We start from the raw sequence: 72,089 nt of genomic DNA on the forward strand, positions 1-72,089 counted from the left end.
TGTGTGGTGCCATAGTTCAATAAAACATCAACAATTCAAACTTACAATAGTGCTGCTGTAGATTGGCCAGCCACAAGTGACATTTGCTAAGATGTTACCTCTGGGTAACCAGATAGAGTTAGCGATGTAGCTTAATCTTAAACCTTTCAGTGGACACATCAGATGTGCTGCTGAAGTATAATGCAATCCTGGCTGAAGTATAATGCAATCAAGTGTGGTTTCAGACTTGGGGGGGAAGAGTGTTAACTGCTTTTAACATTGTAGTTTACCAGAAATTCTGGTAAAGTAGTGTACAATGTTAAAAAGCATTTACCCAGGCTCACCCTGCACCCAGGTGATGTTTGGGACTGATGGAAGCACTCGCGTCTAAATGTTGTAGCCATGGTTGTCTCCATGTTTTAAAAACTCCCACTTTCCTGGTTTTCAACATTCATTTGAAACACCCCTTATTCAAAAAATGAAGGAGTCAGTAAAAAAAAAGTACACCCCACTTATGCTTAATAACATCTTACCTTCCAAGAAGCAAGCATACTACACCTCATTTGTCAGGGACTGCTATTAGAGGCCCTGGTACTCACACCATTTTGCACCTGCTACAATCAATGGCCAGTTAATACCACTATGGCTGTGCCTGGCAAGTGCCTTTCCCCTGCCTGCACAAAAGCCCAAACGGTTGGCATTGCTATTGCTTGTTTGAGGTTACTGTAGACGGATGCAGAGAGAATTAAAGTGTGCAAAATAAAAAACGGCATTCACCGAAATATTTCAAATTGCTCAAATGACAGCCTGCCCAATCAAGAACACAAGTCTGTGTAGCGACACGAAACAAAGTGGTCCATAGCCATAGCCATGTGGCCCTTCCCAGATGTTGCCCATTGTGATCAAAACACAGGGCTGCTATTACTGGAATTAACAGTGACAGCTTTAAAATTAGCTTTAGCAAAGCCAACAGGTTTAGCTCCTTTGCCAGCACAGGCTGCCCAACCGAGGGTCCTGGAAAGTGCCATCATGGCGGAAGGACGGCCACTGGAGAGGAGGGCATCAGCCAGGTACTCCGATACCCCCCTCCTTGGTCCGGCTTTGCATCGCAGAAATGGTCATCAACTGCCAGGACCATCCTCCATTCCAAGCTACTAATCAGGTGCTTGTACAATTGTCAAGTAAACTACCTAGATGTTTGCAATATTGCCAAGAAGGAATGGCAACTGAACAGGAACCTGGGCCATGGACAATGGTTGCCAAAAAATACCCAGGAACTTTCCCCATTGCCATCAACTGCCATGGCTTTCACCCTAATCAAGGATTATCATCAGCTGCCCAGGTATTTACTCCATTGCTAAGGATTGTGATCAACTACCCAGGTATTTACCTCTCTGCCATCAAATACCTAGCTACATGCTCCATCAATAAGGACTGAAAACCTACCCAGGTACTTGTGCCACCACCATGGAATGCCATCAAAAGCCCAGGTAACAACGCATTGCCATCAAATACCCAGGAAAGTATCCACTTTGTTGCAGATGTTCCTTTGCAGATGTGCCTTTAACTGCCCAGATACCTGTCCAGTTAAAGTCATTAGTGCATGTGGGCATGCCTGACAACTACCCTGGTTATAGTGGTCTTAGTTTCCTTTATAAAATACACAAATCACATAGTATACTAGACAATGTATCATTGTGTACAGCTTAACGGGGGTTCACCTGACCCAAAGCAGCACACTAGGAGATGTATTTTGGAACAATCAACATTGTAAACACACCTCTAGTTTAGATTGTAAAGAGTGCTTGTGCTGCAATAACATGCACCCAGTTAATAAATCCAGACTTAAAATACTTGATCAGAATTCAGTGAGTAAAATAACCTTGTAAAAATGCAGCTGTGCATGAAATTAAAGAGAATTTTGGGATTATAAGGCACTGGCAAGTGGGCTCTGCTGTTGCTGTGGGAGAAGTGAGACTTGCAATGGCAAATTTAAGATTAATAGCTGCTGTTTATCACAAGATGGCTGGCCAGCACAGATCTTAACCACTGAATACCCCCTGAACAGGTATAAACCCTTCTATGTCAGCAAGAGGCTGATGTAGAGGAACCAGTGTTAGAAAGCAATGAGGTGATTATACTGTACCATATCCCGTGGGAGGTGATGCCCCCCCAAGACTCAGTGAAGGCCCCTCGTGTCAAAAGGTTGAAAAGTCCTGCCGTCTCAGTCCCCACAGTCCTAAATTCTCCCCCACTTAGAGTGGAAGCAGTCTGCGGCACACAGCTTGTAATGCAAATCGCACATTGTAAGCGTCAGGACAAAAAACAGAGAACTGAATACATTGCTGATGTAAATTAGTTCTGACTGCCAACACTGGTAATACTGTGTAGAGCCACATTATCGCACCGCCCAACTATGAGTTTGAGGGCAAAGGTGGAGGAAAATCCTCCAGCAAGAAGCTGGAGGTATTTCCTCCACCATACCGCCTAAAATAGAACAATTTGGGGTATTACCACCAGCAAAATTACTACCAGCAGTAATACCGCTGAAAATCCAATGGACGCCAATTAATGGGGACTAACACTGCCTACCACCACTTGTAATCCGGCAGTAATACCGCCAGACTAAGTGGCAGTAATGGTAGTACAGTTTGGTGGTACCTCGGCAGATTTACAGGCCACACAGAGACATCACCCCTCTCCATGTTGTCTTTTATTGTAAAGTGGATTACCAGGTTTCAGACCTGTAAAATACCCCTGTCTCCTCAGGTGACTCAGAACCCCACCATCCCATCCTACATACACTTGATGCCCCCAGGCTGTTGATCTTCTAGTCTACTTTTATTCTACCAATGTAGATCCAGGAACGTCATACTCCTGTTACTTTCATGGATTATTTTACTTCCTGTTCCTTAAAGCCAGGGGTCTTAAACATAGAGACTTTATGCTGGCCTTTTACCCACAAACACTGGTTGTTAATATTGTACCTTAGAGCTGCACACGTTAATAGCACTAGCGCAAGAAAAAGACGTTCAGGACGGGCGGTAAAAAGACTTCTGTGGGTCGTATGCGGCCTATGGGTTCACAGGGTTTGTTTGACCAGGGAATAGGACACTTTGAAAACATAAAAATTGATATGAGGCTGGGAAGCCCAAAGGAAACACACCAACACAGGTTACAAAGGACATACACGTGCTTTATTTAAAAGTTACAACAGTTACCAAAAGTCAATTGACAAACGGATAGCTATTCGGCTCTCAGAGTAACGTAACGAACTTCAACGAGGGTTCGATGCATTAGTAGAGAGACCGTACATTGGAATACTTGGGCTTTTATATCCTTTATCCAGCCCTTGGCCAACCCCCTCGCGGGTTAACCATTCTTGGGACCAGGCCTAGGGTTCCTTGCCAGGTCAATCCTATAATGTATGCATTCTGATCAGTTCCGCTGATACAGTTGTTCATTTACACATAGGTCAGTGATAGGACAAGGTCTTAGTTCGCGACCCCGACAAGTGGCCTGCAGGCATATTAATTATTCATGTGTGCGGAGGTCACAACGGCCAGAATCTCACTCAGAATGTCATTCGGCCTCCATTTTGATGTTCAGGGGGACTTCCACTTTACAAGAGAACCTAAAATGGCGGCTAAATCCAAGATGGCGACTTACATAACTTTTCGTTAAGGTCAAGACCTTACATGATATTTTAGACAACTTGGCGTAGGCCAATACACATTCAAATACTGCGATAGGAGGCATAATATCATTTCAATTCCAACAGACCCTCCTTTTGGCCTATGCCAAGTGCTAATATCATTTCTAATACTTTTGCAAATAACTCCATGTGCTGTCATCCACACATCCCGAATCATTGTCTGTAATATCTATAGCCATTAGGTCGTTCATCAGAACCTCTTGTAACACAAACTCTTTGGATGCTGTATCTGGGGCATATATTCTATGCCCTATTGTGCTCACTGCTTGGGCACAACATCCCCCTAGCATTCCACATATACTCGGAAGACATTGAAAACAGCAACAAAGGAATAGCAGGATCCCCAAAATAAGCAGAATAACAGAAAGCACCTTCCAACCCCAAGATCGTAAAGAATCCCAGAACCAGGTGCTAAGATTCCAATCTCCTACAGGGATATGTACTTCAGAACTAAGGATATGCAAGTTCTGTATTGCCTTAAAAATTGTTGGCGAGGAATCTGGTACAAAAACACAGCAAGCGGACCCCACCAATTTGCATACTCCACCTCGCTCTGCCAGAATGACATCTAATGCCATCCGATTTTGGAGTGCTACCAATCTTATTGCTTTTTGTTCTAGTGTCATATTGTAGAGTATGTCCGTGGTCCGGTTGATCGTTCTCTCCAGTACCCTTGCTAATCCCCTAATGTTGTCAGAGTTTGTTATTTGTCCCCAAAAGGGCACAACTGATTTTGCTATATCTCCCAATACTTGCCCAGGGGTATCTCCGTTCTTGTCCCGCCGTGGGCGAGCCTTAGAAACCTCCAATGTACTAGCTACAAATACCCCGGGTAACAGGATTCCTAAATAACAGGTTCCCTGCCAATCCTTGGGCAACCAGGGAAATGCTAAACTACCACAAACAAAATAAACAGGCCCCCCTACATACAGAGGCCTGTTTTCTCCAGTCAAATTTACAATGTTCATACAACCTTCAAAATCTCCCATTGGCCGAGTGCCATTTCTTTGTACACAAAAGGGGACCGAGTCAGGGCTATGATTTATAGAGTAAGAAGGAGGTACGGCGTCCTTATTGCCTATCGGGGCCATTTTAAAGGAAATTAAAGTTTGAAAAGGAAGAGACAGTTTATCAGACGGCCTAATAGAAGCGACATTAGGTTTACTTCTATTTGCAAAAAGCGAGCATCCCAGGGGAGTTAATTCACGTTTCTCGAAATCATTCAAATTAGTTCCATCAAAGTTCCCTGAGATGCTATCATTCCAACGGCCAAAGAATAGTGCTCTAAGAGAGGCATAGCAAGCAGTCGTTAAAGGTAAAGGGTGAATATACCATCCTAGTCCCTTGTTCCCATGTTGCGGTAAATGAGTGCAAATCCAACAATTACTCTTATTAAAAATGTCATGCATTGCATTCATTACTATCATTAGAGTGTTATTATGATACTTTTGTCTATGTTGGGAGTCTCTAGGGGACAGAGTATGAAGGTGTACAGAGGGAGTCAAAGCAGTTGGTACAATCTCGGTCGGTAGTAAAGGTTTTAGAGGATAGATTTCTTCAAAGTACCAAAGTCCTACAGCAGTAATCGCAAGAATAACAATTATCATTATCAAAACACAGCAGTACGTTTTCGGGGCCCAGGCACATTGTTCATTGTCCAAGTTGGTCACCCCCTTATTCACAAGTCCAGTGCGGGGAGCAGCAGTGGAGGTGGCAGGCATTGTAGTTCCTCAATTGACGACCCCAATGTTCGTTGCTGGCGACGCTACAGTCGCGCGATTTCTTAGTCCTTCCCAACCCTAGCCAGCAGAATCCCTTTTCTTCCTGTTGTTCAACAGAAACTTTCTTTTACAAAAGAAAACTTTCAATCACTTCCCTTTCCCAAATGCACGGAAAAACCTGTGCCGTAGTTCTATTTTCTTCGTCGAAGGTTGTACCTGGTGGTACCCAAGATTGTTTGATCCGAAAACAAGGCGTCGTCACTTCCTGAGGGAAGTGACGTATCGGAGGCGACGGAAGTCGTAGAGCTTGCAACAGTGTTTTCCGGAAGTGATTTTTCAAAAGAGTGCGGAGACGAAATGGACTGTTCCCCAAGCTCCACGGGCCCAGAGAAATTCTCCGATGCACTCACAGCGCTGTTTGCTACTCCAAGATCAGAGACTGTAGCATCAGCGAGGGGTTCTGCTTCTTCTGTAACGTGTGGCGTCGGGTGAGGAAGTTTCTTGACATGCGTCGCGTCGATCCAGTGTTTCTTCCCCGCCACCCGCACTGCTTTCCGGGTGACCAACAGCACCTGGTAGGGTCCCTTCCAACGAGGAGCGAGACAGGAAGACCTTTCGTAGGCCTCCACTAGGACCCAACTTCCAGGCTGTATATCGTGTCCTGGGCCCGTGAACCGTACAGGTAAAGCTGAATGCACCTGGTGATAAATGAAATACAGGTTTTTAGTTAACTGGTTACAGTAGTCTACAAGCAATACATTTTCCACCTCTCTCAGGGCTTTAGGTTTTGGGAGACCCCAAATGTTAGCAGGTCTCCCCATCACTACCTCAAATGGGGAAAGCCCAGTCTTAGTTTGAGGTGTGGTACGCATAGCCAATAATACAATGGTATAATACAATAGGTAAGGCATCTGGCCATTTCAGTTTGGTATCGGCACATGTTTTTGCAAGCTTATTCTTTAAGATACCATTGTGTCTTTCCACCAACCCAGCACTTTGAGGATGTCTAGCTGAGTGAAATTGTTTCTCAATATGTAAAGCTGTGCATATCTGTAAAATTACTGCTGCAACAAAATGAGGACCATTGTCCGACCAAATTACCCTTGAGAGCCCAAATCGAGGAAAGAATTCTTTTACCATAATCTTTGCAGTGGTCATGGCGGTAGCATCTTTAACGGGGAAAGCCTCGACCCATTTACTGAAGGCACAAATAATTACAAGAACATATTTCAGATTGTTACACCGTTCCATCTCAGTAAAATCAAAGTGAATGACCTCGAAGGGAACAGAAGGGGGCCCAAAGCTTCCCCTTGAAGTTACTGTCCCCTTACCCACATTGTGCTGTAAGCAGATCATGCAATTTCGAACATGGTGTTTTGCAGTCTCCGGAATCTTATTATTCACCCAAACCTGTTCTAACATTTTCGTGATCTGCTGAGCACACACATGTGTAGGACCGTGTGCCATCGTAACCATTGCCAGTATATATGAATCGGGAGCAACCATTTTCCTTCAGATGTATCCACCCAACACCCATCATCATCTAGTTTCCCCATTGCTTCGGCTCACCTTTTAGATTCTTCTACTGTGGCATCAGTTTGAATATCTCGCACAGACCCAATACCTTCATCCATTATATAAGCATCTTTCATTTCCCTCAAAGCATACATGTCCGTGCTAAGGTCTGTGGCCGTTTGCCTGGCTATCAGGTCCGCAAAAGCGTTCCCTTTTCCCACATCGTCTATGACCTTACGATGTGCTGCACATTTCATGATCGCTAACTGCCTAGGGAGTGAGAGTGCCGAGAGCAATTGCACTATCAAGGGGCCATGCTGAATCTTGGTCCCATGTGAGGTCAGGAACCCTCTTTCCGACCAGAGCCTCCCAAAGTTGTGAGCCACCCCAAAGGCGTACTGGCTATCAGTATATATATTTACTATACGCCCTTCGGAGAGTTCACAAGCTCGGGTCAATGCTATAATCTCTGCGGCCTGCGCGGAGTTATGCGAAATTCTCTTAGTTTCAACAACTTTACTCAATGTAGTAACTGCGTAAGCAGCTGTAGATGTACCATCTGAGAGTTTGAAGCAGGAGCCATCACAAAACAGCTCCCCTTCTGCATTGTCCAAAGGAGTATCTATAAGATCTATCCTGCCCTTCCTTTCTTGTTCAGTGGTATACAGGCAGTCGTGTAATTGTTCGTCACCGCAAACAGTGTTTTGCGGGAAAGGTAAGAGTTCAGCCGGATTAAGAACACAACACCTCTTAATTTGAATGTGCGGGGCAAACAGAATTAATTCATACCTTGTTAACCGTGCAGAGGTGAGGTGTTGCGTTTGGGTTTTGTTCAATAGGATATCTACAGAGTGAGGTACCATCAAAATCAAATCATGGCCTAGGACCATTCCCTCACTCTGTTTTACAGACGCGGCAGCAGCAGCGACAGCTTGCAAACATCTTGGCAAAGCGCATGCGACAGGATCAATGGCGGAGGAGTAGTAGCCGCACAGCCTATTCTTCCCTCCGTGTTCCTGTGTTAACACAGCCAAAGCACATCCATCACATTCATGCACAAACAACACAAAGGCCTTGTCATAATTTGGAATACCCAGAACCGGTGCAGAGCATAACGCGGTTTTGAGAAGCTCAAATGATCGTTGATGTTCCGAATTCCATGGCAGTGGCAGAGAAATGCCCTTCTTCGTCAAAGCCAACATCGGTTTTATCACTAGCGAAAAGTTCGGGATCCACAACCTACAGTAAGAAGCCATACCTATTAAGGCTCTGACTTCCTTCTGTGTATTTGGAACAGACATGCCAGAAATGTGTTTTATTCTTTCAGGTGTCAATCTTCTCCCCTCCTTTGACAGGAGGTAGCCTAAATAGGCGACCTCCTGACAACAATATTGAAATTATTTTAGCGAAGCTTTATGACCATTTTTAGCTAGATGAACAAGCAACAATACAGTGCCTTCTTTACAAGCACTTTCAGAGTCTGATGCCAAAAGCAAATCATCGACATATTGAAGCAGTGTACAAGTAGGTGGCAATTCAAGGGTGTCGAGCTGCTCTTTCAAAGCTCTACTATAAATGCTTGGACTTTCAGTATACCCTTGAGGTGCCCTAGTAAATGTAAATGAGCGTCCCCCCAAGGTGAACGCAAACAAATATCTACTTTCCTTATGTATAGGGATGCTAAAGAAAGCGTTTTTTAAATCCACAACGCTGAAGTGCGTAGCCGTAGCAGGGATCATTGTCAATATCGTCGTCACATCAGGCACGATTGGAAATTGTGGGGCGACAACTCTGTTAATAGCACGAAGATCAATTATGAACCGGTATGGGATTGCATTGTCGCCTTTCTTATATACAGGCAAGATCGGACTGTTACACAAACTACCTGTAATCTCCTCGATCACCCCACGATGCACAAAATCGGAGACAATGCATTTCAAAGCACGCTCGCCCTCAACTGATATTTTATACTGCGGAATGCGTGGTAGTTTCACTCCATGTTTCAAAACTATTTTAACGGGCTCAATCTGTAGTACCCCGACATCATTGTCGTCAACCGCCCATAAACATTCCGGGACAATGCTAAACTCGGGAGGTAAAGGTCGAATCAGAAACTGAGAATTGGGAAGTTGCTGTGGTGAAACCGTCAGCCGTACTCCATCAGAGGAACAATGAATTACTGCATTCAATTTCTTTAACAAATTCAACCCCAGCAAATTCTCTCCACAGTTCGAAGTCAGAAGAAAAGGGCAATGGTCCGTAAAGGGACCCAAAGAAACAGACACCGGTGAAGAAACCGGACAAACAATTGGTATACCAGAAAACCCTACGGAAACATTGGTTTGCCCTGACAGTGGAATGTTTGGAACCCGAGAATGATCAATGGAGCACTTCTGTGCTCCAGTGTCTATCAAAAACTGGTGTTTCCTATTCCCTACTAATAATTCAACATAGGGGCCTTTCTGATTAACGGGAATAGGTGAAGGTTCCAAACCCTGCTTCGGGCAGTCCTAATGAAATAGAGTATTGTCAGAAGGAAGCTCTTCAGAAAGGTAGGCAGCAGAAGGGTGATCAAATATGTTCCTCGAGTCCACACTCGAGGTCTGATTTTCCCGTGAAAAAGGTTGCTGAGGATCTTGCAAAAACTGACCTCTATCAGGGCCCCCTGCTCCAGGGCGGCCCCTAGGTCGTCTACCCATACTCCCAAATGCACTGTTTGACCTTTGTCGAAGGACGGGGCACTGTGCTCGCCAATGACCTTCCTGGCGGCAATACGCACATTGATTAATATTCACAGAACCCAAAGGAGCATTTCCTTTTGGGAGATACTGACCTCTAATCTGTGTCGTGCCTCCTCTGGGGTTTCTAACAATTTGTTGTAATAATACTTTGGTTTTCAAATCTCCTTTCCTCTTTTCTATTTTGCCCTCCTCATTATTAACACGGTTCTCATAATACTGAGCCATGTGCAAAACCTCAGATTGAGATTTTGCCTGCCAAGCGCTCTCAGAGGACATAATCTGTGACTGGATGTCGGGCAACAATCCACGTACAAATTTGTCCACAAACAACCTTTTCCCAGACTCTGTACCCAAATCCTGTCCACTGAAGTCAGAAAATACCTGCTCGAATCTGTTAAAGAATTCGGTGGCGCCTTCAGTTTTCCCTTGAACACAGGCCGTAAGCTTGTCCCAAATAATTCTTTTCTCTGGAATTATAGTTTTTAATTTTGCGACAATTCTGTCAGGCAAAGTAAATATTACCTGAGGTGGTTTCTCACCAGCTGGTCTTTCCCCATCAATCCTAATCATATTAGCCCACGTATCTCCCAACCCTGGCACATCGTCTATTGTCCGAACCTGCTTCCATACATCTACGGGTAGGAGTACAGGGAATAGCAAGTCAATATCACTTAAAGTGAACACAGAGGACTGCAAGACGGACTCTATCTCTTTGTAAAACCCCGTCGGGTTTTTTCTGATATCGGGAACTGATTGTCTAATAGTGTTCACTTCCTCTCGTGAAAATGGGCCGTGAACGAATTGCGATACATAATGTGCAGGGATATCCACAGCGGGTGCACCAGTCCCAGCATTGGCGGGAATCTCAACTTTTGGGATAAAGGTCGGAGGAACCTCTCTCATAGGCAACTGAGATATAGGTACCTCCGGCCGCTTACTAAGCAACAGAGCCAGGTCGAGCGCTAAGGCAGCCGAAGAAGTGTCGGGCGAAAAAGCCCTTCTACAAATCCCCAACAATTCTATGGGGCAACTAACCTTCTTTCTTACACATTCTTCTTGCAGGTACTGTACCATTACCTGAGTTACCTTTCTTTGCATTTCCACTGTATACTGACTATACGTGTCATACACTTCATCTGGTGGAATCGATGAATCCGAGATCCATCGAATCGCATCTTTGGTACAAGTTCGTACTTCCTCAGGTGCCGATCTACGACACGGAAGGAACCGTTTCTGTACATACATACTATCGTCTTCGTCATCCTCATCTCGTGACTTTTCAAAGTCCTTCCTGTACTCAAACAATTTTTCAACATGACCATATACTTTCTGCTCTGTGTCCCTCGAAAGTGCCAAAGCATTTAGATCTCTCACCCCTTGTGGAAGATCCGAATTTTGTAATCTACCCCACATCACACATAAATGAGTCCCCAAACCTTCGATAAAAACATTTTTCTCGGGAAAACTGTTCAAATTAGATAATGTGGAATAACATTAACTTGATCACCTTTCTCCATACAGTGCTTAGCCCATGCAAACAATTCCTGTTTCTTATCTGCAGAAACAGTATTACGAGTGACGATCTTTGATCCTGCACCTTGATCAACTTTAGTCAATACGGGACTACTCGGGAGCGGAGGTGCAGGTAAATTTAATAAAGGTACAACTATCGGCGCAGGAGGAAGGGGCAGTGCGATAGGTGGAGGAACAACAACTAGAGGAATAGAAACAATAGGTTGTACAGGGCGAACAGGAATAACAGCAGGAACAACAGCAGGAATGGGCAGAGCGCCCAAAAAAGGATCATACGGAGGTGGCGCAGAGGCACCAGCCCTGCGTTTGTTTAACAATTTTTCAATAAATTCTTCGGAAACATGGAAATCTTTAGAGGGGTAAATTTTCTGGATTCCAAGTGAAAAAGCCCTATCCATATTTTTAACTGATTCTGAATGTTTTTCTTTATCATATAACAACGCTTTTTCGGCATTTGTTTTATGACGGTGTGCATGTTTATCCCTACTTTTAAGCTGCTGTAACGCTTCTTTTTTCCAATTCTGTAAAACATCAAAGGCTGCAGGTCTAGCCTTCTTTTTTAGCAAGACTGATTCTAGGTATTCAATACGGGGGATCTCAAAACTGCCGTTGATTGGCCACTGAAATTCGGAGGCATGTCTGGTCTGTCTGTGCCAAATCTCATTAAATACTATACTACCAATGCCATACTTACAGTACATAGTACATGCCGGCGACCCCTCCTGTGGTGCCGGGTGGCTAAATTCCAAAGATTGTCGATGGCTGCGGAACAGAGCCCTAAAGCAGCTAGACAATTTCCCAGGCATTTCACAAAAAATTGGTGTTACCTGGTCAATAATTGTGTCTGCAGATACAATACGCCAAATTCAAATTGTCAGGGTTAAATTAAGAGCCGGGTCACGACTGCACCTGACCAAACCTAAGGAGGACCGTACGGATTATCAAAGAACTTACCTAACGAATTTTACCTTGTGTTTAGTGGTTTCGACAAATCTGCCCGCCTCAAAAATGGACCCTCGTCAAGATGCCGTGTCAGACCACACGACTATCTTCCAAGGAACGGATCGTACAGCGCTGCCGAGGTATCGCGTCTCGTTCGGTCGGGCCCGCAGAATCACACCGTCCGATCCCGGTTCGATAGTCTGCGTCAACCTTCAATGATCCGGCATCAATCTTGAGGGTCCCTATTCGGGCGCCAACTGTGAAAACATAAAAATTGATATGAGGCTGGGAAGCCCAAAGGAAACACACCAACACAGGTTACAAAGGACATACAAGTGCTTTATTTAAAAGTTACAACAGTTACCAAAAGTCAATTGACAAACGGATAGCTATTCGGCTCTCAGAGTAACGTAACAAACTTCAACGAGGGTTCGATGCATTAGTAGAGAGACCGTACATTGGAATACTTGGGCTTTTATATCCTTTATCCAGCCCTTGGTCAACCCCCTTGCGGGTTAACCATTCTTGGGACCAGGCCTAGGGTTCCTTGCCAGGTCAATCCTATAATGTATGCATTCTGATCAGTTCCACTGATACAGTTGTTCATTTACACATAGGTCAGTGATAGGACAAGGTCTTAGTTCGCGACCCCGACAAGTGGCCTGCAGGCATATTAATTATTCATGTGTGCAGAGGTCACAACGGCCAGAATCTCACTCAGAATGTCATTCGGCCTCCATTTTGATGTTCAGGGTGACTTCCACTTTACAAGAGAACCTAAAATGGCGGCTAAATCCAAGATGGCGACTTACATAACTTTTCGTTAAGGTCAAGACCTTGCCGCGGAGTCTATTTACATGATATTTTAGACAACTTGGCGTAGGCCAATACACATTCAAATACTGCGATAGGAGGCATAATATCATTTCAATTCCAACAACACGAGGCATGGAGTTGGGACAGGTTGGCAGGTTAGCTGCTGGCAACCTTTCAGGTGGCAACCGTAAATCCATGAAGAGGGAGCAGAGATGTGCAGTGCTTCTTTGCCCCCCTGATTCTCTGATCTGTCAAAGCTACATTTTCAAAGCCTCTCTCTGAATGGAGCATGAGTGCATTCATCTCTCAGTTGACTCACACAGTTTTTGTTCTGTCTGCGTCTTTCATTTGTTATAAAACAGCACCCAAGGTTTGTGGCTCTCAGGGGGTATGGTGCCTGGGACGCTCCAAGGACAACGAACTGGCAGCCAGGGGGTTTTAGCAATGCGCTACTTTTGTAACCAAAATGAACCCCCAAAAAATCTTTTTTTTGTGACTGCACCAGTAAATCATCAAGAATCGATGACTGGGAGAAAGGCTGCAGGAGAGCAATCCCCCTTATTTGTATGGTACAGTAGGACAGATAGGAGAAAGAGGTTGGTTGGCTCTCGACTTACCTCTACCTGTTCAGTAGCACACATGGGTGTGGGTAGTTGAACTGGCTTTGGGGTCCCCGTTTCTCTATGATAGTATACTCTTGAGGGCATACTTTTTTAATGAACATTTAATTGCAACTGCATGTGCATACCAAGTGCTTAATTTGTAAAACAGTAGGTGCCTGTGCCCAAATATGTTCTAGCACTTCTGTGACACTTGGGCAGTTCCACACCACTGCTGCCACAACCAGGCCCGGCCTTGGGGTGGGGCGAGCCGGGCTACAGCCTGGGGCGCCACGCCCCCCAGGGCGCCACTAGCCTCCACCACGCCAGCTCGTGGAAGTCTTTCAAGGGCTCCCCCGAGCTGGCGTAGAGGGAGAATGCGCGGCAGGCAGGCGTATTCAGTGACAATCGGGTGCTCAGCACCCGATTGTCACCAAATGCGCCCCTCCGCCGCAGCGCCTTCAACAACAAAAGGCGCCATTAGCCCCCCACTACGCCAGCTCGGGGCAGTCCTTCAAGGGCTCCCGGTCTCCCTACCGGTGCCCGGAATCCCTTACCGCCCAACTCATAATGACCCCCAATGAATAGGTAATGGGGGAGTTGTTTAAAATGGATTTTGCATTTTCTTTCACCGTTTCAGCCTTTACACAATGGTGGGAGTGGAATGGAGGAACGGTGAGACACAGGTATGGGGATTGTATTGCGTGTGGGAGGGGTCGTGGTGATGGGGTTTGTGGGGAGTGGGGGAAGGCTAGCAGGGAAAATAGTTCCTCTACTTCTTTTCGTACACTTCGACCACTGTACACAGATGGATACGTCAAAGGAGTACATGCCTGGGAGTCACTGAAAAATGCAATGCTGTTGATCCGGATACAAGAAGTTGTTATTAAATGCAGTGTTCAAGGCAGACACCCAGGACAAAGACACATGTCTAGTCCTAAAGGCGAATGCAGTGCAGTCACAACACGGAATAGCAGTGCCTTCAATAAGGGAGGCCACGATATAACAAGGCCTTGTGTGCAGGCGGAGGATCGCCACCACCGCACCAACCTGCATGATGGGATGAGAATGTTTGCTGCCTGAGCAACAGTGCCTGCATCAAGGGAGTGGGAAGCATGGCAGCAGTATGTTGTGTGTATATCCTTTGCTTGTGCCACCTTGCTAATCCCTTGGCATTCGCAAGATTTATATTTTATCTTTGGCATGCGCTTAAATTGTGGTGTGAAATGTTGTAGATTTTTTAAAGAACTGCTAGGTAGAAGGAGTTAGGTTTTATATATGCAGTTTAGCTTAAATTTATCATTTAAGTTTTAATTAAGGCTAGTTTCTTTAGGAGATATTGTTTATAGATGATAGTTAAACGTAGGAAGTTTGAAGAAATGATATGAAAAGTTTGAGCTGTGTTGCAAGTATAACATAGAAGGAAACTGTTTGTTTTAATTTTGGCTTGGTAATAATGATTGAAATGTGTAGGTAAAGCATTTTGAGTGAAGGAGCCATGTGATGCAGAAATACAATGCGCATAAAAATGCAGTTTGCTGTATAGTAGCAGTAATGGGTTGATCATATGGACAGAAATTTGAAATGATGGTTTGAGGAGAAAGATATTTAGGATGGGAATGACACAGAGGGCATGCAGAATCAGTTATGTGTATTTAGGTAGAGGATGTTTTGTTTGAAAGTATGGAGAAAACAGGCTGGACAAATAGGCTCATTTTATGAAAAAATAAAAATGTATCCTTTTTTTAGATGTGTGATTTGAGACACATAAGAATGTGCAAATATAAAATAGATTGGGAGAGCATGATATTTTTAATGTAAATGTAAAGGAATGAAATATGGAAGGGCAGGCTATGTTTTATCAATGTCGATTTTTGAATAAAATTGGTTTTGGGGGATTTTTATGAATTTTTGACATAATGTTTTGATGATAAGTAAAGTGAATTTGGATCAACATTATTAATAGCTAGAGATTGGGATGGTTTTGAACATTTTGCATTTTTAATACAAAGCTTTAAGAGAGCCAGGGCTGAGTATCACTTTTATGAAAAAAGTGGTCTAGAACCAGAACTCATTGAACTGACTTTCATTTTTAAGGTTCCTTTTTAGTCATATTAGTAATAATGGTGTTTCATGCATAGAGGAGCTCAGTTTTAGGTCCATCCAACAAATACCAGTTGAAGACATTCAAAACTGAGTAGATTTTGAGGAGAAAATATTTTTGATATGTGTTGCATGTTATGTTGAAGTGATAAGTTGGGGGAGCACTTCATTGGAATCTATGGAATTGTGGGGTGGGTAAGCCATTGGTTTTGATTTGGTGGGATTCTATATATTTTTGGAGGGGAATATGTTTTGTTTTGCCAAAAAAAGACATATATGATTAACCATATTTTGAGCTTACTGTTTTACACTAGAATGTGTTGCCAGTCATTACACATATATGGATTAGTTTGATCCCATTAGATAACTTTTTAGAAATGACACAAGCCACTTCTTATCTTAAGGTTTTATTTGTTATTTTGGATTTATGACAGATACTTTATTTTTTAAAGATGTCATCATAACACATTATATTAGAACACATCAGAGCACCCCTGTTTTTTAAATCTCACTTTAAACAGTATAGGCATGTTTATTATTAATAAATGGGGCATTTCTAAAAGGCAAATATTCATAAGCATGCATAAGACAATCACATAGATGAGAGAGAGGCAATGGAAAGAAACAATCTTTAAAGTTTAGACACATTATTGAAAAGTAATTTGGAAAAAGGAAAGGTGCCGTGCTCAATGGTTTTCCAATATATAGTGAATGAGCACACAGAGGTGCCTCACACCCTTGTGTTAAGTAGCATAGAAATGTTTGCAACAACTAGAAGGGCTCTTAAGAAGTTTCAGGGAACTACCAAAAAGAGGTGCAGATGCAGCCAGTTTATTTTTTATTGAATTTGTAACAAGAAGCAGGCAAGGAAGTATGTCAGTAGAAGGAAATGGGAAAGTGATTAAAGAAGGCAAGAAGGATAGATAAGGATTAGAAATGGCACAAGCGTGGGAGAGGGAAAGTAAGAAGACAGAGATTGTAATGAAGGCACAGGAAAGTGCTACAAATAACCAGAAGAGTGAGAATATTAGTACCTAAAGACAGAAAGAGGAGAGATGCAACATGCCCCTGGATGCCTTTAAGATGGCTGCCGCCAAAACTTCACGTCACTACCAGCAGGTTCCCAGCCTGCCCCGAACATCGTGCAACATGATTTCTTGCCTCTGCCCTATTCTCGGACTGCATCTCCAATCCAGGAGGTGCAGCCGGCTACTTGCAATGGCATGTTGCTAAGGTCAGGGTCTGACGTCTCTGCCGGTCTCTGCCAGCGAGGTCGTGATGGTGCCTTACCACCCCCAACCTCCTGCACACCTTTGTGAACCTCGGCCACCACACTGCTAACAGCAGGTTAGAGACATGCCCTGCCTACCTTGTATTGCTCCACCCCTAAAGATAGTCCACATAAACCTAGGTCAATCACCCTCACATGTGCCCCATTCATCCCTACACCACACTCTCCGGCTTCCTTACCACCACCAGCTGGTCCACCCACAACCCTCTTAGCAATAGGGTTCCTGCAATCCTCTGCTTTGCTGAACCCCTAGATTGCATCAGGTTACATGCACTGTCTTCATCCTGCACTACACCAGACCACTCACAGGGATACCTGACACAGCTCTCTGTGCCCCTGGGCCCCTGCAATGCCTCCTGACCTCCCCCTCTGCTCGCTATCACCCCCCAAAACCTGGCAGCTCCCTCTTAGCCTCCCTGCAACACATGCCGATTCGATGGACCCCTGTGAAAAATGGGCCGCGTAACCGCCACTATAGCTGCCACACTGCACAAATCCATCAAACCTCACCAGGAATTTGCACCTGCAGCTCAGATGCCACCAAACCTCTGCTGAATACCCACTTTGCTCTTGCACTGGGCCGTCCCCATGTGCGGATCTCCCGCGCCCCACCGCAGTCAGGAACCTCTGCCGCAGAGCACGCACCAAGCACCTGTGAGGAACCCATCCGAAAGTCAAGTACGCCAGACTCCCTTCGCTTAGATTGCCACCTGTAAGCACCTCTCCTACCATGCACAACCTCAAGTCCTCCACCTCTCTGTCCCATGCCAGCCAGACCACCACACTACCCATCACCACCTTAGCTACCTCTCTACAGGCCTCTTATAGTTCTGATGTGGCTATCACCCCCAGCTCTCCCAAAAAGCGCTGCTCAATATTTTTGCCGCTCTATGTACGGTAGACTCTCCCCCCAAGGGATACCCTCAGCGAGTCAATTGTATCCACCAGCACCAACCATAAGTTCCAGGAACATCTACCAATCAATATGCTCCGGCCAATAATAATAGCTTAAATGTATATGCCAATCTCTATATCCAAAGCTTACCCATGCATGATAACTATGCCATTAGCCAATATGTTCTTGACATTTTCTCTAGCATGAATGTCAAAGCCACCTAAGACAACCAAAATCTATATGTGCATGCCAACCCTACCAACATTGTCACACTACAACAAGTTTCCCTCCCATGGCCACCAGCCACCACCAGCTGCTCACAAGTGGCACACATCCTCTACCAAGCACCGCCCACCCTAAACCCCTAAATGCAGACTACCCACTGGATAACTCCAGTCACATAACCACCCATAGCCCCCCTGCCACTTACACCCATTCCGATTTTCTCAGAGCTAGCCCCAGCAGGCAAACCGCTGCTCCACCGGACACCACCCTACCTCAGATATGCTCTACATCCCCACCTTACTCCCAGCCTGACTTGCCAAAAAGGATACTTCGTACCCAAACATTAGTGGAAGGAGCCCAAACCACCTTACACAAGCCCAAAGAACTGCCATCCCTCCACCTAGGGAAGGATCCATACCTAAACTATGCCCTAATCAATTCCCGCTCTCTACCTACACATGCTCTTGACATCTCAGACCTCATTACCTCCTGCAACCTTGACTCCTTAGCCATTTTAGAAACCTGGCTCCATGATGCCTCTGGCCCAGCCCTGGCCATTGCCCTCCCCCAGGCCTACACAGTATTCCATAAAGACTTCCCAAACGCCAGAGGTGGTGATGTGGCCCTGCTGACCAAAGAATCCCTCCCGTTCAGACAAATCAACGCATCCCTACAAGGGAATGTGGACATACTTTCCTTAAAGCTGTCACCCTCATCTACGTGCACCATTACCTTCCACATAGTCTACCACCCTCAAGGCCCATCATCTAGCTTCAACAAGAACCTCATCCACATCTTGGAAGACAACCTTAAGATTTCTATAAAAATAATCCTTCTAGGAGACCTTAATTTGCGTCTCAATGATCCAGAAGATCCGCATGACTCCTCTCTTGCAAAAGCCCTCAAAACTATAGGTTTCAAGCACTGTGTCAGCACCCCCACCCACGCTAAAGGTTGATCCTTAGATTGGATAGCAGACCTTAACTGTAAGATCTCAGTCAGCGCCAACTTGCCCTGTTCCTGGTCTGATCACCACATTATTCACTTCTCCATCGCACACCACCAGAAACTTAAATTCTCCACCATGCCCCTGCCTCCAGCGCTTACTCATAGCTCACATAAGATCACTAAGGAAACCACCCTATACCTGCTGGGTATACGTACCCTCAAACCTCCATACTCTAATGACCCCAACATTTTAGGTAACCTCTACACGTCTACGCTATCCACTATTATGGACTTGAGCGCTCCGATTACCCCACGCATAGCTAACCTGTCAGACACTCAAACTCATGGTTCACGCCAGACTTGCTAGAACTTTGCAAAGAAAAGCTCCATGCTGAATCAACCAGGCACACAAATCCATCAGACTCTACAAGAGCAGAGTTTGCCAAAGGATCCAATGCCTACAAATTAGCTATCATATCAGCTAAATCCTCCTCCTTCAACTCCAGAATCACTAACACGAAATGCAACACTAGAGAAGTATTCACTATTAAGTTCCCAACTTTGCCACCCCCTCAGCTAGTCACCAAAGATGAAGCCTGGTGCACCAAATTGCAGGCAGCCATGTTGAACAAAATTGATATGTTAAACAAAATAACCCAGAACCATCAAGCCACACTAACCCCCTCACCCTGTGACCATGCCTTAGACACTCGGCCGGACCATCGACTGGAGGGAACTCCACAGTTTCAATTCAAAGAGTTCTCTCAAACTGAAGTCCATGCCATCATTAACAGTCTCAAACCTTCGAGGTGTAAAGGGGATATCTGACCTGCCTTCATAATCAAGGGCTGCGCAGTAGCTTTGACACCCTTTACCACTGCGTTCATAAACGCGTCCTTGACCGCAGGCCGAATCCCCACTAGCCTTAAGGAAGCGTGGGTACGTCCATTACAAAAATAAAGTGCTACACCCTACCACTCCCAATCACTACAGGCCCATTACCACGGTTCCATTCTTGCTCAAAATTCTCTATAAAGTTGCCTACCTACAGGTCCAACACTTCCTAGAAACCCATTATATAGTAGGCATGAGGCAATCAGGATTCTGCCCAGGCTATGGAACTAAATCTGCGCTGCTTGACCTAAAAAATCAGATGGATGAAATTAGAGAATCCGAAAAGCCTGCCATCCTCCTCTTAGTAGACCTCTCAGCGGCTTTCGACCTGGTGAACCACAAAATCCTTTGCCACTACCTCCTGACCTCAGCCAATGTCTCCCCCGAAGCAACAGCCTGGATCGCCTCCTTCCTAAAAGGAAGAGTCATGAGAGGGTTTGCAGCGAACGCCAATGCTACTCCAGACCCTATCAACTGTGGAGTCCCTCAAGGCTCATGCATATGCCCTACACAATATAACATTCACACAAGCCCTTTTTGACATCCTTGACTCCATCGGCATAGCCTACACTAACTATGCTGATGACACACAAATTCTACTCCTGCTTAATGGCAACTATAAAGTAGACTCTAGAACGCTTAAGCCGACCTACTCCACCATCCAAGCCTGGATAGCAGCTAACTGCCTGTGCCTAAATGGGGATAAAATGGAAATCCTCCTGGTAGGATCACTGCTGGTACTAAAAAATCTCAAAGAACAATACTCATCCTTCATCATTGACGACATTGCAATCCCAGACTCGGCATCTGTGAAGACACTGGGGGTCTACCTCGACGACACCCTATACCTGTCACGTCAAGTAAACGATATCGCCTCCTCTGCTACCTATGCGACGAAAATACCTAACACATCCACACATTTTCTGACCACAGAGAACTGCCTTACCATCATATGAGCTGTCATTGGTTTAAAGCTGGACTACTGCAACACCCTGTTCGCTGGCACCTCAGAGAAAAACCTCACAAAGCTGCAAGTCATTCAAAACAATGCTCTGTGAGTGGCCCTCGCCATCTCCAAGAGAGAACACATTTCGGATGCCAGGAGAGCGGCACACTGGCTACCAATTAGGAAACTAATTGTATTCAAAAACCTCTCGATTACCCACAAATGCCTCTCCAATGTGGCCCCCTGCCTTTCACAGAAAAACTCAAGAGCCCACTCTTCCAAACCAGCTAGAACACCATATGCCCACTGCATCATCCAACCTAAAGCCAAACCAAACCGAACCAAAGCAGGGGGATCAAGCTTCCCCTACATTGCAGCCAAACAATGGAACGTCTTGCCCCCACCCTAAGAGCTGAACCATCCTACATGAACTTCTGCAAAACATTGAACCCCCTGCTATTAGAATAGCCTCCTGACAACACTGTAATGTTGATAACTGTAGACATGTTGTTTGTAACTTTGCTGTAACCGCACCTTGATGACTCTAGGCTGTTTGTGCGCTTTATAAATGAAATAAATAAATAAATATAGACTAGAATACAATACAGAGTAATGCAAATTAGATAACAAAGAAGGGTAATATAATAGCATGTGACACTATATTAAGCACATCAAATATTTATGGGGGAACAGCAGGAATTAATAAGATTATAAGCACTTTTGCAGTAGCGCTATTAAAGGCGCATGCATTGCTGCAAATATTTGTATCTAGATTGGGGAAGTAAACGTAATGAGAGGAAGCATTTTCACTAGCACCAAGACTGAAGATGTATACATTATAGAATAGGGGAGCATGATCTTTTTAATAAACATTATTATTGTGACATATTAACAGATAGATTGAGGAGAGATTTCAGTAAGTAACTAGGCGATAACATGCACTATTTTTAGGGAATAATTATGCAAATACACAAGGAGTCAGACTAGTATTTTAAGGCCTGGAAATATAATGGAGTGTGGCATTGGGCCCAAAAAGTATTTTTTATGGAGCACACACCCTGATTAGTATGGTTTCCAAGAATAAATAGTAGATTATTAAGATCACTTATAGGGAGTATTTAGATAAAGCATATTCATTGATGATAAAATAGGACAGTGAGTGCAAACAGGCTCGGAATTGCATTAATGAGCGAATACAACTGCAGAACAATAATGTTTCTTGGTGAAGAACACAGATTAATTTAACCAACAAAGGCTTGTTTAATGTCAATACCGCTGAGATACCGGCAATGCAAATAGCATTACCGCTACTCGATCTGACGCTATTAGCTGGATCAACAAGCTGGAGGTATAACTCCAAACCTTCCGCCCAACTCTTGATTTGGACCGCCCTTAAATGTGGCGGTAATAGCAATAATGCTGCATTTAAGGGCTGGGGCCAAACTCATGATGAGGCCCTAATACTGAATTCCTTTTGTTTTCTCGTTCCTCCATTTTTTCTAACTGGTTTTTAAATGCTGAACCCCCAGGTTCTCCCACAGAGACTCTCTCACTCTCTGCGAAAACCGTGGGCTTGGATTCTGGACTGCTCCTGGTTCTTCATGTCGATGCTTTGGTGAAATCCGCCAATTATCAGGTGTAGTGTCTGTGATGGGTGAAATCCTTCGTTATACCATGTCACTTTCGCACTTCAGTACATTCTTTGGTTTTATCGCGAATTGAATGGAAATTCCCCATTCCTCGCTGGCTCCTTTAAAAGTATTTTTTCACGCTGCGGCTCAATTGGTTTATGGAGCACAGAAATTTGGGAACATTACATCTGTTTTGAAATTAAATCACTGGCTTCCCCTTCAGATGCCATGTTTGCTTTAAGCTTTTATGATTCATTTGCAGACCCCATCTTACTTATCAAACCAGCTGAAGCTTTCGGGAGGATCAAGAGGTCTCCGGAGTCAGAAGTCTGTAAATGTAATCATGTATTTTCCATGAAAAGGCCATTTTCTGGTGCCGCCGTTTTGAGACACCTTGCCAATAAATCTCTGCAAGGTTCCAAAGCATCTGAGATTCAGGAAAACACTGAACACATGGTTATGAATTCTGCCTTTTAAACTGTTTGTTTTTATGATGGGATTTTATGGGTTTTATTGTTGGTTGTATTTATATCATTGTAATTACTATGTATGGAAACTTGTAAAGTGCTCTGATGCATTTGTGCCTGGTTTGCGCTATGAAGACATTTTAAATAAATAAACATTATCGCAGGACAGGCAGTCATCACAGAACTGAAAAACGAATGTCTGCTGAAAAGCTACTAATGGCTCTTTGACAGCACAGTGCTAATGTGGGGGAACCCAAGGGAAAAAGGTAACGAGGTAATAAGAATGTTGCTGGAGACTGAAAGAGTGAGGGCACTAGCAAAGACAGACTGTAATGTGTGCGCTGCTCTCGTTTTAGTGTCTGAATTCAAGGAGTATTCCTGTGGGACATTCGAATGCTAAATGGGGCAACAGCTCAGGGCCCCCTCAGCGCCCTGGGCCCATTACAACAAAAAAAGTTGAAAGGCCCTGATGCCGTCCCTGTAGGAATAAATGCCAGACATATCTGGTTTATTTTGTTACTCTCACTGCACTCGGGCTTTACCATCCCTCCCACCCAACACACAATATAGAAAATACCTGTCATCATGCCACCCTTCCCCACTTCATTAACGTGTTACTTTTTCACTCTACAATACACCAAAAATGTGTGCCCTCCTCTGCCCTCATTAGGGTCTCCCCTCTCTCTGGTAACACAACCATCTTGGCTGATATCTACGTTCCCTACCTCTCTCACCCCCACCCTTCGACTACCACTGGGTGCATGCTTCTTACACTGACAGGGCGGGAGCAGTGCTGCACTTGGTAGCGGATCTGTCACAGTGAGCAAGTCAGCGCTGTGCTCAGCAGCAGGTCTGTCACAGTGACAGAGCTGCTACTGAGGGCACCCCTCCTCTCCCACTGACAGAGCAGGTCAGCGCTGCGCTCAGCAGCAGGTCTGTCACAGTGACAGACGCAGTGCCGAGTGCACCCCTGCTGCGCTGGCAGATCAGGTCAGCACTGTGCTCTGACTGCAGCAGGTCTGTCACGGTGACAGACCAGCTACCGAGTGCACCACTGACCACTGCTCTTACTGAACGAGCAGGTCAGCGTTGTACATAGCACAAATCTGCTGACAGGTACACCCCTGCTCTTGCTGACAGATCAGGTCTTTGCTGTGCTTAGCAGCAAGCATTTCACAGTGAGAGACCTCCTGCAACGTGCACCCCTGCTCTTGCTGACAGAGCAGGTCTTTGTTGCGCTCTGCAACAGATCTGTTACAGTGAGTTTTACTGACAGTCAGACCCCCTGCTGACTGCACCCCTCCTTCTGCTGACTAAGCAGGCCAGCTCTGTGCTCAACAGCACATCTGTCACAGTAACAGACCCACTGCTGAGTGCACCTCTCCTGCTCCTGACAGAGAAGGTCACCACTGCACTTAGCAGCAGCTATGTCAGAGTGAAAGACCTGCTGCCAAGTGCACCCTTGCTCTTGCTGACAGAGCAGCTCAGGGCAGGCCTCAGCAGCAGGTCTGTTACTGTGACAAACCTGCAGCTGAGTGCACCGCTGCTCCTGAAGGTCTGCGCTCCACTTATCAGAAGGTCTGTCACAGTGACACATCCACTGCTGAGTGCAGCCCTCCTCCCACTGACAGAGCAGGTCAGCGCTGCGCTCAGCAGCAGATCCGTCACAGTGACAGACGCAGTGCCGAGTGCACCCCTTCACCGCTGACAGAGCAGGTCAGAACTGTGCTCTGCAGCAGGTCTGTCACAGTGACAGACCCGCTGCCGAGTGCACCACTGACCACTGTTCTTACTGAACGAGCAGGTCAGCGTTGTGCATAGCACAAACTTGCTGACAGGTGCACCCCTGCTCTTGCTGACAGAGCAGGTCTTTGCTGTGCTTAGCAGCAAGCATTTCACAGTGACAGACCTCCTGCCTGGTGCACCCCTGATCTTCCTGACAGAGCAGGTCTTTGCTGCGCTCTGCAACAGATCTGTTACATTGATCTACACTGACAGTCAGACCCCTTACTGACTGCACCCCTCCTTCTGCTGAATGAGCAGGTCAGCTCTATGCTCAGCAGCACATCTGTCACAGTAACAGACCCACTGCTGAGTGCACCTCTCCTCCTGCTGACAGAGCAGGTCACCACTGCACTTAGCAGCAGCTCTGTCAGAGTGACAGACCTGCTGCCAAGTGAACTCCTGCTATTGCTGACAGAGCAGCTCAGGGCAGCCCCAGCAGCAGTTCTGTTACAGTGACAAACCTGCAGCTGAGCGCACCGCTGCTCCTGCAGGTCTGCGCTCCGCTTAGCAGAAGGTCTGTCACAATGACACATCCACTGCTGAGTGCAGCCCTCCTCCCGCTGACAGAGATGGTCTTTACTGCTCTCAGCAACAGGCCTGTCACAATGAGTTGCAGTGACAGAACCACTCCTGAGTGCCCCCGTCCTTCCGCTGACAGAGCAGGTCAGTGCTGCCCTCAGCAGCGCGTCTGTCACAGTGACAATCCCTTGCAAAGTGCACACCTACTCCCGCTGATAGAGCAGGGCAGCTTTGCCTTCAACAGCAGGTCTGCCCTAGTGACAATCCTGCTGCCGAGTGCCCTGCTACTCCCGCGAACAGAGCAAGTCAGCGCTGCACTCAGCAGTAGGTGTCACAGTGAGAGACCTGCACCTGAGCGTACTGCTGCCCTCCTAGCAGACATGTCGGTGCTGCACTCTGAAACAGGTCTGTCACAGTGACATACATGCTGCAGAATGCACCCCAGCCCTTGCTGACAGAGCATGTCAGTGCTACGCTCAGAAGCAGGTCTGTCACAGTGATAGTGGTGTACCCCGCCTCCGCTGACAGAGCAGGTCAGAGCAGGTCAACGCTGCGCTCAGCAACAGGTCAGTCACAGAGACAAGCCTGCTGACGAGTGCACCACTGCTCCTGCTGGCTGAACAGGACAGTGCTGTGCTCAGCAACAGGTCTGTCACAGAGACAAGCCTGCTGACGAGTGTACCAGTGCTCCTCCTGACTGAACAGGACAGTGCTGTGCTCAGCAACATGTCTGTCACAGAGACAAGCCTGCTGACGAGTGCACCACTGCTCCTGCTGACTGAACAGGGCAGTGCTGTGCTCAGCAACAGGTCTGTCACAGAGACAAGCCTGCTGACGAGTGCACCACTGCTCCTGCTGGCTGAACAGGACAGTGCTGTGCTCAGCAACAGGTCTGTCACAGAGACAAGCCTGCTGACGAGTGTACCAGTGCTCCTCCTGACTGAACAGGACAGTGCTGTGCTCAGCAACATGTCTGTCACAGAGACAAGCCTGCTGACGAGTGCACCACTGCTCCTGCTGACTGAACAGGGCAGTGCTGTGCTCAGCAACAGGTCTGTCACAGAGACAAGCCTGCTGACGAGTGCACCACTGCTCCTACTGACTGAACAGGGCAGTGCTGTGCTCAGCAACAGGTCTGTCACAGAGACACACCTGCTGCCAATGGCACCCCTGCACTTGCTGACAGAGCATATCAGCGCTGCGATCAGCAGCGGGTTTTTCACAGTGACAGACCCGCTACTGAGTGCATGGCTATTCCTACTGGCAGACGGGTCAGCAATGCGCTCAGCAGCGGGTCTGTCACAGTCACAGGCCCACTGCTGAACGCCCCCCTCCTCCCGCTGACAGAGGAGGTCTGCCCTGCGCTGAGCAGCAGGTCCGTCGCAGTGATAGACCTGTTGTGTACCTGCTCTCTTAAACAAAGCAGGAGAAGGGCGACCAGCCTTCCCCGACTTTCCTCGGGGCTCTGGAAACTTGAGGGAGGCTGGACGGGTACTATTTACTGCTGTGGCGTTACAGCACTGAAGAACCAGGTTTATATTTGGGTGCTCTGTACATATTGGTTCCTACTAGAAGCCATGCAGGACCATCGACACCTTTGAAGACTTGATAATTCAACTCATCTGATCTATCTCCCTGTCAAGCCATTTGAACCTACGATGTCTTTCTTCATTTTACCCCAGTCTGTTTGATTGACCTGTGCTGGCTGATCAGCAGAGCACCTAAAAGGCACCTCTCTAACATTAGCCCACCACGAGGCCACACTTCTGAATGTAAAAGGAAGGTGATGTGGAAGGAGGCAAGGGCTGGGCATGTCTGTATTGTTAAGGGGCAGTGTCAGTGCTGGTCAGGGGTGCTCAGAGAGCAGACCACCACTGCCTATTGTGGGAAGGCGGGCTGCTCCAGCTTGTGGACTGCAGGGGCTCACTGATGCAATGGCACTGCCAGGCTGGGAGCAGCCCTGGTGAATGTCATGAGAATGGGTCCCACCAACCTGCATCATGTACACAGAGACTGACACATCTCCCAGGTGTGAGTGGGCACCGCTATAGGTAGGTTCAGCATTCTCAATTGTTCATTGTTTATTCTGGTTAATGTCAAAGTGAGGGGTGCATTGCGATTGGAAAATGCCTCAGCACGGGGCATTCAAGATAATGGCAGAACTCTGGACCTTGGCTAGTGAAAGCCAGCGGTGTGGGTTGCACACCCTTAATCTAGCTAAAGAGCCAGAGAAATGTACCTTAATGGTGTTAGTGATCTTGCTGTATTCGTAGGTTGAAAAAGTACATGACTACAGATTCCTGTTGAGACAAAACGATGTTGTATTCAATGCGGTGACCAATATACTGTGGCCTAAGTAAAAAAGTTACACAATCTATGCATTTCGGACCTGTGGTCCATCGTCAGGACATATAGCTGGGAAAGCAGAGGGGGTTCGAACACACCCCCATGTTTTCACAGCTATATGCCCTGAGGATGGATATAGTGGTCAAGACATTAAATACAACATCGCTTTGTCTCAACAAGAATCTGTAGTCATGTACTTTTTTCAACGTAGGAATGCAACAAGATCACTGACACCATCTCTGGCTCTTCAGCTAGACTAAGGGTGTGCAACCCACACCGCTGGGTTTCACTAGCCAAGGTCCACAAATCTCTCTGGGACCTCAAGGCGCCACCCGTACTATGCACAATTACATCACATCTGACACTAGATTATGGGATGGAGTTATTAGAATGGTAAAACAAGGGACATCTTACTAATGGGTGAGCTTGAACATCTCACTGAGGAAAATGTGTGTATATCATGGAGGGGACTTGTGCAACTCACCGAGGGGTCATGAGGTAAGCCTGTGCATCTCACCAAAGGAGCGTGTACATATCAATGAGGGAGTTGTAACTAACAACCTGTGTAGCGCACTGGCTGTGTTTCGCACCAAGGCAGTTTGGAATTTCATTCAGCTGGTATATCTAATGTAGGCAGCTTGAGCACCCCACTTAGGGAGCTGATACACCTGCCCTAGGCAGCTTAAGCACCACACGTAAGGAGCTGGTACACTATACTTAGGCAGCTTGAACACTTCATTCAGTGTGCCGGTACAACCGACTTAGGTAGCTTCTGAACCCCACATAGAGAACTGCTACACCTGACTTAGGCAGCTTGAACACTTCACTTAGTGAGCTGGTACAACTGATTTAGCTAGCTTCTGTACCCCACTTAGAGAGCTGGTACACCTGACTTAGGCAGCTTGAACACTCCACTTAGTGAGCTGGTACAACTGATTTAGGTAGCTTCTACACCAAACTTAGAGAGCTGGTACACCTGATTTAGGCAGCTTGAACACTCCACTTAGTGAGATGGTACACCTGACTTAGGCATCTTGAACACTCCACTTAGAGAGCTGGTCGACCTGACTTAGGCAGCTTGAACACTCCATTTAGTGAGCTGGTACAGCTGCCCTAGGCAGCGCAAGCACCCCACTTAACACCTGATTTAGATAGTGTGAACACTCCATTCAGTGTGCTGGTACACTTAACATAGGCAACTTGAGCACCCCACTTAGGGAGCTTGATACACCTGCCAGTGGCGTAACAGGAAATGTGGGGGGCCCCCTGCGAGCAATGCTGAGGACCCCCCCAAATCGGCAACAAATCACAGGTTACGCCACACTCTGGGCCGCCCTACATTATCACGCTTGAGCAATATGCACGTACGTGCTGCTGAAGGGGTATGCCACACACTGTACTAGGAGAAAGATATAAATATGTGTTTTAATGCAACATACAGCACACTTTCTGAGAAAAATTGGCTGAAAAGCCCGAGTGTTTGCAATTGTTTTGTAGGGTAACACCAGTCAAATACATGCAAGTCACCAACAGTGCACAGGAACATTAATGCTTTGCCATTAAAAATGTAATGACACAATGAAATTATGTCCAACTGACTGCACAATGTAGACCAGTGTAGACACGTAATAACATTACAGTAAAGCATGCCAGGCCACATATAGACATACCTAGACTGGTTGCACCAAAATGCCAGTCGAAGCAATAACACTCATCAAGAAGAGAACACACATTCAAGCCCGCGTCTATGTGGACTCTAACAACACATCCAATCTCTTTAAAATCTGCAAGGAACTGGTCAATCCTGTTGCGGTCTTTACCTCTCCTGTTCCCTCCCAGGCCCTTTGTATGGCTCTTTCCTCTCACTTCTCCACTAAAACTCAGGACATCCTGTCCTCCATCTCCTGTTCCTCTCTCGGCCCCCCTTTGGACATCTCGACCTCTCTTCCTCCTTTCTTCTCTTTCTCTCTGACAACACCTGACAAGGTTTCTAGACAAGTCCGATCTATGAAAGTGTTGTCCAAACAGGGGCTCCCCTGCTCCTCCAGAACCATCAAGGACCATATTGACACCCTCGCTGCAGACTTCGTCGATTTCTGTAATCAATCTTTCACCGCTGGAACGTTCCCCTCTCCCCTTAAGCACTCCCTTGTGCACCCACTCCTCAAGAAGTCGTCTGCCGATCCAAACTATCGCCCAGTCTCCATCACCACTTTCCTGGTCAAACTATTGGAAAAGCAGGCCATCTCCCAGCTTACTCTCCACACTGAATCTGTTGGTTCTCTCCATGAGCATCAGTCTGGCTTCAGAGCTGCCAGGGGCATGGAAACTGCTCTCCTGAACACCAGTGAAGATCTGCTCTCTAACCTTGATTCCAGCATTCCTTCTGTCCTCATCCTCCTTGATATTTCCTCTGCTTTTGACACGATCAACCACACCATCCTGATCAATTGACTCAATGAGAGCCTAGGCATCACGTATCAGGCCCTTGAGTCACCGACCTCCTTCCTCTTGGACTGCCCCTCCCAGCTCCAACTTGGTCCTTTTCTCTCCACCACATCTCTCTATACCTCTGGCGTTCCCCAGGGCTCCATCCTCTCACAACGGCTTTGCAACCTCTACTTGGCCCCTTGGCCCACCTGATCTCTACCTTCTCCTCTTACTTTCAGTGTTATGCGGATGACACTCAGCTTTCCCTCAGGCTCCCCTCAGACTCCTCGCCTCTCGCTCATTCCTGACTGTCTATCCTCGATTCAGGTTTGGTGTGCTTCCAACAATCTCTGCCTTAATGCCAGTAAGGTGGAGATCCTTCTCATTGGGACCCCTGCTTTCCCTCTCTCACTCTGGACGCCTGCCTTAGGTCCTCTTCCTTCGCCTTCCTGTGAGGCAAAACACTGTGGTGTCATCTTTGACTCCACTATCTCTTTCTCTCCTCACATCTCGGACGTCACCAAGAAGTCCCATTTCCAGCTGTTCCTCCTCAGAGGGACTCTTCCCTTTCTCACTTTCCCCCAGAAGCTCACTGTCTCTAGAGCCCTGGTTCTCTCTAGGCTGGATTACTGCAACAGCCTCTTTCACAATCTGCCTTCCTCTACCCTCCGCAACGAATCCAGAACAGGACTGCAAGACTTATCCTTGACTTCAAGCCTAGGGATTGTATCTCTCCAGCCCTGAAATCTCTCCACTGGCTCCGAGTTGCACCAAGGATCATGTTCAATATGCTTTGCATTGTCCAAAAGGCTTTCTGGGCCCACACTACATCCAACGCTCTCTTCCAAAATACCTTCCTTCTCGAGCCCTTTGCTCAGTTACCTCCAACTCTCCAAGGAATAGACGCTTCTCCAGGCAGAGAGTGGGGGGTAGATCTCTCTCCTCTGCAGGTACCGCAGTCTCGAATGGCCTCCTCGCCCCTCACAAACTTGAGCCGGACCACCTGAAGTTCCGGAAGAAGCTCAAAATGTTTCTCTTCTCCTCTGCTTTCTCTCTCTCCCTCCCCTGCTGGTCTACCTGACCTACCAGTCTGCTGTACCGACTGGATGCTTGGCTGCGTCTCACTGAGTCCAGACTCTTTCTTGATCGGTCACCCTTCCACTGCATCTGGGCCTACCACGCACTTAGGGGCTGTAACTGTAACCCTACAGTCCCTTATTCTCCTTGCACTACTGCACTTACTCAGAGTATTGCTGCCCTGTTTTTCCCTCCTCTCTCCCTTGCACTCCCTCCCTCCCCCCTTGCACTTCTCGGTCTTGCACTTCAAACGATCTGAATGACACAAGGTTTAGTAAGATTGTTTGTCTTGTCCTCCCTTTATCTTCCCTCCCTTGTCTTGTCGCGCCTCAAAACATTTGTGTACAGGCATGTTATAAATGGCTTATATAAATAATAATAAATAATAATAAATAATAATAATAATAATTATAATAAATAATAATAATAATAATACCTGACCTATCATATCATTTTATCACAGATGCCCAGTAAGAAACGGCTAGACTGGCAGCACCCAAATGCCAGTCCAGCCAGGTAATTACACTTAGCAGGACTGCTTTACCAGAAATGCCCAGTTAAAAAAAGTCATATCAAACTGGGGATTACTATACTGGCTGCACCAAAATGCCTCTTTAGCCGCTAATACCACATATCATGCCTGTTTAGCTTGGACATGGACAACCATTATGATTTGTTGCACAATCCCGCCCTCCCACACACATCCCCTCTCTCTCCCACCCCTATCCCAACCTCCAAAATCAGCTCCTTGGCCCAGAATTACCTCCACGTCACTCTTCCTTGTCCCAGAACTTACGTATGAGGCTCCTTGCCTCGTAGGTAAGTACTGGGATGAGGAAGAGTGGGACTAGCAGTAATGAAGATTACAAGAAGATAAGTCAGGCATTACCTCCATGTACCTCTACCTCATATTGCCTCATACACAAGTACTGGGATGAGCAAGAATAGGGTTAGGAGTAATGAAGATTACCAATAAGTAATCAAAGCATTAAACACAAGTAGTGGTGCAACACCATTGAGTTGACTGGGATTCAGCACTCCTCCCCCCCTGAAATTTTGGGCTATGTAGACTAGACCTGGCTGACTTTCAGAGCAGTTGCCGGACAGAACAGGACACAGATGTTAAACTGCACCAGGGTTTTGCTGTTAACAAAAGCAAAGCAATTACTGACATAAAGCATTTCACTGTTAGTACCTGCATTCAAATGCCACATTTTTTAGGCAATTGAAATCGTGATGTGGGTTTAGTACTTGCATGCTAGGGGAGTGATTGGAAGGGTAGAGAGGGAACAGGAGACCACTCATTCTCACAGCAGTCCATAAGTGGGTGCTTTCAACCTTAAAGGAGAGAGTTAACTGCTTGTAACATTGAATCTCCACTAGAATAGTCTCATATTAAAATGCGTAAAGAAATCAGATGCCCACACACAAATAAGGTTGACCCTGCCCCACTGCTCGTGAAGTTAGCACCTCTCCCAACATTTGAATGGTTAGCCCCTTGAAATGTAGGTTTTGTTGTGCCCCTGAATGCAAGCACACACACCATTCACCATGTACGCACAGGCGCACCCAGCCATCTATACATTTAAGTGTGCACACTTTCACCATACAGGCACACCCAGGCAGCCATCCATATATTTAAGTGTGCACCCTTTCACCATACAGACACACCCAGGCAGCCACCCATACAGTTAAGTGTGCACCTTTTCACCATACAGGCACACACACCCAAGCTCCCCCCATACATTTAAGTGAGCACCCTTTCACCATACACTCATGCAGACAGCCACCTATACATTTAAGTGTGCACCCTTTCATCATACACTCACAAACGCCATGGGGTTGAGGGGAGTCCTATTACTTCAAAAAGAAATTGTTTCTTTTTGAAGTCACTCTGACTGCATAAAGAAATTACTTCTGTTAAGGACCGCCCCATAACGGAAATAATTTATTTATGAAGGCAGAGTGACTTCAAAAATAAACTATTTCTTTTCAAAGTATTAGGGACCCCCGCCACCCCACCATGACATGGAGGCCTACAGCCTAGGGTCTACCATGCCATGGGGTGGGAGGAGACTTCGGACTTCAAAAAGAAAGTTTCTTTTTGTAGTCACTCTGCCTTCATAAAGAAATTATTTCTGTTACAGAAATAATGTCTTTATGAATCCAGAGTGAATTCAAAAAGAAAAAAAAAAGTGTTTTCATTTTTTTTCTCCAAGTGGGGCCCCCTCCCAGGACATGTGCTGGTGACCCCCCCCCATTCCCCCCCCCGCACCGCAGGGGCTGCGTGCGCCCCCGTTACACAAGTGAAACCTACCCAAGGCAGCTTGAGCCTCTCACTTAGGGAGCTGGCACACCTGACCCAGGCATCTCCAGCTCCCCACTTAGGGATGCTACACCTGACTTGGGCAGCTTGATTGTCTCGCTAAGGGAGATGCTACACCTGACTTGGGCAGCTTGATTGTCTCGCTTAGGGAGATGCTACACCTGACTTGGGCAGCTTGATTGTCTCGCTTAGGGAGATGCTACACCTGACTTGGGCAGCTTGATTGTCTCGCTTAGGGATGCTACACCTGACTTGGGCAGCTTGTTTGTCTCGCTTAGGGAGATGCTACCCCTGACTTGGGCAGCTTGATTGTCTCGCTTAGGGAGATGCTACACCTGACTTGGGCAGCTTGATTGTCTCGCTTAGGGAGATGCTACACCTGACTTGGGCAGCTTGATTGTCTCGCTTAGGGATGCCACACCTGACTTGGGTAGCTTGATTGTCTCGCTTAGGGAGATGCTACACCTGACTTGGGCAGCTTGATTGTCTCGCTTAGGGATGCTACACCTGACTTGGGCAGCTTGATTGTCTCGCTTCGGGAGATGCTACACCTGACTTGGGCAGCTTGATTGTCTCGCTTAGGGATGCTACACCTGACTTGTGCAGCTTGATTGTCTCGCTTAGGGAGATGCTACACCTGACTTGGGCAGCTTGATTGTCTCGCTTAGGGAGATGCTACACCTGACTTGGGCAGCTTGATTGTCTTGCTTCGGGAGATGCTACAACTGACTTGGGCAGCTTGATTGTCTCGCTTAGGGATGCTACACCTGACATGGGCAGCTTGATTGTCTCGCTTAGGGAGATGCTACACCTGACTTGGGCAGATTGATTGTCTCGCTTAGGGATGCTACACCTGACTTGGGCAGCTTGATTGTCTCGCTTAGGGATGCTAACCCTGACTTGGGCAGCTTGATTGTCTCGCTTAGGGAGATGCTACACCTGACTTGGGCAGCTTGATTGTCTCGCTTAGGGATGCTACACCTGACTTGGGCAGCTTGATTGTCTCGCTTAGGGATGCTACACCTGACTTGGGCAGCTTGATTGTCTCGCTTAGGGATGCTACACCTGACTTGGGCAGCTTGATTGTCTCGCTTAGGGATGCTACACCTGACTTGGGCAGCTTGATTGTCTCGCTTAGGGATGGTACACCTGACTTGGGCAGCTTGATTGTCTCGCTTAGGGATGCTACACCTGACTTGGTAGCTTGATTGTCTCGCTTAGGGAGATGCTACAACTGACTTGGGCAGCTTGATTGTCTCGCTTAGGGATGCTACACCTGACGTGAGCAGCTTGATTTTCTCGCTTAGGGATGCTACACCTGACTTGGGCAGCTTGATTGTCTCGCTTAGGGATGCTACACCTGACCTGGGCAGCTTGATTGTCTCGCTTAGGGAGATGCTACACCTGACTTGGGCAGCTTGATTGTCTCACTTAGGGATGCTACACCTGACTTGGGCAGCTTGATTGTCTCGCTTAGGGATGCTACACCTGACTTGGGCAGCTTGATTGTCTCGCTTAGGGATGCTACACCTGACTTGGGCAGCTTGATTGTCTCGCTTAGGGATGCTACACCTGACTTGGGCAGGTTCATTGTCTCGCTTAGGGATGCTACACCTGACTTGGGCAGCTTGATTGTCTCGCTCAGGGATGGTACACCTGACTTGGGCAGCTTGATTGTCTCGCTTAGGGAGATGCTACAACTGACTTGGGCAGCTTGATTGTCTCGCTTAGGGATGCTACACCTGACGTGAGCAGCTTGATTGTCTCGCTTAGGGATGCTACACCTGACTTGGGCAGCTTGATTGTCTCGCTTAGGGATGCTACACCTGACTTGGGCAGCTTGATTGTCTCGCTTAGGGAGATGCTACACCTGACTTGGGCAGCTTGATTGTCTCGCTTGGGGAGATGCTACACCTGACTTGGGCAGATTGATTGTCTCGCTTAGGGATGCTACACCTGACTTGGGCAGCTTGATTGTCTCGCTTAGGGATGCTACACCTGACTTGGGCAGCTTGATTGTCTCGCTTAGGAATGCTACACCTGACTTGGGCAGCTTGATTGTCTCGCTTAGGGAGATGCTACACCTGACTTGGGCAGCTTGATTGTCTCGCTTAGGGATGCTACACCTGACTTGGGCAGCTTGATTGTCTCGCTTAGGGATGCTACACCTGACTTGGGCAGCTTGATTGTCTCGCTTAGGGATGCTACACCTGACTTGGGCAGCTTGATTGTCTCGCTTAGGGATGGTACACCTGACTTGGGCAGCTTGATTGTCTCGCTTAGGGATGCTACACCTGACTTGGTAGCTTGATTGTCTCGCTTAGGGATGCTACACCTGACTTGGGCAGCTTGATTGTCTCGCTTAGGGATGCTACACCTGACCTGGGCAGCTTGATTGTCTCGCTTAGGGATGCTACACCTGACTTGGGTAGCTTGATTGTCTCGCTTAGGGAGATGCTACCCCTGACTTGGGCAGCTTAATTGTCTTGCTTAGGGAGATGCTACACCTGACTTGGGCAGCTTGATTGTCTCGCTTAGGGATGCTACACCTGACTTGGGCAGCTTGATTGTCTCGCTTGGGGAGATGCTACACCTGACTTGGGCAGCTTGATTGTCTCGCTTAGGGATGCTACACCTGACTTGGGCAGCTTGATTGTCTCGCTTAGGGAGATGCTACACCTGACTTGGGCAGCTTGATTGTCTCGCTAAGGGATGCTACACCTGACTTGGGCAGGTTCATTGTCTCGCTTAGGGATGCTACACCTGACTTGGGCAGCTTGATTGTCTCGCTTAGGGATGCTATACCTGACTTGGGCAGCTTGATTGTCTCGCTCAGGGATGGTACACCTGACTTGGGCAGCTTGATTGTCTCGCTTAGGGATGCTACACCTGACTTGGTAGCTTGATTGTCTCGCTTAGGGATGCTACACCTGACGTGAGCAGCTTGATTGTCTCGCTTAGGGACATGCTACAACTGACTTGGGCAGCTTGATTGTCTCGCTTAGGGATGCTACACCTGACGTGAGCAGCTTGATTGTCTCGCTTAGGGATGCTACACCTGACTTGGGCAGCTTGATTGTCTCGCTTAGGGATGCTACACCTGACTTGGGCAGCTTGATTGTCTTGCTTAGGGAGATGCTACACCTGACTTGGGCAGCTTGATTGTCTCGCTTAGGGATGCTACACCTGACTTGGGCAGCTTGATTGTCTTGCTTGGGGAGATGCTACACCTGACTTGGGCAGCTTGATTGTCTCGCTTAGGGATGCTACACCTGACTTGGGCAGCTTGATTGTCTCGCTTAGGGAGATGCTACACCTGACTTGGGCAGCTTGATTGTCTTGCTTAGGGAGATGCTGCTCCTGACTTAGTCATCTTGTCCGTCTGTTGTAGAGAGCTTGAACTTCTAAACTGGGGAGCGTGTACAATGGGAATCCTTCGAAGGAACTCGGCTGCTCGGAATGCTGGGCCTGGAATGTTTCTCGTCATGCTGCCGCCTTCCTTTCTACGTCTCTGGTGCAAGCATATGTATTCTTTTTTTCTTTTCGTCAGGGGGGAGGGGGCGAGGAAGAGTTCCCTTTTTGGTGGGCCAAAGTTTTCCCACTCATTTCCCACCATTCCTCAATCTCCCCACCCCCCCGCCCCTCCACCACCCGCCTCGCCTTGTTTCTCTATTTCTCTCAGATGAGGGTGCGGCTGACGTATAAAATATTTCTGGGCAGGGTAAACTGTTTGGCGGTAACGTACAGTGTACAGCTATGCCTGACTGCATGATTTGCCCAGTCTACGTTTGGCGGAATTTATTTTTTTACTCCTGTTCCCATTCGAGGGTCTCAACTGACTGGCCTTTTTGGGTAGCGGTATATGGGCTTTCAGGGGGCAGAGAGTGGGGCGGTTGGCAGCAGTGTGCATGGCCTCACATCACTGCTTAAAGTCTGCTGATGTTGAGAAGATAACCTTGAGTGATCATTGTTTATTTTGTAACTGTTCTCTAGTTTTGGGGAACATTGCCAACATTCTGCCATGCACAGTGCAACTGAAACAAAAGCCGGCATGTGGAATTTTACGGGCAAGGATATGATTGTGCTGGTTACCATGGTTACTTGGATGGGCCATCTAGGAAGCCCTTCGCACAGCAGACATGCACTAGCAGCTGCGCAGCCGGGTCTGAATTCTAAATGCGTCATCGCGCGTTCCGGCCTGCTTTCACAAGAACTCTCTCAGTTCTTGACTTGCAGGGGAATTAAGCTCTTCAAGCAAAACGGGATCAGCACGACTTGGGCAGATTTGTGGGCAGGAATTCAGCAGAAGGAAAATATCACCAAAAAATCTGTTCAATTCAGAGCTACCACTGACCCAAGTGGTTATGGTAACGCTATTGCTATGCTACATACCACAGTAATACCAAGTACAGTGCTACCTATCATTACTGCACATGTTTTAAATTGACATGTACAAGATAGTGAGAGGAAGCATCGGCGATGCCCACTTTTCACCCCCTTGCAATGGCCACTCTTAAAACATGGACCATTGCTGCAAAGGTTGTTTGTTTCTAATTATTATTGGTATTATTAGGGTATTTATTGCACGCAGACCTAGATTCGAGAAGCAACGAGGCACTATACAATCATAGGGGGAAGAACGTGTTGAGGGAAGCAAGGCGGAGAAACAAGGGAGCGGAGAACTAACAGGGGAGGGCGGGCATTGTGTGACCAAGGGATTAACAAGCAATCAGGGGTGGAAACTGTGGGGAGGAGATCAACCAATCTCAGGTAGGGTGTGGAGTGGGGGGTGTGTGGATCTAGTTGTTGGGAAGGAGCCATTCATTGAAGAGGAGGGTCTCGAGCTCCGTCCGGGAACTGTAGAAGTCAGGGAGCGTATCTGATGTTAACCGGGAGTCGGTACCAGAGTCTGGGTCACAGACAGAGAAGGCCTGTCTTGTGGTCCTTTCCTACCTCCACTGATGGAGTTCAAGTCTGCAAATGTCCTTACCTATGGAGGATCATAGGCCTCCAGAGATGCTGAGTTTTATATAGTGAGTTTTATCTATTGCTTGTCACTGGTCCTCCTTGCTTGCTGCTGATAGAATGTTGGTGCATGTGGATGAAGGACAGCTCAGAGAATGTTGGGGGAATGTGATGTATGTATGGTTACATGAATGTCAGTTAGACCTGAGCTGTGAGTGCCTGAGGATGGACTGATGAGTGTCTCCCCCAAAGTATCTGTAAGACTAAATGGAACCTGGAACTACATGCAATAAAGGAACTTAAATGTACCTGCCGATCCTGGAGTTATCGCATGTGTCTTGAGTAACTCCCATGTGTTCCTTTGGAATAATACTGAGTTTCTTAGTGAGGTAGCTTGAGGACCTCATGGTGACAGCCTTGTAGTTGATGCAGCAGGATTTGAAGATGATAAAGGATTGAATCGGGAGTTCGACAAGGGTTGCGGTGATGTGGTCGAATTTGCTGAGTCCTTTGATGAGTCATGCTGCAGCGTGCAGGACAAATCTCAGGGGTGCCAGGGTTGTCACCGGAGGGCCTTGCAAAAGGGCATTGTCACCATACAGGTGGGAGAGGACCAAGGCTTGGACAGACGATCTGAAATGTTTTCTGAGATAAAGGGCTTGATTTTTCACAGGAGCGAAAGTTGATAAGGAGCCATTTGTGTCTTTCTTGCTATCTGATGTTTGATGGAGGGGTGTCTGTCGATGTCAAACCGAAGGGACTTGGCGCAGGTGGCCAGCTGGTGTATGAAGCTCTCGAGGTTCGTAGCAGAGAGAAAGGTCTGGATTTCAGTGTGTTTGGTGTCGCTGGTCAGCAGAAGTAATTCGGTATTGGAAGAGTTGAGCTACAGGAAAGCACTGGACATCCACTACTGGATCAATGTGAGGCAGACCTTGAGCCTGTGGATGTCTTTGATGGAAGATGTCTTGAGGTAGCGCTGCGTGTCATCTGCGTATTGATGGATGTTGTATCGCGCAAGGAGAGTTTCCAAGCGGTTCCTTTTATAAATTGAAGATCACAGGGGAGAGGATGTATCTTGCAGGAGTTCACAAGCTGATAAGGAGAATTGGTGATCTGGAGGAACCCATTTGCACAAACTGGTGGCGATTAGCAAGGTATGATTTGAGTGAGCTGTGGATGACCCCGCTGATCCCCATGCAGCGATGTAGAAAGTCAGTGAATGTCTAGTGGTCTTGTCACTTTTTTCACAGGACGAACTTCGTCCGCCCATACCTGTCTCCCTCTTAGATTGGTGGAGTCTGTTACTTTTCCTCCCTTCACCCAGCCTGGGTGAAGAGCTCAAACTCTGGGATGCCTCTGTATACAGGCTCTTACAGCCTTTGCTTGCGTTGCAACAGGGAAGGGATCAGTGGCAGGTTACAGATCCGCTTCAACCCCTCTCAAGTAGATGGTGGGAACTAAAGGGAATAACGTTCCCCTACTTTTAAGGAAAATCTGCATTCGTTCCTTTATTTTCTGCTACCCCGATCACCCTTCCTGGACAGCAGATAAGTGTATCTTTTTTTGCTTTCCCCTTACTGACGCTTTGAACCTGGCCCATGCTGGGCAAAGTCTAGTATAACATCTTGCCGAGCTTTCTCACAGGTGCTGGTTTACTTTTCTATTTTTTTTTTTAATTAATTTTTTTTAATTTGTATTAATCATTTAGATTTTTACAAAGACAGAAAGCGTAGAATAGCGCTGCTGTGTGTACATTACAATATTGATTTTGCTGGAAGGTGTGTCAAAAGAAGTGTATTGTTCACATGTTGAAGAATTTTAAACGTGGCCAATAGCCATGAAGTTCTGTCGCCCACCATCATTTTGGCCCAGTAAACATCTTGGTCACTTAGTACATGGTCTGAGAAGATTTCTTTCAGGTAAGCGTTTCTAATTCCTCAGGTATTCGGGCAAGAAAGAAGCAAATGGTGAATAGACTCTATTACTGAATACTGTTTACAAAAGTGACACTCCTTTGTCGTTGACAATCCTCTGATCGCCAGTATTTCATTTGTTTGCAAGAGATTCAGTCTTGCTTGCGTTAGAAAGTCATGAGCTAACCTAAAAGGAAACTTTTTAATGTAGGGTTGCAGTTCATTGAGTTTCCTGTTGTTAAACGGCAAATGATGGATCAGTTTGTTGTTTAATGCTGCTTCTTTGGTTTGAATCCAGTCAAGCTCTTTTAATTTTTTCTGGATTTTTGTAGGATTTGCAAACAGAGTCTCTTCATCACATTCCGTTGAAAATAGCGTATCGAAATTTGATTTGAACCAGGTGTTTAGCATTTTGTTGTTTGAGCTGTTACTTTCTCTAAGAACTAGATTGTAAATTCATGACTCTTTGGACATTCTACACTTGCGAAATAACATCAAGGTGTTGATTTTCAGTGTTCCTCCCAGGGACAACAGACTAAGTTCCTGCCTTATTGCCACGACCGAAGTGGAGTTTGGTAGCCCCAATAGAGATCTCCAAAACAGCCCTTCCAGTTTCGGCCAAAGTGACACAGGTAAATTGGGCATTGCGTCCGCGCCATAGGTTAATGTAGGAACCACCTTTTTTTTGTAGAAATGCAAAACAGGAATCAAAGAGAAAAGGCCAAACTTTCTGTTGATAGCCTTGCCTTGTGCAACCAACTTTTTGGTGGTTAATTTCAGATGCTCTTGCATAGCCGTTTCATTTCTGGAGCTGTCAAGAATCACTCTAAGGTATCTAAACTCCATCACTTTTTCCACAGGATGGTTGTCCAAATTCAAGGTGATTTTTTTTCTTTTCTCTTGATGGATGATGAGATAATCATAAATGTTGTATTTTTTTCGTTTATCTCTAAATTATTGTTAGACGTGTACTCCAGAAGGGTGGTCAGTCATAATTTCCAAAAAAAAATTCGAAAGACTATAATGTCGAAACAATAATATCGAAAAAAAAAATATATCGTTTTTTTTATTATATATTTATTTTGGGGTCCGGGAATAATAAAAATGGGTAAAACAAAATTTTTTTTTAAAAGGGGGGTTCGGGGGGAACCCCCCCATTTCGAATAAAAAACGTAATTAAAAAAAATCCAACTTTTTTTTTCGATATATTTTTTTTCGATATTTTGACTTTCGATATTTTTGTTTTCGAACTTATCACTATAAACCCTCCAGAAGGTTGGTTAATTGGCGCTGCAGGCCTATGGAAGTATGATCAAACAGTATTAGATCGTCTGCATATAATAATCTGTTTACATGGATGCTGCCTATTTTAGGGGGGAATCAGCGCACTGTTTGGCTCGTTTCTTGCAAATCACCAATAAATGCCAGGAAAAGTGCCGGGGCAAAGGGCCACCCCTGCTTCACTCCTCTCGCTGTCGGTATGTCAGAAGAGAGCAGCCCTTGCTGGTTTAACCTCACTCTCATGCTGGTTCCTGTATAAAGCGTTTTAATTGGTTCCAGTAGTGATTGAGGGCACCTCCAGGCTTCGAGTTGTGCCCACAATAGCAGGTGGTCTACTCTGTCAAAAGCCTGGGTTAGATCGATAAAGGTGATAAAGAGTCTTGGCCCTCCTCCCAGAGCTCTACTCTTTAGTGCACTGATCAGCAAGATGTTGGCCGCTGTTCCAAGATTTTTTTTAATCCAGTTTGCAGGTAATCTTTACAGGGTGCCGTTTTGGCCCATTAATTGAATTCTCTGAGCAGTAATGACCCAAACACCTTCCCAATACAATCGAGTAAGGCGATCGGCCGATAATTTCTTGGGTCCGCCTTATTCCCTTTCTTATAGAGTGGAACCACTATGGCAGTTTTCCAAGAAGGCGGGAATGACTTTAAAGTTGCACATCTCTTGAAAATTTTACTCAGAAACGCCGCCCTCTCAGATGGGAAAGCCTTCAGTTCTACGTTGGTTATGCCGTCTGGGCCGGGCGCTCTTGAGTTTTTCAATTTCTTGATCTGGACCGTTATTTCTTCAAAATCCTCTAGGCATGCCCAGTTTTTAAGTTCCAACCCTGTCGTCTCTTGGACCAGACTTGATGTCTTCTGGAATAAGTTCTGAACAAATTTGACCCATCTAGATTCTCCGATATTAGAAATAAAAGCTGGCTCTATGGTGTAGTTGGCTGATTTCAATAATGACCAAAACTCTCGAATGTTCTTGGAGGTTTTCGCTTTTAATATATTTTCTGCGTCCTGTTGGTATAAGATCAAGCGATAACTTTTGAGCCACGCTTTATACTGCCGACACCCTTCAATTGCATCCACCTTGCTGCTGAAGTTCCCCTTAATTTAGCTTGACGTTTTATTTTTCTCATCTCCTTTCTTTTAGACACCAAGATTTTGTCATACAAGTTACTTTTAGTTATCTGGCTGCCCTTTTTGTGAACTTGATGTTTGTAAATCGTCAAAAGAGGCAAGTAGTCGTAGTCGATCTGTTTGACTGATTCAACGTATATCTGTCCTTGGTACTTGGCCGTTAAATCCCTGATTGCTGTGGCAGACAGGGCCAGTCTTGAGCACTGGTTGTTCTCGCTCAACTGGAGGTTGAAGTAGGCCCTAGAGATCGGTTTGGTTGGACAGGATGTTGATAATAGATTATGGTCACTGGCTGACGTGCCTATTACTTTAAACAATGTCATTACCGGGAGCAACGTCGTGGACACAAAGATGTCTATTGTAGCTCTTGTAGTTTCCCTCTCCCATGTAGGCAGACGTTCAGGGTCTGGAAACACTGTGGGCATCATTACGAGGTGGGCGGTAAGGGATTACCGGTACCGGTATGGGCACCAGTACCGGTAATCCCTTACTGCCCTGTTACGAGTTCCCTTTGCGGGTCCTCCCTTAACACCTGGTTTTACTCGGCGTTAAGGACGGGACCCGCAAAGGGACTTTGGGGCTAATAACGGTACCGCAATTTGCGGTACCGTTATTAGCGCCTTCCCCATTCCCATTGAGCCCTATGGGGGCTCAAATGGGAATGGGGAAGGGCCCTGGTGAATGGGGAATTACTGCCCCCGCCAACCTTGGAATGGGGCGGTAATAGCTCCACTCACCAGGGCGGAGTCGGTAATGATTTGGAGGCAGCCATGGCGCTAATAGCGCCATGGTTACCTCCAAACTCCTGATGAGGCCCTGTGTCTAAATGATGCCGGTCGCGAGAGTTCTCATCAACTTTGACCATTTCACTCCTCTTCGAGCCGCTGGACTTAACATGCCACGTTGATTTTGAGGGTTAGATGATATCTGGCATGTTGCATTAACGTCACCACATATCAAAAGATAGTGGGTTAAGTGACCAGCTAATGCTTCGTCAATCGCTGATTCCAGCATTTCCAGGTAAGAGGAGTCACTAATCACCGCTGGATTCCAGTAAGTGTTTGCAATGATAAATGTTGGCGGCTTTCCTTTTTCATCCTCACCTTCAGAGTATGACCATGCGGCTTTAACCATCAAAAGAGATGGATTACTGATAAGTGTGGCTTCTAGAGTAAATCCGCTTCCTTGGCGGCAAGCTGTCAAAATTCCAGAGGAGGGACGCCCTAGCATTCCCTTTTTAGCTGGTGATAGGGTGATTTCATGGCCCTCTAGTGTCGGGGCATGAGTGAGCTGCGTCTCCTGAAAGCACAGGATGTCATAATCTGATAGCTGAATGTCCCCTTGTGTCGTCAAGTGCGAATGGCCCCTGGTGTTCCATGAGCCCAGCCGTATATGGGACCTAGATGTCTTGTCCTCAATGATGCACTTGGAATTGGGCTCATGGACCATGTACTGCTATTTTTTTGTTTCTCTCGTGAGCGCTTTTGGCAACCAGGACCATATGCTCTGGGGCCTCTTGGGCATTGGCTCAGAACTCGACTTAACTTCTGGTGCCGCCTTCACGACGGTTCTCGTTAGTGTGGTGTCTCTGCTGGTGTGATTGGGCTGCCTAAGTTCTCCACCTGCGGATTTCCTTGTCCATCTTTCTATATTTGAATAGCCTTTCTGGCACTTAACACCTTTTTCAGAGCCACCACATAGCCCCACTCAATAGCGATCAGCATTTGTCTTCTAGTTATAAGTACGATTGCTGCAGGTGCAGCTGTGTGTACAGGTGATGGATGGGTGGGAGGGTTGCTATAGTCCTTAGCATGTCCCTTAGGAGGTGTGAATGGTGGGTGATTAGAAATAGAAGGGTTCATAAAGCTGCATGCTGCGGCCGGGGGACAATAACTTAAAGTAACAGTAATCGTTTTCACTGTGTTTCTTTCTGTGTTGATAGTATGGTTGCAAAACAGTGTACAGGGTTGGAGTGGAGGAGAGAGAGGACCTAGGTATGTGCTCTATATTGAATGAGGAAAGCAAGGGTTGTTATTGGGTTGTTATTGGGTCAGTGGGTAGCAGGGGCAGGCGGGGGGACGGGCCCGCCGGGAAAAACGTAGTCTCACTTTGACAATGCTCTGAGCACATCACATGGCAAATTCAACAGGGCTCCTCCTAGGCCTTGCACATGCTTAACACTTTTTGTTTTCAGCAGACACGGCAGAGCGTGTGCATGAGATGCTCTTGCAAGTGTTAATGCTGGACTGAAAAAGAAGCATAGGGAACATTAGCTGACCCCCCGTTTGATACCCTGCAATTTCTTAAGACAATTTGAGTCATGCAAAAAAAAAGTTGGAACACTGTCTCCTTTTTTCATGATGTATGCTTATTTGACACATGCAAAATGGGTTTGCCTTTTTGGGGACGTCACAGTGCAAAAATGTGACGAAATGACTAGTGCTCTGCAGGAGTACAGAGATGAGTAGTGGCTAATGCACCTACTCATCCCCACACTACTACTAAACCAGCAGTGATCTCAATCATAAAGGTGAAAGGGGAGCTGCCATCAGGTATACCTCCTTCCCCTCATTTGGTAACACTGGCCGAGGACAGGCTATACTCACAAGGAGGAGTGTGAGATAGCCCAGAAACATCCAAAACAGCAAGAGTGCTGTGGTACTAAAAACAAAATGTCCAGTCACTGTTCTATAAAAACACAAAACTTTAATTCAATTAAGAAGACACACAACTAATAATAAAATGTTTAAAAAAACTCTAATCACGTTGCTCTATAAAGGAGAACACAAGGAAAGCATACTTTGGAATTAAGTGGCACTGTGGGTTTGAAGACAGGGTGCAGGCAGGCAAGAATGTCAGCAGCAGATGTTCATGTTCAATGAAGATGTCTTTTAAAAGGTAAAGTGTGTGGTCTGACAAGTCAATAGGGCCCTTTAAGGCAGGCCCTTGTGGCAAGGCCAGTCCAAGTACATTTATTTCTTATTCTGGGGGCTCACCAGCCTTAAACCAGGTTACTAGGATCCTCCTCAGGTGATGATTCAGTGTTGAGTTGGTGAGCTGATTGACTGGGTCCAGTACACAATGAGGTGCAAGCAGCAACAGCATGTGGCTCGAAGAAGCTTGGGACAGGCAGATGGAGTCTGAGTCAGTAGATGTCAGAAGCAGTTTGAGAAAAGAACAAGTGTTCATGGCTGTTCTTCTGCTTCTGGGTTGCTGGGAGACCCTGTTGAGGGTATCCCGGGGCAAGGTAAGTCCTTTCTTCTGCCCTTCCCAACCAGGAAGGTTTGTTGAGGGCACTTGCAGGGTTTCTGCCACCTCCAGTGGCAGGCTCCTGGGTAACTGTGTCTCAGTTGCAGTAAGCCTTGTCCACATAGAGATTTTACCACAAATGTTCCCTGGGGATGGGTGGGGAGAAGAGCTTCCCTCCACCTTGGTGCTGTCTGTCTTCACCTCTGCAGCAGAGGAATTTGGAATAGACTGTATGCCCAACAGAGTTCCAGGTGAGTATTTCTTGTGTGTCTTGAAATCCAAAGTTGAATCAAGCTAAAGGTAAGGCGCTACACAATATATCATTTATTTGATTCAGTCTAGCCCTGTCTATGACTCATGCAGAGCCATGTATATCCCTCCCCCTGTGCCACCAATAAAGCAAGAAACAGGCAGGAGTACAGAAAGAATATGTATTTATTAAATATTAGGTTCAATGAATATTTGCACCAGATGATTACACATGCCACCTTCTCTGTGGCACAATATAAAGCTTCAATACAAAACTCACTTTTTGGTATTTAACTTTTGGGTATCATGTGCATGGAGCACAGGTCAAATAAACAGTTCAACCCTCCTGGCCCACGAACATCTCTGAATATCAAAATTAGACCATACCTTGGAACATTACAAGATCATGAGCATTCGCATTCCTTCATAAGGTTTAGAGTTAAACCAACTGCAACCTTTTTCTATTTTGCACAGCAATTTCACCCATGCAGACTTTGTATGTTTAATTTACCTGCACACTTGAAAATGCTAGCATTTTTGAAAGCACAACAGACTTTTGATGATATTTTGGATTGATAGAACCCCACTTCCTTCTTCACACTGAAGCACTGCAAAATCTCTCGTTTATCAGGGTCACTTTCTCCCTCTCAGGAGAGACCGTGCATTTTTCAATTTGGAATTACACTTTGTTTCATTTAGCCTGGCACTTCTCAACCCAGCACCAACATCCCTGACATTTAGATACATTCAGCACACCTGGGTTTAAATGCCAGGTATGGGCATTGTGACAGTTGGGAAATTCGTTTTTAGACAAGGGCACCCCTTCCCTTTAGGGAATTCTTATGTTGACCAGGAAAAAAGATGTACCCAATTACTTTAACAAACTATAGTTTATATTCACACTGGGAATTAGTTTTTAGAATTTTGAATGTTAACAAAATCACCCCGTGCTTTTTAGCTATAGGGGAATTGATTGAATTATTATTTATCAAAATATACTAAGGGTCTACTTCCATACCCCCACCCATTAACTAAGGGGAAGGTATTACATCAAACAAATCCCCACACTTGGTTCCGTTGGACAAACTGCTTAAACTGGATTTCTGGGTTTTTGGTGCGCAGGAAAGACATCAGCGTTTCAGGACTCTCTCTTGGGGAAGCACAGGGATATTGTCAAGCACTTCAGACATGGATAGCCACCAGCATTCATCCCTCTAATTTGTTCTGTGTGCAAAAATTCAAGCCTCTTCACTCCTTCCCAATTGATGTCTCCCAGACAGTGTTACATCTCCATCCAGCTTTCAATAGTTCCACCCAGAGGACTTCAGGCAGCTGTCCTGGCAAGGTTATATTCTGCAGCCCTCTGTCATGCCACTTACCTGGCACCATGGTGCGGGGTCCCGGGTGCCCTCCTGGAAGCTATACCCGTGCTGGAGGTGGCCACGGGAACGCTCGGCACGGCCAACAATGGCGATGGGCGCTGTCATTACGGGAGCTCTGCGCATGGGCGGGAGACCGCGTTCGACCCTTTGCACATGCGCAATCCGCAATGCCTTTCGGGTTGCCAGGGCAGCCATTACCGGTGTTCCCCAGCCATCCGCTCATTTGCCTGCCTATAAAGGCTGTGGGAAGACACTCTTCTGTGTGTCTCAAGGTGGAAATTCTTGCCCGTGTCCTTGCTCCTGGGATCTGTCCCTTATTTGCTCTCTTGTCAGTGTGAACAGCTTTCTTGATTCCGGTCCTTCCTCCTGATTCTCTCCTGTCCTGGTCTTCCCCTTCTTGTCCTGCCTTCTACCTTGCTTCATGTGCCTTGACTCTGCAGTCTCTAGCAGCCTGCCGAGTTGTTTCCATTGCCTTGACTCGTCGGTCTTCATCAATCAAGTCATCTGTTCCATCGCTGCGGAAAGTTGGTCTCTTCATCATTCTGTTTTCTGGTTATCCTCCTGGATTCCGATCTCTGTGTGGCCTTCCCTGTCAGTTCTTGCACTGTCCTTGCGCCATGTAAACCAGGGTAGATCCCATGGCGTGGGGAGCTGATCCAGCATAACCCTGTGCATTGGGGTGTCATTGGATTGGTTTCCAGCTTCACCTTGTCTTGTGGACATGTACCTTGCGGCATACTGGCTTCGTGCGGAAGAAGCGTTTTTTTCCCCCACATTTCGGACTTTGCAGGGCTGTCTGGGTAATAAATTCTGGGCGATGTGCGCAAATCATACCTCTGCGGATTCCCACGGGTGTCCTCTTTTCGGAAATGCATGGGGTTCCCTGTTTTCCTTGGTGGCTTGGACACCCGAGGCCCATATCTGTATGGTGTGCCGGTCGGCAGAATGTCTGAGATTTCGCTCTGAAAACAGACTTGGGGTTACTTGTGTTTTAGGCTTTCCCCTTGGTGGCCAGGTAGGTGCACCCACACATGTGAGGTACCGTTTTCATCAGGACACCTGTGGGAACGCAGGACGGTAGGCCATGTGTTGTTGGGGGCGTGTTTCGATGGGTGCGCCGAGCGAAATGTGCGGAAAAAGTGTTTTTTCCCCCACATTTCGGACTTTGCAGGGCTGTCTGGGTAATAAATTCTGGGGCGATGTGCGCAAATCATACCTCTGCGGATTCCCACGGGTGTCCTCTTTTCGGAAATGCATGGGGTTCCCGGTTTTCCTTGGTGGCTTGGACACCCGAGGCCCATATCTGTATGTTGTGCCGGTCGGCAGAATGTCTGAGATTCCACTCTGAAAACAGACTTAGGGTTACTTGTGTTTTAGGCTTTCCCCTTGGCGGCCAGGTAGGTGCACCCACACATGTGAAGTACCGTTTTCATCGGGACACCTGTGGGAATGCGGGACGGTAGGCCATGTGTTGTTGGGGGCGTGTTTCGATGGGTGGACCGAGCGAAATGTGCGGAAAAAGCGTTTTTTTCCCCACATTTCTGACTTTGCAGGGCTGTCTGGGTAATAAATTCTCGGCCGATGTGCGCAAATCATACCTCTGCGGATTCCCAAGGGTGTCCTCTTTTCGGAAATGCATGGGGTTCCCGGTTTTCCTTGGTGGCTTGGACACCCGAGGCCCATATCTGTATGTTGTGCCGGTCGGCAGAATGTCTGAGATTTCACTCTGAAAACAGACTTGGGGTTACTTGTGTTTTAGGCTTTCCCCTTGGCGGCCAGGTAGGTGCACCCACACATGTGAGGTACCGTTTTCATCGGGACACCTGTGGGAACGGGGGACGGTAGACCATGTGTTGTTGGGGGCGTGTCTCGATGGGTGCGCCGAGCAAAATGTGCAGAAAAAGCGTTTTTTCCCCCACATTTCGGACTTTGCGGGGCTGTCTGGGTAATAAATTCTGGGGCGATGTGCGCAAATCATACCTCTGCGGATTCCCACAGGTGTCCTCCTTTCGGAAATGCATGGGGTTCCCTGTTTTCCTTGGTGGATTGGACACCCGAGGCCCATATCTGTATGTTGCGCCGGTCGGCAGAATGTCTGAGATTTCGCTCTGAAAACAGACTTGGGGTTACTTGTGTTTTAGGCTTTCCCCTTGGCGGCCAGGTAGGTGCACCCACACATGTGAGGTACCGTTTTCATCGGGATACCTATGGAAATGCGTGACGGTAGGCCATGTGTTGTTGGGGGCGTGTTTCAATGGGTGCGTCGAGCGAAATGTGCGGAAAAAGCGTTTTTTTCCCCACATTTCGGACTTTGCGGGGCTGTCTGGGTAAAAAATTATGGGGCGATGTGCACAAATCATACCTCTGCAGATTCCCACCGGTGTCCTCTTTTCGGAAATGCATGGGGTTCCCTGTTTTCCTCGGTGGCTTGGACACCCGAGGCCCATATCTGTATGTTGTGCCGGTCGGCAGAATGTCTGAGATTTCGCTCTGAAAACAGACTTGGGGTTACTTGTGTTTTAGGCTTTCCCCTTGACGGCCAGGTAGGTGCACCCACACATATGAGGTACCGTTTTCATCGGGACACCTGTGGGAACGCAGGACGGTAGGCCATGTGTTGTTGGGGGCGTGTTTCGATGGGTGCGCCGAGCGAAATGTGCGGAAAATGCGTTTTTTTCCCCCACATTTCAGATTTTGCGGGGCTGTCTGGGTAATAAATTCTGGGGCGATGTGCGCAAATCATACCTCTGTGGATTCCCACAGGTGTCCTCTTTTTGGAAATGCATGGGGTTCCCTGTTTTCCTTGGTGGCTTGGACACCCGAGGCCCATATCTGTATGTTGTGCCGGTCGGCAGAATGTCTGAGATTTCGCTCTGAAAACAGACTTGGGGTTACTTGTGTTTTAGGCTTTCCCCTTGGCGGCCAGATAGGTGCACCCACACATGTGAGGTACCGTTTTCATCGGGACACCAGTGGGAACGCGGGACGGTAGGCCATGTGTTGTTGGGGGTGTGTTTCATCGGGTGCGTCGAGCGAAATGTGCGGAAAAAGCGTTTTTTTCCCCACATTTCGGACTTTGCGGGGCTGTCTGGGTAAAAAAATTCTGGGGCGATGTGCGCAAATCATACCTCTGCGGATTCCCACGGGTGTCCTCTTTTCGGAAATTCATGGGGTTCCCGGTTTTCCTCAGTGGCTTGGACACCCGAGGCCCATATCTGTATGTTGTGCCGGCCGGCAGAATGTCTGAGATTCCGCTCTGAAAACAGACTTGGGGTTACTTGTGTTTTAGGCTTTCCCCTTGGCGGCCAGGTAGGTGCACCCACACATGTGAGGTACCGTTTTCATCGGGACACCGGTGGGAACGCGGGACAGTAGGCCATGTGTTGTTGGGGGCGTGTTTCGATGGGTGTGCCGAGCGAAATGTGCGGAAAAAGCGTTTTTTTCCCCACATTTCAGACTTTGCGGGGCTGTCTGGGTAATAAATTCTGGGGAGATGTGCGCAATTCATACCTCTGCGGATTCCCACGGGTGTCCTCTTTTTGGAAATGCATGGGGTTCCCTGTTTTCCTTGGTGGCTTGGACACCCGAGGCCCATATCTGTATGTTGTGCCGGTCGGCAGAATGTCTGAGATTCCACTCTGAAAACAGACTTAGGGTTACTTGTGTTTTAGGCTTTCCCCTTGGCGGCCAGGTAGGTGCACCCACACATGTGAAGTACCGTTTTCATCGGGACACCTGTGGGAATGCGGGACGGTAGGCCATGTGTTGTTGGGGGCGTGTTTCGATGGGTGGACCGAGCGAAATGTGCGGAAAAAGCGTTTTTTTCCCCACATTTCTGACTTTGCAGGGCTGTCTGGGTAATAAATTCTCGGCCGATGTGCGCAAATCATACCTCTGCGGATTCCCAAGGGTGTCCTCTTTTCGGAAATGCATGGGGTTCCCGGTTTTCCTTGGTGGCTTGGACACCCGAGGCCCATATCTGTATGTTGTGCCGGTCGGCAGAATGTCTGAGATTTCACTCTGAAAACAGACTTGGGGTTACTTGTGTTTTAGGCTTTCCCCTTGGCGGCCAGGTAGGTGCACCCACACATGTGAGGTACCGTTTTCATCGGGACACCTGTGGGAACGCGGGACGGTAGACCATGTGTTGTTGGGGGCGTGTCTCGATGGGTGCGCCGAGCAAAATGTGCAGAAAAAGCGTTTTTTCCCCCACATTTCGGACTTTGCGGGGCTGTCTGGGTAATAAATTCTGGGGCGATGTGCGCAAATCATACCTCTGCGGATTCCCACAGGTGTCCTCCTTTCGGAAATGCATGGGGTTCCCTGTTTTCCTTGGTGGATTGGACACCCGAGGCCCATATCTGTATGTTGCGCCGGTCGGCAGAATGTCTGAGATTTCGCTCTGAAAACAGACTTGGGGTTACTTGTGTTTTAGGCTTTCCCCTTGGCGGCCAGGTAGGTGCACCCACACATGTGAGGTACCGTTTTCATCGGGATACCTATGGAAATGCGTGACGGTAGGCCATGTGTTGTTGGGGGCGTGTTTCAATGGGTGCGTCGAGCGAAATGTGCGGAAAAAGCGTTTTTTTCCCCACATTTCGGACTTTGCGGGGCTGTCTGGGTAAAAAATTATGGGGCGATGTGCACAAATCATACCTCTGCAGATTCCCACCGGTGTCCTCTTTTCGGAAATGCATGGGGTTCCCTGTTTTCCTCGGTGGCTTGGACACCCGAGGCCCATATCTGTATGTTGTGCCGGTCGGCAGAATGTCTGAGATTTCGCTCTGAAAACAGACTTGGGGTTACTTGTGTTTTAGGCTTTCCCCTTGACGGCCAGGTAGGTGCACCCACACATATGAGGTACCGTTTTCATCGGGACACCTGTGGGAACGCAGGACGGTAGGCCATGTGTTGTTGGGGGCGTGTTTCGATGGGTGCGCCGAGCGAAATGTGCGGAAAATGCGTTTTTTTCCCCCACATTTCAGATTTTGCGGGGCTGTCTGGGTAATAAATTCTGGGGCGATGTGCGCAAATCATACCTCTGTGGATTCCCACAGGTGTCCTCTTTTTGGAAATGCATGGGGTTCCCTGTTTTCCTTGGTGGCTTGGACACCCGAGGCCCATATCTGTATGTTGTGCCGGTCGGCAGAATGTCTGAGATTTCGCTCTGAAAACAGACTTGGGGTTACTTGTGTTTTAGGCTTTCCCCTTGGCGGCCAGATAGGTGCACCCACACATGTGAGGTACCGTTTTCATCGGGACACCAGTGGGAACGCGGGACGGTAGGCCATGTGTTGTTGGGGGCGTGTTTCGATGGGTGCACCGAGCGAAATGTGCGGAAAAAGCGTTTTTTTCCCCACATTTCGGACTTTGCGGGGCTGTCTGGGTAAATAATTTTGGGGCGATGTGCGCAAATCATACCTCTGCAGATTCCCATGGGTGTCCCCTTTTTGGAAATGCATGGGGTTCCCTGTTTTCCTTGGTGGCTTGGACACCCGAGGACCATATCTGTATGTTGTGCCGGTCGGCAGAATATCTGAGATTCCGCTCTGAAAACAGACTTGGGGTTACTTGTGTTTTAGGCTTTCCCCTTGGTGGCCAGGTAGGTGCACCCACACATGTGAGGGACCGTTTTCATCGGGACACCTGTGGGAACGCGGGACGGTATGCCATGTGTTGTTGGGGGCGTGTTTCGATGGGTGTGCCGAGCGAAATGTGCGGAAAAAGCGTTTTTTTCCCCACATTTCAGACTTTGCGGGGCTGTCTGGGTAATAAATTCTGGGGAGATGTGCGCAATTCATACCTCTGCGGATTCCCACGGGTGTCCTCTTTTTGGAAATGCATGGGGTTCCCTGTTTTCCTAGGTGGCTTGGACACCCGAGGCCCATATCTGTGTGTTGTGCCGGTCGGCAGAATGTCTGAGATTTCGCTCTGAAAACAGACTTGGGGTTACTTGTGTTTTAGGCTTTCCCCTTGGCGGCCAGGTAGGTGCACCCACACATGTGAGGTACCGTTTTCATCGGGACACCTATGGGAATGCGTGACGGTAGGCCATGTGTTGTTGGGGGCGTGTTTCAATGGGTGCGTCGAGCGAAATGTGCGGAAAAAGCGTTTTTTTCCCCACATTTCGGACTTTGCGGGGCTGTCTGGGTAAATAATTCTGGGGCGATGTGCGCAAATCATACCTCTGCAGATTCCCATGGGTGTCCCCTTTTTGGAAATGCATGGGGTTCCCTGTTTTCCTTGGTGGCTTGGACACCCGAGGACCATATCTGTATGTTGTGCCGGTCGGCAGAATGTCTGAGATTCCGCTCTGAAAACAGACTTGGGGTTACTTGTGTTTTAGGCTTTCCCCTTGGTAGCCAGGTAGGTGCACCCACGCATGTGAGGGACCGTTTTCATCGGGACACCTGTGGGAACGCGGGACGGTATGCCATGTGTTGTTGGGGGCGTGTTTCGATGGGTGCGCCGAGCGAAATGTGCGGAAAAAGCATTTTTTTCCCCCACATTTCGGACTTTGCGGGGCTGTCTGGGTAATAAATTCTGGGGCGATGTGCACAAATCATACCTCTGCGGCTTCCCACGGGTGTCCTCTTTTCGGAAATGCATGGGGTTCCCTGTTTTCCTCGGTGGCTTGGACACCCGAGGCCCATATCTGTATGTTGTGCCAGTCGGGAGAATGTCTGAGATTTCGCTCTGAAAACAGACTTGGGGTTACTTGTGTTTTAGGCTTTCCCCTTGGCGGCCAGGTAGGTGCACCCACACATGTGAGGTACCGTTTTCATCGGGACACCTGTGGGAACGCGGGACGGTAGGCCATGTGTTGTGTTTGTATGGTTTTCATAACGTTTTGACCCATTTGCTCGTGCCCTTTGTTTCACAACCCTTTCATTTCCCAAATGTGACCTACATTTAGTCGCTGCTTTAGCCACCATACACTTTTGTAACCTGCACAAGTCACTAACCTTGAAAAGGTCTGCCTGTGCTCTTTCAAAAAATGTATGCTTGCCGTTCCTCACCACATTGGTTTGATCGATTTACACATGCTAAGTGTGTCTGGTCAGGCCGTGAGCGTAAAACTCCTGTGTACCATGGCTCAGTGTTTGGCTTGTGGTATTGCTTGTTTTGTAAAACACTACAAAAAATGTATGCTCTCCTAACTGCAAGAGTCGGGGGAATGTAGCGGAGCATTGCTTTTAATTCATAGAAGCCATTGCCGTACCAAGCCAACCATGTCCAACACATACCTTTTTTTTTCGGTCATTTTCCCGCTTTTCCCCCAATCGATGGCAGTTTCCCCTACCTAGTTGTTGCCTGACCTATGCAAATCACTCCTTCCTAAACTTGGAATTTTGTCTTCTTTTCAGAAATATATGCCTTTCTGTCCTCCAATGTGGCTTTCCTGCCCTTTTCTTCCATTCCGTCCATGCATGTCTAATTGGCAAAAATGGCCAAAATCGCCTACCTCTCACTAAACGGTTGATAACCACATCAAAATAATGTTTTTCCATTTCCACTCAACCTGTTCCTGAAAGCCAGGAAATTAGGGAACTCAGCACAGCAAACCATTTGTTCCTAGCTCTTACAAGGAAAAAACCACAGGCTTCTTTGTACATCATTTTATTGGCATTTTTTGAAAAAACACAACATTTTCGCCCTTTTTGCTTATTTTCTCTCACCCCCCTACAGCAACCTGGGATTCCTGGATGGCGTTACGACCGCCTACATGTGGGAAAAAAAGGAGCCAAATTTGGCCGAGATATCTCATGTAACAAAAAAGTTACAAGCCATTGAATGGCCACATACCAAAATCACCAAAAAAGGCCCTGGCACTGGGGAGAAATACCCATGGCACTCAAAGGGTTAATAGCATTATTTCCGCCCGCAAAAGCAGCTGTATAATAGGTAATAAGTTAGTTGTAGCTGTTTTCATCTCTGCGTAATCCTAATCATTGTCACTTCAAGGTGATTTGGAACAACCATTTCAGCCTGCAAAACAAGCTGTTTGAAATGTAATTGCTAAATTGAAGCTCATTAGGTTGGAGATGGTGTAAAAAAAACGTCTTAACCCACTGTGTGTTTTAGCCACTTGATTTATAAGCAATAGCACTATTCTGAAATAAAGTACCTAGCTTGTTTCATTAGGGATGATTTTAAACTTTGTTTCAACAACATGCATAAAAAACCTTGTTAGCCTGTTTCATCTGTAAAGTATGTTTTGTCTCATGTCTGTTAGGATGGGGATAAGTAAAATATGTATTGCATATTTCCCCTTTCACTACATACAGTACAGGCACGTTAGCCCATAGTTTCTGAATCAAGCCCAGACGATGAAGTGAACTAGGCAATGTAAAATAAATAATACAAAAGAAAGTGAAGTTATTCAATGTAACGCAAAGTAATCCAAAATTAATTCACAGTAATCTGATGTGAGGTAAAGTAATGTAAATTAATTTGAAGTAATCCAATACTAATCTGAAGTACTGTGGAATAATCTGAAAGTAATTTGCAAGTAATATTAAGCAATGTGAAATAACCTAAAAGTAATCGCAAGTAATCCCAAGTGATCACAAGTGATCTGAACGCTAATTTCTATTCGAATTATGTTGTCTTTTCCAGAGAATACACTTGCCCAGACGTGACCTTCTACTGCTGCCAGCTCAGATTTAGTGACCGGCAAATGATAACAAGCATGTGTAAAGACGGTAGTTCTGCTCGTGTACATGGTCAGAGAAGTTGACTGTATGTATGTAAAAGTTAAAGACTAGTGATTTATACATCAGAGTGGTGGGCGACCTCTCAGAGGTCACGCAGGGTGGGATCTGTACTCCTGTTCACGGACGATATGATTGTTCTTGCGAGGACAGCACTTCTTGCCCTGGAGAAGTCCTGTGCTGATATACCCCTACCCATCATTCCTGGGAAGACCAAGTCCATGATTAAGAAGAAGAGCAACGGCAGGAGGTACTTTATCAGGTAGTTAATGGCTCCCCCTTGAACATGATGTTGGCTCTTATTCTATGGCAGCACTGTTAAGTGACACTGACAGCAAGGGCTGAAAAGGACAACATGCTAAGGCTCCCCTGCCACGATTCTCAGCCAGTATATGAGGGCCATGCTTCCCTTGGCAAGATGGGGGACACCCCTTAGGGAAAAATCTCCATGTATGCATGGCAAAGGCAGTAGCGGGCAACCCATGCAGCAGGTAAGTCCAGTCGAGTGCAATTAAACCTGATCTGGATCTAGCAGACGAGGAGTTTGCTCTTATAGGATCGTGGGAGTTGGAGAGGCATCCAGTGCTTAACTTGTGGAGGGGTTTGCCAGGGCTCAGCCCTGGCACTTATTTCCGAGCCCGGCACTTATGTCTGAGCCCGGCACTTATTTTCTCAGATTCAGATTCATTGTGAAGTAAAGATAGACAGAGCATTCCTCAACCCCAATGAGCAGTTGTGAGCTGTAGCTTAACCCCAAATGTGTCGACACTGTGGCGAGCAGCTGTGGGTGGTGGCAGCAATGGTGGGGAACTGCCTGACCGCAGTGTCAGAAGCGTGCTAGAAAATATTTGGAACCCAGCACTTATTTTCTTACAAATTAACCCTTTAAGTGCTAAGGACGAGTATGCGCGTCCTTTTTGCATCGACTTGATTAAAGCTCAGCAGTTGAGCACTGGAGGCATCCCACGAACACTGCTGCAGTTTGGGACTGGTATAGCTCCCGTAGGAGATCTGATAGCGCGGGCACTGGGAAGATCTGGCTAAATTCCTGGTCTGTGGTATAGCAGGGTGCCATAATGGATCCCAGCATGATCGACAGCGGTACAGCGACACCAGGGCTCAGCAGGACTAAAGGTCTCCTTGTAAAGCTTGATCTGTTGGAAGCCTTGAATAGGTAAGGCTTGATAAGGAAGCCTCTCCTGCAACTAGACCCATCAACGGGAGAGCTGCCAGTTGGAACTGGAAGATAGAGCGACGACAAGTGGCCAGGTGGCGCTGGAGTCATTCTGTTTGAAGGCCTTAGTTTAAGAAACCCTATCTGGGACGAATGCCTACAACTCCCTCGAATAGCATTTCCCCAAATGGGAAATCTTGGAAGTTTTCTTTCTTTGGATTTGGTAGGGGAAGGATAGATGGAAGTGGGGTAAGGGTATAGGATAAGGTAGGGGGAAGTGGAGGTGTGGCGGGGTCTCCCACCGCATAATAAAACAAAATCCAAAGAAAAGAAAATGTGAAGATTTCTCCATTAGGAGAAATGGATTCAGTGAAATCACATACATGCTATTTGGGAGCCTTAACACAGATGAGGGCAGCCCAGATGAGACGCGGCCTTGTATACGCCATTCGGGTTTGGACAACTTCTCCTGCAAGGCTTATTGGGGGCCGGGAGGGCCCTATCAGCTACTGATGTTGCTGCCCTTGTGGTGTGGTGATGCAAGGAACTCCTACCCCATTTCTTTTTCTTTCCCCCTTTTTTAGAAGGCTGCACTGGGTATGGTTTTACCCACTTCTCAGAGAGGAGGTAGGCTGGTTACGTGTGGCGATCTCAATCTTGCGTTCAGTTGATGAACCACTGGTTCTTTTTGCCACAGCCCAGTTCCTGAGTAAGCCACAATGGCCCGAGCCGGGTTGGATGCTTACAGGGCCAGTCTGATGTTGAAGAGGCTGCTGTATGATGGTGGGCCTTAACTGGAAGCTTTTTAAAGTGTGTGTTTCTGCCGAATGAGACTTAGAGGGTTTTATTGTTTTACACCATAGTATTTATTGTATTTTACTTTTGTTTATATTGTATTGTGTTATTGAGTTTCTAGTTAATTCAATAAACACTGCTTTTGTTGGTAAAGACTAGTAGTAATATGTTATTGTCTTGTTTAGTACGGAAAAAATAAGGAGTAGTAGTAACACAGCATCATTTTTTAATGTAAGGAAAAGAGAAAGAAAATTGCTAACATTTAATTGGAATGATTTGGAGACATTTGCAATGCAAAAAGTTGCAATGTTAAACATAAACGAAGGTGAGGCAGGTCTGCTGATACAAAGTCAAAAGGGTTGTCTTTGGCAATGCTTGTTTTAACTGGACTGTGTTTCTTAAATATAAACGTATTATTTTACTGTGTACAGTAAAACCCTCCATTGAAATTGCATTTGTTGTGACAACTTCAGCATTTCAGTTCACAGAGCATCTTGCAAGCAGCGTCTTAAAGGCCTGGAGATCAATAGGTCATGTCCTTTATCGGGTAAGGTAGCTTAAAGGGTCAATGCATCTGTTGCAAACGTCTGAATGCAACCTATAGGTCATGTGTTTGAATCCCAGCCAGGTGGACTCAGCCTTTCATCATTATGAAGTCAATTAAAGGAGTACCACTACCTACAAGTGGGAGTAGCCTTGCCAGTATTTTAGAGGCCTACAAAGACTCCAGGCAGCTGCAGCAGCAGGGCTATAAAAGGCATCACCCTGGCTTCTAAGCTAGATAGATACCTTCATCACTACTATTATTTGATTCGCAGAGCGTTTTTCAATGGGATTGCGCCATTATAATACGCTCCTGTGAATCAGGCCCTTCACCTTCTTTGAATCGGGGCCACGTCTGGTGCTATTGCTGACTGCCCTATTGAACTGCAGTCTGGCAGGATCCAACCTGCCTTGGATACCCCCTCGCACTGCAGCACCCACTGCCACCCGCAGCACCCTTTTTACTTACTCCAGTTTCAAATTCCGGTTTCTTCCCCTTGCCACTTCCTGTCCTTCCTGCTACATTCTTGCAAGCCTCGTCCCTGTTCCCACGAATACGCTGGGAGCATAGCTCAGGGGTAATGCAACGATGCCGTGCAACATGGGTTTTATCCCTGGTCAAGCACCGAGAAGCTGGATGAGTCCGGCATGAAGCTCTATACGAATAGCTAGTAATCATTATAATAATACTTAAGCTAATAATAAACCTGCTGGGTGCACTAGAAACCAGTTAAGTAGATCTTTCTGGGAGCAGGACAAACTCACACAAGATGGTACAACGGTGTTACATATCCAGTATATTTTTCGATGAGTTTTTGGGTGAAATGTTTTCAATGAAAAAACTCATCAGAAAATATAGGGGTGTGGGTAAGGGGTTAATAGGTGTGGTGGGTGGGGAATAGGGAGTATATAATAGGAGAGGGGACTTGGGGAGGAACCCCCAAATACGAACAAAAAATGTAGATGCGTTAAAAAAATAATCGGCAAAACTCATCTAAAAAAGAACTGCAATGTAACAACCTAGAACCCACAAGGCGGGAGGGACTTCAGTGATGACGTGAGTGCCTGACCTTGGGTAATAAAGAGGAGCAAGGATGCGCCTGTTATCTCTGTGCCCTCCTCATCGCTGCCTTCATCACTATGTCAGTGTACACCAGAGACAATGACATTCATGGATATGTTCTAAGAGGTCTCACCTGGTAGGGAGTGGGCAGCAGGGCAAAAATATCACGTACCAAAGGCTGGCACCCGCTCCGCCACCGGGGCAAGATTATCTAACATTTGCCTGGGTGCTCACATTGTGTTACGGAAAGGAGCAGCCAGGGCTTGTCTCCGTTCGTATTACCTAAAGCGTTTGCACTAGTGCAGAAATGAATCGGACTGCTTTTTGTGCTCTTTGTTGCTTAACCATAAAAAGGAATGTGTTTACTACATTTCTTTTCATGGTATGCAGTAAACAGCACACATTAACAGTTTGCTTTATTTTGCTCCATTGAAAGCATTTTGATAATACAGACTAGGGCTGAGCGTGGGTGCAAGGTGGTCAGCGGGGGCAGTCTTTTTTCAACTCTATTGAGCTTGTGCGGCAGGTGAGGCTTGTGGACTGAATTTTTATTTTACATTTTTTTTACCTTTAATATCTGGCCCTTCCACGGAACGCGGAGCAGAAGGTGGGAGCAAGGTGGTCAGCGGGGACAGTCTTTTTTCCATCCCCATTGAGTTGGTGTGGCCGCTGAGGCTTGTGGACTGCATTTTTGTTTTTTTACTTTAATATCGGGACCTCCCGCGGAATGCAGAGCAGAATGTGGGTGCATGGTGGTCCACGGATTGGACGCAGGATAATAAGAACTCCATGGGCATCAAGTAGCCTACCAGGCAGGCTGGTGCCTTATTATGTGCATATTTGCATATCTGATATTTTCACTTCTGATATTGCCCGGCCCTCCCCTATTCTGCTACTGGGATTCAATCCCAGGCACTTCTGAGTGTCTGTGAAGTGGAATATCAGCATTGCTGCTCCACTCATTTTCTCACACTTAAAGGCACCCGTGAGGTTTTTAAATCTTGGAGCCCGTACCTACCTCTGTCTTGGAGCTCTGATGTTTCTCTGAATCAAGCACATATAACAACTCTGAGTGGCTCCTAGCCTCAAGAAGGTGACCAGAGGGTGATAATTCCTCTTGGAGACTACTAACTACACGCTACTCTGACCGCTGCTTGATTTGAAAGGGTGTCAGTAGGTACTGGTACCTTGGAGCTCTCAACAATGATTAGAGTTTTTAACACTGCTGAATTGGATATACACCTACACCAAACCCTCTGATACTACATAACCTTTCAAGTACATATTTTTTACATTTTTACATTTTTTAAATATGAATGCCGTTAACAGAATCCGTCCATTAAGCCCTAATGATAGTGCTGTGTGCATGGGTAAATTAAACATTGTTCGCAACCTAAAAAAGCAGGTAACTAATAGACTCCTAAAGCAAGCAAAATCGACTATGGCGGGGATCACAATTCTATTTGTGATTTGAATGCCATTGAGGCGAGTCAACGAGGGAAGATAACACCTTTTTTAAAACCTAATTGTAACCTCAATAGAAACTCCAACATCTTCCTCAAAGATATTAGACGCCTCAGCCCTTAATACAAATCAAGATAACACTTCCCTCCAGGATAATATGGTGATGGCCATAGCCTTGAGCCTAGAGGCTGAACCAAATATGGATCCATCTATACCCTATGACTCTTATCGAGAGACAGCCACAAACCATTCCATTACAGACTTGACATGTTCTCCATATTTTATTGCAATTGCCCAGAACGTATATGCAAAATGAACCGGTAACCACGAGAGTCCCCTGTCTCCAGATTCTCCTGGCACAGAGACTTTTAGTATGTAGACAGAACTTTTTATTATATTGAACTCTTTGCTTGATTTGTGTAAAATTATTCATATGGAACAATTATCCATGAAAATCCAACTTGTAAAACATGTAGAATATCTGTGAATGTACAAGTATCCAGGAAATTTAATTCGGTGGGGGACAATATATGTGCAGCCACAATAATGATAGAGAACACACAGGACATGATAAGGTCCCCCTGCCTTGCTAACAATGGGCAAAAAACTTCCCATCATTTGGGGAATGAGATAAGGAAAGGTGGTAAGATGGCTCCTGCTTCAGGCGGCAGGAAGCATACCAAAAAATGAAACACAGTGCATTCAATCTAAATTCTGGCACCGTAAACCCCACTAATATCGGGGTGGCATCTCAGGCCCTGTCTACAATCTTCTCCAAGAGCATGACTTGAATCGAAACCCCTAGGGGATTCGAAATTGTGGGAAAGGAAAAACCTAAAAAAGATCAGGGTTATATGCCCGGCCTAAAACTTGTTTTTGACAGTTTATTTAATACAAAGTCTATGGCTGGATCTTCGTAAATAGGAAAAATGTCCTACAATCAGTACAACATACTAGAATGGGAAATGACGATACGGGTTGCCCCAGTGGCACTGCACAATGGGTTCCAAACACTCAGCAACCTGAATATATCCCTGTAGATAATTGTTTGGAGGAGGGGGATGAACTTATGCCACATAAAACAGGGAATGGTTCACCTTTAAAAAATTCTATGGTGAACCTTGATGAGGTGCTAAATTCTATGAGTACAGAAAGAATCTTGCTAAAAGACTTATATGCCACTTCGGCAAGTCCTTTTTTAAATCGTTCTAACATACTTGAACTGCTCCATCAACTCCCGGCTTTTGGCAAGATTTTATCTCATGAGTTAAAGCGGGTTGAGATCCCGCAGTCATCCTGGGGTCCAAATTGGGCTATACTACATTGGGTATCAGCCATTATTGTTGAGTGTATTATGACACAGGCCCACTTTTTCCGTGAGCTGGGATATGAGTTTGCAAGGGTACCAACTCATAGGGAGCATATAGGAACTAAAGACATAGTAGAGAGTAAGAGTGCATATCTCGCTGATAATATGATGAATGATATAGTTACCAGGGTCTGTCAGGAGCTTCATTTAAAGGGCAATCTAGCAATGAGAAAAGCAAACCACATCCCAAAGCTAAGAACTGGGATGAAGTGGACTGAATCGTGGCTCCCAATTGTAACTATGTAAAAATCAGATGCTGGAATTGCTCCCGCCTGGCGGAGCCCACACAAAGCGCAACCTGGACCGCAGCTATGACAACCTTCCACCTGGGAGAGGTGAAAAGGGCTCAACAACGAGAGAGTGCTTGGGCAGTCAGGCAGCAAGTGTGCATGGAAAGACGGTGCAGCCCACACAGCCCACACACGCTGCCGTCAGCCCCTGCCTGAGGGAGCCTGGCTATGGCATGGCCGTCGCATTATGAACATGATTTGTTTTTGCCTGAGAGAAAGAAGACGTGGCGGGCATGCTGCAGTTCTTGGGTGACGAACTCCAGCCTGGAGAACCTGTGCATGGCACGCCACGACCCGGCCCTGAATGCTGCCGTCAGATTCCCCCCAACTGATCGGGGACTCAATGAGAGGGTCTACCCCCTTTCCCCTCATCCTCATGGGGGGGTGCAAAAGACTCCTGATTGTCTTACGCAAGTAGCAAGAACCACCTCAGGCACCACAGGAAGCATCACCCTGCTGCATCGGGACCCGTAGGAATGGGGGGCTCCGAAGACCCTTCACCGGCTCTGGAATGGTGGCCTGCATGATCAGCCCGGACTGAGCATTGACTTGTTGGTGACATGACAGCCGATGTAGGCCCCGGTATCTCCGGGTGTGGCTTTACCAGCTAGCGTAGCACTCTCCACCTGTTGTGAACTGACAAAGAGGGACTGTCCCCATGACGACCTTCCAATGTGGCCCCGGTGGCACTGAAAGGGGCCCCTAGAGGTCCCTCGCATTATGGAAATAAGGCAAATCACCACACACGATAAATACGCCAGACACAAGGTTGTATTCCCAAAGATAGGGTTTATTGCAAAGCAAATAGTCTCAGTTGGCCAACTCGGTCTCACGCCCCGCGACATGTATCTCTAGACCTCGAGGGACGCAAGAGTGCGAATTACGTACAGCAGTTACATATATACAAAATGCATATCATACAATCAGCTGTGACATGTTTAACACCGCCCTTTATTGGGTTTCTTTGAACTCGGTTTGATGATGGACAATTTCGACGAATATGACACCTTCAAATATCTATTCTAGCAAAAATCTGCAACCTTGCAAGTGTAGAGACATCTTTTCCTTGCTGAACAGAACACAGTGCTTCTGTTCTTGTAAGCGAGCTACATACGGGGGAAGAGTCACATTCCAGACCTTGCTATCTTTGAGGTGCTATTCGTGTCCTGGGAGCAGACACGCTCTACAGGGCTCTAATAAGGGGGGCCGTCAGAAGAGCATAATTCAAGCCTTTGGCTGCTTTATCCTAACATTTTCTACCATATAACGAGACTGGTTGGCAGCTGTGAAATGATTAAATGCCCTGCGGCTCTCCTTCAAGGCTATATTCGGGAGGGAGCTGGGCATTCCTCTCCGGAGCTGCCTACGTGTGTTTCAACTAACTCCTTATTAGCCTCGCGGCCTTGCGGCCTTGTCCTTTCACGTTCAGACAACAATGTTAACAGTCGAGCAGAGTAAGCACAAAATGTGCTGCGAAGCAGTCTGAACAGAAAGCAATGAGCAATCGTTAGAAAACAAAATGGTGATCCTTGTTACATCAAAATGGCCGCTCATTGGTCAAACTCGGAAATCTGTATTTCTATCGTTATGTACATGAGACGGTTGGTCTTCGGCCACCAAAATACATTTGCCGTCAATCGTGAGAGGTGTCCATTTTTCTAGACCGACAAACCCTCCTTTTGGCCGTATGCCAAGCGTCTCATTCATTCATTGTATCCTCCTCTGATGACGATGAGTCTGAAGTACCTATGTCTGAATTTTGCATGTTATTATAAGCATCATCATCGTCATTAATATCTATAGCCATTAATTCTTTCACTGTTTTCATTTCAATCGTGTCTCTGTCATCCCGGCCTTAAGTTTGTTTTCTTTTTGTTATCATATGTATACATCCCTTAGTACATTCCTCAGTTATCTCAGTGCAAACTATTGGTAGGCAGTGTATGCAACAACAACACGTTATTAATATTCCAAACACTACTACTAATATTGCAATCAACTTCCATCCCCAAGAACGCAGTATTCCCCAGAACCAGGACCCTATTCCCCAGCCCCCCTCTCCAGTAGGGAGTTCGGAGCTTAGGACATGCATTTTTTTTATTGCTTCAAAAATTGTAGGGGAGTAGTCATCTATGAATACGCAGCACGCTGATCCCACAATTTTGCAAATTCCCCCACGATCAACCAGGATTACATCGAGAACCATTCTATTTTGCAGCGTCATTAACCTAATTCCCTTTTCTTCCAACGTCATGTTAAATAGTATATCTGTCGTTGTGTTTATCGTATCCTTTAGTATTCTGGACAGCTGCCTTATGTTATAGGAGTTCACTATCTGGGACAGGAATGGTAGGAATGATTTTGCTCCGTCCTTCGCTATCAAAACACCTTCGCTACTCCTTCGGTTTCTAGATCTGGATAGCCTGGCTATGTCTGCTGTTTCTAAGAGGAACACTCCCGGGAACAGTAGACCTAGGTAACATGTACCTCCCCAGTTTCTAGGCAACCAAGGATATGCTTTTTCTCCACATATAAAATAGACAGGATCTCCCACATATACTGGTTCTATTTCCCATTTTAGTACCGCTGTATTCATGCATCCAGTAAATGTTTCTACTGAATAGGAGCCTTTCTTTTTTAGACAAAAAGGGACAGTTCTCGGGTTGTAATTCACTGTGTAAGAAGGGGGGATTGTATCTTTGTTCCCATCTGTCCTTACACGAAACGTCATCACAGATGTTTTAACTGGCGGGGACAATCTATCTTGTCTATTTTGTCATGTTATTTTTCACGTACTTTTAGGTGTAGGTTCTGGGATCATCACTCGCACTTTATGGAATATGGAACAACCCACAGGCCTCATAATTATTTCCTCAAACTCATTCATGTTTGTTCTATTTAATTGACCAGTACTACTCATATTCCACTTACCATAAAACATTGCACTTAAAGATGCACTGCATGCAGAACTTAATGGTAATGGTTGTACATACCAGCCTATTGTCATGCATGCTGGACGCTACGCTCATAGAACAGCTAGACCGTTCTACTCCAAATGGAGGTTATTCGATACGTTACCGGGAAAACGACGTTTGCACTTTTCACGTCGCTAACTTCACGTGACTTTTGCTTCGTCACGTGAACTACGGTATTACGTATTTAAGCAGCGTAGAAACTTCACTCGCTGCTTCTGATCGAATCTATTGGCGTTGTGTAGCTGAACCTCTAATCTGCATCCTGGCATATTTCTACAGCTACTTTTGGGCCTTCAATAGCGTGTGTTCCGCCACACGCTGATTCCTGGAGCTATTCCTTCGCGTGATAATTCACACGCGTTCTCTGTCTTCAAGCGTGGCTGGTCCGGACTGCGGGAATCCTGCCCGCGTGTACATCCACACGTACACTCTGTCTTCATACGCGGCTGGTCCGGACTGCGGGAATCCTGCCTGTGTGTACATCCACACGCACACTCTGTCTTCATACGCGGCTGGCCCGGACTGCGTAATTCCTGCCCGCGTGTAATTCCACACGCGCACGCTGTCTCTAAACGCGGCTGTTCCGGACTGCGGGAACACCGCCCGCGTGTTATTCCACACGCGCTCTCTGTCTTCAAGCGCGCCTGGCCAAGGCTGCGTAAATCCTGCCCGCGTGTAAATCCACACGCGCTCTCTGTCTTCAAGTGCGGCTGGCCAAGGCTGCGTGAATCCTGCCCGCGTGTAAAATCCACACGCGCTCTCTGTCTTCAAGTGCGGCTGGCCAAGGCTGCGTGAATCCTGCCCGCGTGTAAAATCCACACGCGCTCTCTGTCTTCAAGTGCGGCTGGCCAAGGCTGCGTGAATCCTGCCCGCGTGTAAATCCACACGCGCACGTTGTCTTCACACGCGGCTGGCCCAGACTGCGCGAATCCTGCCCGCGTGTAAAATCCACACGCGCACGTTGTCTTCAAACGTTATTTTCTTCGCGGCTGTTTATAACCGCGTGTACTTCTAACTCCTGCATCTGTGGAATTAACAGAAGGATTGATCCCTATAGTGGGGAGGAAGCCTTTCAAGGATTATTGGAAGGTGACATTGAACTGAACTTTGGACGCTATCCTGTGGTGAATTCAACCCGTATCTAGCGTGAGCCTCGTTCCGTTCGGGATAAGTCTCCCTTACTAATTTTCCCTTCCTTGTCGTTTGTTCTTCATTCAAATCCATCAAGAGACTTCTGGATTATTCTACCCAAATCTAAAGGTCAGTGTGAACATTCCTGTCATTATCTAATTCATCATACTCAGGTTGGAGCAGTTATTCATGATACTTTAATTTGTCCTAGGCTGGCTTTCTATACCTTACCCACGCCCTTTCCAGTGATCCATCGCTCTGCCTGTTTTATCAGCCAGAGGGTTGTATCATTTGGAAGGTCTTCAATTGACTTCACGACTATCAAATCGTGTGAACAGGGATCCGGAAGACCCTACCTCCTGTATCCTTTTGAGTATTGTATCCTTTTCAGTTAATACTTTGGTACATTCTGACAGAATCAGAAGCCATGGAGGGTACGGATCCATTAGCTGTTTTGACACAGTTGATCAGCGATTTGAGAAATGAAATGGTTACAGCACAGGACATGTTACGGCACCGTATGGACGTTATGCAAGACGCCCTACATGGTAGTCCTCAGGGAGCACAGGCGCCGATGGCTACTGCATCTGGATCTGGGACTACGGCACCCCCACAGGAAACTATTAATGTGGTTATGCCCACTCAGTTTCCCTTGGCCCCTCCGGAACGGTTCACGGGTGATCCCAAAACATATAGAACCTTTGTAAATCAGTGCCGACTCCATTTTCTTTGCCGTCCTACGTCTTTTTCTGATCTAACCACAAAAGCAGCTTTCGTGCTTTCCCATTTAGGGGGCACGGCTGCTGCTTGAGCTAACCCTTTTTTGGAAACAAATAGCCCTTTGTTGTACGATTGTGACGATCTCTTGACTGCTATGAGTAAAGTCTTTGACATGCGTTACTCTACTCAAGCCACAGATTTAGAGTTGCTTAACCTACAACAGGGCAGCCAACCCCTTATGTCTTACGTTGCCCGGTTCAATCAACTGACGGCGGAAACCCAATGGCCTGACAGCAAGAAAACGGCTGTTTTCTACAAGGGTCTTTCTGAAGAACTGAAAGATGCCTTGTCTACAGTTCCTGTGGTTCCTACGGGTTTTCCAGAGTTGCTCGATTTGGTTCTACAAATCGACGCCCGAAGGAATGCTCGAAAGGGAGAGAAAAAGCTCTTCATGCCAGTCTCGGGGCGGTCAGAGACACCAGCAGTCATCTCTAACGACCCTGAACCCATGCAGATTGGCGCCGTGAGAGGCCGATTGTCCAATGCAGAATGGGAGAACCGAAGAAAAAACCACTTATGTATGTACTGTGGTTCTTCCGAGCATTTATTGGCAACATGTCCTAAAAAACCCATCAAGCGTGCGGGAAACGCCAAAACTCGACAATAGCAGGAGTCCCTATGTCGAGTGTTTCATCGGACTCCAGTACCATTCCTAAACATGCACCTGTAATAGTTCAGGTGACGTTACGTTGTGATGAGCGAGAAGTGGTTTCCAAGGCCATGGTTGATTCTGGAGCCACCAGCAATTACATAGACATCACTTATGCCAAGAACTGTTCCTTACCCCTTGTAAACAAAAAAAGACCTGAAACGGTGAACACCGTGGACGGATCTGTTTTGATTTCTGGTATGGTAACCCAGGAGACGGTACCTGTTCAGATGACGTTATCGAATAACCATTCAGAAGAAATCATCTTCGATGTCATCGCTGCTCCACAGTACGAGATCATACTTGGTCTTGCATGGTTAACCCTTCACAATCCTGCCGTTGACTGGGTTTCGGGATCGCTCCAATATCCTTCGACTCATTGCAATGAACATTGCTTTACCAGTCAGGAGGTGACAAATAAACAACACATATTGGCCTCTATGGTGGAGGATTCTACTATCAGCGTTGTACATCAATGCGACAATATCATACCATGCGAATACGCTGATTATGCTGATGTCTTTGATAAAGGCCAGGCAGAACAATTACCTCCTCATCGACAGTACGACTGTCCTATCGAATTGATTCCTGGTGCCAAAATTCCTACAGGCCGTGTTTATTCATTAACACCTAAAGAAGATGTCGTGTTAAAAGAATACATTGATAAAGCGCTAGCAATGGGCTTTATACGGCCCTCACAATCACCTGCTGCATCCCCTCTATTCTTTGTTCCTAAGAAAGAGGGAGATCTCAGACCATGCATTGATTACAGGGCACTTAATGATATCACCATCAAAAACCAATACCCCTTACCACTAATAAACGTTCTATTGGATCAGTTAGGCGCTTCCAGTTATTTCACCAAATTGGACTTGCGAGGTGCATACAATTTGGTTCGCATTCGTGAAGGCGACGAATGGAAGACCGCTTTTAAGACACAGTATGGTCTTTACGAATATTTGGTGATGCCTTTTGGTCTGTGCAATGCTCCCGCCACATTTCAATTCTTCATGAATGACATATTCAGAGACATAATGGACCAATTTGTGGTTATCTATCTGGATGACATTCTGATCTACTCATCATCTTTATCGGAACACGTCAGACATGTTTCTACAGTCCTACAAAGACTCAGGGAGAACCATCTTTATGTGAAAGCCGAAAAATGTGTCTTTCATTCACAGGAAGTGGAATTCCTTGGTTACGACATTACCAATCTAGGTGCTCGAATGAGTCGTTCCAAGGTAAAGGCCGTCTTGAATTGGCCGATTCCGCATAATGTCAAGTCACTACAGTCTTTCTTAGGCTTTGCGAATTTCTATCGCAGATTTATCCATTCCTTTTCCAAAACAGTAGCTCCTTTAACGGCTTTTACTAGTTCTAAAGTTCCTTTCTGTTGGAACCAACATGCCCAAGCAGCATTCGAAAAGCTGAAGGAAGCATTTACCACTGCACCCGTGCTTCAACATCCGGATCCTGATCGCCAGTTTGTCGTTGAAGCGGATGCATCCAGTGTCGCTATTGGTGCAGTACTCTCACAAGTTTGCACAGAAACCAAGGAGGAACACCCAGTGGCTTTCTTCTCTCGCAAACTCACCTCATATGAACGGAACTACACCGTCACTGAGCGGGAACTACTGGCTATCAAAGATGCTTTCCGAGAATGGCGTCATCATCTTCTTGGGGCCAAACAACAGGTGTTGGTGTACTCTGACCATAGAAATCTCCAAGCATTCAAATCCATGAAATGCCTTACGGCCCGTCAGGCCAGATGGCATGTCTTTTTTGCCCAATACGATTTCCAGGTCACCTATCGTCCTGCCCGAGAACATGTTAAGTCGGACGCTTTGTCCCGTATGAGTAAAGAGGCGCAGGAAGAAAAACAAGTACAGATTCAGCTGTTGGCAGATCATGTAATATGTAGTTGTTCGGTTCAACCATCCCTAAAAACCGAAGTACAAGAGTGGGTAAAAATTCATCCACAAGTAGTCCAGGACATGAATCTGGACGTACATAACGGTTTACCATTCACACAAGGAGTACTTTATCTACCAACTCCGTCAATGCGGAATAAAGCCCTCAAATGGAATCATGATTCCTTGATTGCAGCCCATCCTGGACGGAAGAAAACACTGGATCTGCTCAAAAGGTGGTGCTGGTGGCCATCCATGGCAAAAGATGTTATAAACTATGTATCTTCTTGTTCTGTATGTATCCAATGTAAAAACACTCCTGGTAAACCGGTGGGCTTACTCCAGTCCCTACCTGTCCCTACCAAACCATGGGACATGATATCTATGGACTTTGTGGTAGAACTCCCCCCAAATCAGGGATATGATACCATATGGGTCGTAGTGGATTATTTCACTAAATTGGCTCTTTTTATTCCCTGTATTGGTTTACCAACTGCTGCTGTTCTGGCTGAACTATTCATCCAACATATATTTCGTTTCTTTGGTCTACCATCAGTAATCATTACTGACAGGGGCTCACAGTTTGCGTCACGCTTTTGGAGAGCTTTAACATCTGCATTACTGATTGATGATAGAATGTCCAGTGCTTATCATCCTCAAACTGACGGACAGACTGAAAGGGTCAATTGTACTATGGAACAATATCTGCGGTGTCTGTGTTTGCAGTACCAATCGGATTGGCTCACGGTATTGCCGGCGGCTGAATTCGCCTATAACAACTCTTATCATAGTGCCATAGGCACTTCACCGTTCTATGCTCTCTATGGACAACACCCCCGATCAATACCTCTGGATTCCGGTCTATCCTTGGACACGCCTGCCGCAGGCCGTACTCTTCGTGATCTGAAGAGATTACAAAGAAAGGTGAAGCAGCAATTGGAGCAGGCTAAACGACGTGACAAGTTCTATGCCGATGCTCATAGAGTATCCGCACCTGTCTATAAGGCTGGTATGAAAGTCTGGCTATCCACTAAGAACTTACGAATTCCAGGCAAAAAGAAGTTGTTGCCTAAATACATCGGTCCGTATGTAGTGCTCCAAGTTCTTAATCCTGTTGCTGTACGTCTGGCTTTGCCACAACGATGGCGGGTGCATCCTGTATTCCACGTGTCACTCATTAAGCCATTCTCTGAAGCTACTAGACTGCCTGTACGGCCTGTTGCTATTTCTGTGCGGGGTTCTGATGAATACGAGGTACAAGACATACTGGATATGAAACTACGTTCTGGTAGACCATATTATCTGGTGGATTGGAAGGGCTATGGTCCCGAAGATAGGTCCTGGGAACCTCTTTCTAATATCCATGCTCCTGCTTTATTGAAGCGCTTTCACACAAGAAGGGGAGAGGTTGTCCCTTTGGGGGATGGCACTGTCATGCATGCTGGACGCTACGCTCATAGAACAGCTAGACCGTTCTACTCCAAATGGAGGTTATTCGATACGTTACCGGGAAAACGACGTTTGCACTTTTCACGTCGCTAACTTCACGTGACTTTTGCTTCGTCACGTGAACTACGGTATTACGTATTTAAGCAGCGTAGAAACTTCACTCG

This window comes from Ambystoma mexicanum, chromosome 10 (genome assembly GCF_040938575.1).
Source record: "Ambystoma mexicanum isolate Mex_15411 chromosome 10, UKY_AmexF1_1, whole genome shotgun sequence".
Lineage (NCBI taxonomy): Eukaryota > Metazoa > Chordata > Amphibia > Caudata > Ambystomatidae > Ambystoma > Ambystoma mexicanum.